The sequence below is a fragment of the Nicotiana attenuata genome, unplaced genomic scaffold, assembly GCF_001879085.1.
Source record: "Nicotiana attenuata strain UT unplaced genomic scaffold, NIATTr2, whole genome shotgun sequence".
Classification (NCBI taxonomy): Eukaryota; Viridiplantae; Streptophyta; class Magnoliopsida; order Solanales; family Solanaceae; genus Nicotiana; species Nicotiana attenuata.
In genome coordinates this window covers 27,102-99,190 of record NW_017671809.1, presented here as the reverse complement: position 1 = coordinate 99,190, position 72,089 = coordinate 27,102, and the positions used below count along the sequence as shown (strand labels likewise).

Genomic DNA, 72,089 nt, shown 5'->3' with positions numbered 1-72,089 from the left:
CGCTTCTGGAGAGCAATTCAGCAGGAGTTGGGCACCCAGGTTTAGTTGAGCACAGTGTTCCATCCTCAGACGGACGGCCAGTCCGAGAGGACTATTCAGATATTGGAGGATATGCTCCGAGCCTTTGTCATTGATTTCGGAGGCTCGTGGGACCAGTTTTTGCCTTTAGCAGAGTTCGCCTACAACAACATCTACCAGTCCAGTATTCAGATGGCTCCATATGAGGCGTTGTATGGTAGGCGATGTCGGTCTCCAGTCGGATGGTTTGAGCCGGGGGAGGCTCGGTTATTGGGTACAGATTTAGTTCAGGAGGCCTTGGATAAGGTCAAGATCATTCAGGACAGGCTTCGTTCGGCTCAGTCGCGGCAAATTAGTTATGCGGATCGTAAGGTTCGAGATGTAGCTTTCATGATTGGTGAGCGGGTCTTGCTTCGAGTGTCGCCTATGAAGGGCGTGATGAGATTTGGGAAGAAGGGCAAGCTTAGCCCTAGGTTCATTGGCCCATTTGAGATTCTCGATTGTGTGGGAGAGGTGGCTTACAGACTTGCCTTGCCGCCCAGCTTGTCAGCCGTGCATCCAGTGTTTCATCTGTCCATGCTTCGGAGGTATCACGGCGATCCAGCCTACGTGTTAGATTTCAGCTTGCCTCGATTTGCGTGCGCAGTCCGGGCGCGTAGCCGGAAAGCTTATATGTTAAATTCTGTGAAAAATATCAAAATGTGGCTTTAAAATGATTAAAGTTGACTTTGGTCAACATTTTTGGTAAACGGACCCGGACCCGTGATTTCACGGCCCGGAGGGTCCGTAGAAAAATATGAGACTCGGGCATATGCCCGGAGTCGAATTTCGAGGTCGAGAGCCCGAGAAATAAATTTTTCTGTGAAATTGTTTTTATGAAATTATTAAGGAAAATGGAAATGAAAATTGATTAAAAGACTATGGTATCGGGCTCGTATTTTGGTTCCGACGCCCGGTACAAGTCTTAAATATGTGTTAAGCGCTTCCTGTAAAGTTTGGTCGAAATCGGATGTCATTTGACGTGTTTCGGACCTAAATATCTAATATTTGAAGTTATGAAGTTTGAAATGAAAATGATGATCTTGGGGCTTGATTCAATGATTTTGATGTTATTTTGGCGATTTGATCGCTCGAGTAGGTTTGTAGGATGTTATTGAGTTAGTGTGTGTGATTGGTTAGGAGCCCCAAGGGCTCGGGAGTGAATTGGAGGTGGTTCGGGGTGTTTTTACACTTAGAAAAATAGCAGATTTTGCTTCAGCTGTTGCAGAGCCCATTTCCTCTTCGCGATCGCGTTCTTCATCCCGCGTTCGCGATGCCTTACTCCCTCTTTCTTCGCAATCGCGTCCCAGCCCCGCGTTCGCGTAGGGTTATTTGACCCTGAGGGCTGAGTCTCATTTTCCCCTTCGCGTTCGCGTTTGTACCCTCGCGATCGCGTAGCTCTACAGAACTCCTTCATCGCATTGGCGTGAAGTCCCACGCGTTCGCATAGAACAGTTCCTGGACCCCAGCAATTTCCTTCTACGCGTTTGCGTCTCTCTCCACGCGATCGCGATAGCCTACCCAGTTTACCCTTCGCGAACGCGGCCCCTCTCCCGCGAACGCGAAGGGCAATTTTGCCCAGCGAATTTTTAAGTTAAAAACAGAACAGTAGCTCGGGATTTTCATAAAAATACACGAACTCCTTTCTTCTCCAAGCACTTAGGCGTCCATTGAAGCTCCCTTTCATCAAAACTTCTTGGGTAAGCATTATTCAACTTGTTTTCTTCAATTTTCTCTATTAATTACTAAATTCCTAGCCCTAAATCTTGAAATCAAAGTAGAAATTAGGGGTTTCGGGTAGAGTTAGGATTTTGAGAATTTTGGGTGATTCAACCTCAATTTGGGGTCGAATCTTAAAACAAATTATATATTTGAACTCGTGGGGTTATGGGTGATTGGGTTTTGGTCCGAGTCTCGTGTTTGGACCATGTGGGACCAGTGTCGAATTTTGGTGTTTTTGGAAGAATGATAGGAATTTTATTTCTAGGCTATGGGATTATGTTTTTGAGCCCTTATTGATATTATTGAACTAACTATGCCTAGATATCATTGTTTCGGAGTTGGATTTTAGAGGAAAGGCGGTATTAGAGAGTTGATTGCTATTCTTGGACCGAGGTAAGTGTTTGTTCTAACTTTGGCTTGAGGGAATAGGATTAGGATGTTATTTGCTACTTGCTAAATGTGGAGTACGGTATAGGCATGGTGACGGTTGTCTATGCACCGGAGTCTAGCATGACCGTGAGTCTTAATTGCTTTTAATTCGAATGATGTGACACAATTTCCTTGTTTAATTGATAAATTTCATATAATGTGAACGGTTGAGGAAGAATTGTGATTGGTATATTTTGGAGCGTTGGCTCGAACAAGAATGTGATAGTTGAGAAAGAAATGATTTAAAAGAGGATGTGTTGTGATTATTCCCTTGCCGGGACGTGTAGACTATTATTATGTACTCTCCCTTGCCGGGATATTTGGGCTGTTAGCTGTACCCTTGCCGAGTTAAAGTGTTATGTTGTCGAATTCCCCTAATGGGGCCTTCTTTACAAAGCTAGATATTTTGAACTATANGGATTCTTATATATATTATGAAATGGGATCGTGTGGCACGCCGTCCACTTATATATATTATGAAATGGGATCGTGTGGCACGCCGACCACTTATATATTATGAAATGGGATCGTGTGGCACGCCGACCACTTATATATCATGAACTGGGATCGTGTGGCACGCCGACCACTTATATATCATGAACTGGGATCGTGTGGCACACCGACCACGTATTCTGTGTTAGAAGAGATTTGGTTGTAGTTTTCCTTATTTGTTCCTACCGTTCTATTTTATTTGTTATCCCCAAAAGTATGCTCCCCTCCCAGTCTTAATTATTACTTTCCGCTGTTATTTTTTTCTTTGTAGTACTTGTATATAAATATCTGCTCAGGTTGACTTGGTAGTCCTGTCTAGCCTCGTCACTACTTCGCCGGAGTTAGGCCAGGCACTTACCAGCACATGGGGTCGGTTGTGCTGATGCTACACTTCTGTGCTTTTTGCATAGATTACGGTACCGGAGCAGCTCTTGGGCTACAGCAGTAGTTGATCGGGAGCCCTTTTCAGTCCAGGGACTTACGAGGTAGCCTAGCTGGCATTCGCAGGACGAAGTCCCTTTCCATATTTTCTGTTTGCTTCATTGTACCGAGACAGACATTATGTATTTTTTTTTTCTATTCATACTTGTTTGTAGCACTCTTTAGTAGTTCGTGAGATAGCGACTCCAATCTTGGGTAGTGAAATATTAGACTTCTGCATTTTGGGTTACCAGTTGTTTATGTTTTAAAAGACTTCCGCATTTATTTAAAGGCTCGATATTCTATTATTGTTATGTTGTTATCCGAAAATGTTTAAACGTTTGGCTTGCCTAGCTCCAACAGTAGGCGCCATCACGACTCCCGATGGTGGGAAATCCGGGTCGTGACAAGTTGGTATCAGAGCTCTAGGTTACATAGGTCTCGCTACTCACGGACAACCTCGGTAGAGTCTGAGGGATCGGTACGGAGACGTCTGTATTTATCCCCCAGAGGCTACGGAGTTAGGAAAAGTTTCACTTTTGTTCTTTCCTGTCGTGCGATTCTGTTTCTCAAATACTGATTGTCTTTCTACTCTGTTCTTTTGTAGATGGCGAGAACACGTGCCTCCTCTTCTACCGCGCAGCAGCCCGAGCCCCCAGCAGCAGCTCCTGCGAGGGGCAGAGGCCGAGGCCGTGCCAGAGGCCGAGGACGGGGCAGAGCTCAGCCCCGAGCAGCAGTCCCAAAGGTGGAACCTCATGTTGATTATAATGAGGAGGCTCCAGCCCCAGCAGCTCCGGTGGGCCCAGCTCAGGTCCCAGAGGGGTTCATAGCCACCCCAGTTCTTCAAGACGCCCTGGTCAGATTGGTAGGCTTTGTGGAGAGCGTCACTAGAGCGGGTTTGCTTCCAGTAGCACCAGCCACTTCTCAGGCTGGAGGAGGGGTTCAGACTCCTGCTACACGTACTCCGGAGCAGGTAGCTCCCCAGGCTCAGGTTCCAGTGGTTCAGCCAGCGGTGGCAGTTCAGCCGGGTATTGTGACTGAGACCGGCGATGGAGCGGCTATGTCCTCAGATGCTTTGTGGAGGCTTGATAGGTTCTCCAAGCTCTTCACCACCACATTCAGCGGTGCTTCATCAGAGGATCCCCGGGATTTCTTATTCAGCTGCCATGAGATCCTTAGGACTATGGGTATTGTGGAGACCAATGGGGTCGACTTCATCACCTTCCGGCTTACAGGATCCACCAAGACATGGTGGAGGGACTATTGCCTATCTAGACCAGCAGGGTCTCCAGCATTGACATGGGATCAGTTCGCGGAGTTGTTTTTGGAGAAGTTTCTCCCAGTTACTCAGTGGGAGGCACTACGCAGGCAGTTCGAGCGCCTCCAGCAGGGCTCTATGACAGTCACACAGTATGAGACTCGGTTCATTGATCTGGCACGCTATGCTGTTATTATACTCCCCACCGAGAGAGAGAGGGTGCGGAGGTTTATTGATGGATTGATTCAGTTGATCCGTCTCCAGATGGCTATGGGAGCTAGTAGTGAGATTTCTTTTCAGGAGGCGGCCAATGCGGCCCGTAGAGTTGAGATGGCTCTTGCACGGGGAGGTGGTCATGGGTCAGACAAGAGACCCCGTCATGCAGGTAGATTCAGTGGTACCTCGTTTGGGGGTGGGGATTCTTATGGTAGAGGCCATCCTCCGAGACCCTTTCAGTCAGCCCTACAGGTCTCACATGGTACTTCAGGTGGTCGTGGCTCTCAGCCGCAGTCTTCTGACCAGCAGCTTTTCAGTTCACCATCAGCACCTATCAGCGCCACACCACTCCGTTATTCTCAGCAGCCGAGGGCTTGTTACACGTGTGGCGACACGAGACATATTGCTAGGTATTGCCCTCGAGCTTCTGACAGCTCTCAGCAGCAGGGTCCTCGTCCTATGATTCAGGCATCAGGTGATCCACAGGCCACCCAACCAGCTAGAGGCGGGGGTAGAGGCCATAGAGGTGGAGGTAGAGATCATAGAGGTAGAGCTCGGACCGCCAGAGGTAGAGGCCAGCCAGCAGCCGATCGTCCCAGAGATATTGTTCAGGGAGGTGGGGCCCAGCCCCGGTGTTATGCTCTTCCAGCCAGGCTAGAGGCTGAGCTTCAGATGCAGTTATTACAGGTACTATTCTGGTCTGTGATAGGGATGCTTCAGTGCTATTTGACCCTGGGTCTACGTATTCGTATGTGTCGTCCTATTTTGCACCCTACCTGACTATGCCTAGTGATGCCTTGGGTATTCCTATTTATGTATCTACACCGGTGGGTGAGTCTATAGTGGTCGACCGAGTTCATCGTTACTGTGTGGTAGTATTTGAGGGTCTTGAGACCCGTGTTGATTTATTGCTCTTGGACATGGTGGATTTCGACGTCATATTAGGGATGGATTGGTTGTCCCCGTATCATGCTATCTTGGATTGTCACGCCAAGACCGTGACCTTGGCTTTGCCAGATTTACCTCGATTGGAGTGGAGAGGGACCCCAGGTCATGCCACCCGCAGTGTTATCTCATATGTGAAGGCTCGATGCATGGTCGAGAAGGGGTGTCTAGCTTATCTGGCGTATGTTCGCGATTCCAGCACAGAGGTTCCTTCTATTGATTCTGTCCCTATTGTTCGGGAGTTCCCTGAGGTTTTCCCTTCAGACCTACCGGGTATGCCGCCCGACAGGGATATTGATTTCTCTATTGATCTGGCCCCAGGCACGCAGCCCATTTCTATTCCGCCGTATCGCATGGCCCCGCCAGAGTTAAAGGAGTTAAAGGACCAGTTGCAAGACTTGCTAGAGATGGGTTTTATCAGGCCTAGTGTTTCTCCTTGGGGTGCGCTGGTGTTATTTGTGAAGAAAAAGGATGGATCGATGAGGATGTGCATTGATTACCGGCAGTTGAACAAAGTGACGATAAAGAACAAGTATCCACTGTCGAGGATTGATGATTTGTTTGACCAGCTTCAGGGTGCANGGTATATTTTGGAGCGTTGGCTCGAACAAGCATGTGATAGTTGAGAAAGAAGTGATTTAAAAGAGGATGTGTTGTAATTATTCCCTTGCCGGGACGTGTAGACTATTATTATGTACTCTCCCTTGCCGGGATATTTGGGCTGTTAGCTGTACCCTTGCCGGGTTAAAGTGTTATGTTGTCGAATTCCCCTAATGGGGCCTTCTTTACAAAGTCAGATATTTTGAAATATAATATGGGACCGTGTGGCACGCCGTCCACTTATATACTATAATATGGGATCGTGTGGCACGCCGTCCACTTATATACTATAATATGGGATCGTGTGGCACGCCGTCCACTTATATGCTATAATATGGGATCGTGTGGCACGCCGACCACTTATATATTATGAAATGGGATCGTGTGGCACGCCGTCCACTTATGAATTAAGAAATGGGATCGTGTGGCGCGCCGACCACTTATATATGAGCTATGGTATTGAGATAGTTTCGTCGTTATATCCGTTGATCTGTATTCGCTGTATTTTTCCCGAGCATGCCCCCTTCCCCTTTTTAGTTGATGTTCTCTGTTGTTATTTCTATTGCCTTTGTATATATATCTGCACAGGTTGTTTTTGGTAGGTCCTGTCTAGCCTCGTCACTACTTCGCCGGGGTTAGGCCAGGCACTTACCAGCATATGGGGTCGGTTGTGTTGATGCTACACTTCTGTGCTTTTTGCACAGATCATAGTACCGGAGCAGGAGCCTTTGGTCAGCAATAGGAGCGTTGGGAGCTTACTTCAGTCCGGAGATTTCCGAGGTAGCTTGCTGGCGTCCGCATGGCCCGGAGTCTCTTTTATCTCTGTCTTTCGTTTGATTTCCCTTGTATCGGATCAGACAGTACTGTATTCTTATTCAGACTTTGTATTTAGCATTCAGTAGAAGTTCGTGAGTTAGTGACACCAGATCTGGTTTGAGGAGTATTTGAATTTCCGCACTTGGTTTCAGTTATTTATGTTTCGGGACTTCCGTTTTTATATTAATTGCCTCGTTCTTCTTTATATTGTTAATGATGTTGAGAGAAATGTTAAATTAATTGGCTTGCCTAGTTCCTATTAGTAGGCGCCATCACGACTCCCGAGGGTGGGAAATCCGGGTCGTGACAAACCCGGTCCAGTCCGGTCAGTTTTCTTTCCCGGATTATTTTAAATCCGATTATTTTTCCCGCAATATTTCCAACAGCTATGGCTGTTCTGAAACTGTGTCAAACCTGTTCCAACAGCTATGGCTGTTGTGAAAGGTTGCAAACCTTTTCAGAAACAATGTCAAATTGGCTATAAATATTCCTTCAAATCCCAGAATATTTACTTACGAAATTTTCTAATTATCTTCTTCTTCTTCTGCACAAAAATTCCAGTGTGTTTTACAGCCTTCGAGTGATTCGCTGTTCATCTGCGTTTTTGGTACTGATACACTGGTGAGTTAAATCGTTCTATCCTGGGAGGATATATTCCAGAACCTCGGGTACTTCAGGGGAATAATTTTCTTAAGGACACACTGTGTATTCAGTGGGCTCGATTTATTCCTACACTATTTTCAAAATTTATTTTAAAGTTACTATACTGTTTTCAGAATTTATTTTGACGTTCTAATTTACTAACTTTCTGTTTCTATTTTTCAGAAAGTTTATTGTTTTATTAATTTAAAGCAATACAGTTTTGATAACAGCTACTAGTTGTTAACTATTTATAGTTTGGAGATATCCCAGTGTATACCAATTGTGTTTCCGAAATTAGAATGGCCAAAGGGTCAACTGTGGCCATAAAAGGTTGATTTTATATTTGCATTTGTTATTATTTTCACTGTTTACGTACTTTTTCCGGTCAACATCTCATAAATAAATAGGTCCGATTTCATTTAATTACCTTTCCCAAAATAATTTACAGTTCAGCATGTACTAAAAGTTCCTCTTTTGTGTTATTTTTATTCCAAAGGACCAAATGGAGCAGCAAAGCAAAATTGAGAAGAAGTTCGGAAATAGCCAGATTTACAAGTGATAATTGGAAAATAGCTACAATTTTAACAATAATTGTAATTTAGCCACTTTTCATGTAAAGATAAATCTGAATGAAAATACTGTTCAAATCCGAAAAATATTCTAGCATAATATACTGGAATGCCAGTATATTATACTTGTCACGCCCCAAACCCCGATCGTGATGGCGCCCAACACATTGCTAGGCAAGCCCGACCATTTACACAACCTTAGCCAATTAATCTCAATAGATAAATAAATATTCACTACTAAAATTCCAATGAAATGCGGAAATTCTGATATAGTCTCTAACATTCGAAAACCCCAGAATTAAATACTAAAATACTAATCAACCCACAGAATCTAGTGTCACGAACATGAGCCTCTAAAAACAGATTATTCATCTATTACAAGTCTGTCTAGGAAAAAGGCGATAAAAAGGATAAAATAGATGAGAGATCGGGGCTGCGAACGCCATGCAGCTACCTCGATACTCCCGGATGAATGCTGCTCAGCTAAACAAGTCCTCACTCACCCTGTGGTGTACCTGGATCTGCACACAAGGTGCAGGAAGTATTGTGAGTACTTCCAACCCAGAAAGTAATAAACATAAATAAGGGTTGAGAGTAAGAAATCCTGGACAGGCACAGAGTAAGCTATAATTACAGCAGCTCAATCTAAATAATATCCACTCAATAAAATAATGAAAATAATTATAGAAATATCACAACAGATAAATAAGTAAGTGGCAATCAAGTATGCAATGTGTTTAAACCGGTACCTCCAGTACCCCGCTGCGGCCGTGCAACCCGCTCCATTTATTTAACGTCGACGACGCTCACTGGGGGTGTGCAGACTCCGGGAGGGGCCCCTTACGGCCCAAGCGCAATAATAAGCCATCTCGTGGCATCAAACAGGCCCTTGGCCTCATATCATTATCATTATCATACCACTGCGGCGTGCAGCCCGATCCAATAATTAGTCCAAAATCACATAAGCCTTTCGGCACAATAGTATTGAAATATTCTGCCCAAACTTCATTTAAAAATATTAATTTAGTTTCTGCTTTAAGAAAAATGGCTGAGTTTACAAAACAGTGTCAAACACCAGGACTGAGTTCAATATCTATAAATATGGTAAGAAACCAGTAAAAACAATCCCTGAAGGATTCAAGTAGTTGGCACGAAGCCCAATTATAACAATTAATTCATTTTTATAAGGATATTACAAATCTACAATCAATTAGGTAGTAATTTTATTAAACGGGACGGACCAAGTCACAATCCCCGACGGTGCTCTACCCCACGCCCGTTATCCGGCGTGCAAGTCACCTCACATAGCACTACGTTGTGCAAATTCGGGGTTTCAAACCCTCAACACAGCATTTACATTTATTACTAACCTCAAGCTGGCCAAAGTCCTAGCTTGCTATGCCCTTGCCTCTCGAATTTACCTCTCGTGCGTCGAATCTGACCAAAACCACAACGAATACGTCACAATATGCCAATGGGACAATACCCAATTGAAAACAATCGAAAAACATTGAAATTCCCGAAATTAGCAAAACCCGAGCCCCGGGCCCACTTCTCGAAAAATTACAAAATTCACATCAATGGATTCCTCATCTCGCCACGAGTTCATACATACCAAGAACTCCCAAATCCGACCTCAAAATGGCCCTTCAAATTCCTATTTAAAAATCCCAAAACTCAAGCCCTAGTTTCTTCAATTTTTGGCTTAATTTTCCATGAATTTCTAGACAAATTTCACAATATAATTGTGTTTTTAGTTCAAAAATCTTACCTCCAATCGATTCTCCTTGAATCCCTCTTCAATCTCCACCAAGAAGCTCTCAAAATGATCAACCATGGAGGAAAAATGACCCAAAATCGCGGAAATGAGCTTTTAAAACATTCTACCCAGCTCTATATTTTTCTTCTATGCGATCGCGGCCTCATGCACGCGATCGCGATGAGCAAATTCCCAAACCCCCAAAAATGTGCTATGCGAACGCGTCAGAGTTCATGCGATCGCAGTGACCATTTTCCCAGACTTATGCGATCGTAGCCATGCTAATGCGATCGCGAAGAGCAAAATCACAGGGCCCCAAAATCCTTCTATGCGATCGCGGCTTGACCCACGCGATCGCATTGACTTAAATCCTGCAACACCTGGAAATGAAAAACCTGCAACTTTTCAACCTCAAAACTAGCCCGTTAAACCATCCGAAACTCACTCGAGGCCCCCGGGACCTCAACCAAAAGTACCTACATGTCTTAAAACATTATCCAAACTTGTTCCAATCATCAAAACACCTCAACTAACACCAAAATCATCAAATTACATCGAATTCAAGCCTAAGTTCTTTAAAAACTTCCGAAACACGCATTCGATCAAAAACCCAACCGAAACACCTCCGAATGACCTGAAATTTTGCACACACATCCCAAATCACCTAACGAAGCTACTGCAACTCTCGGAATTCCATTCCGACCCTCGGATCAAAATCTCACCTATCAACCGGAATTCGCCAAAATACTAACTTCGCCAATTCAAGCCTAATTCTACACCGGACCTCCAAAATTACTTCCGATCACACCCTAAGTCACAAATCATCCCCCGAAGCTAACCGAATCGTCGGAATCTACATCCGAGCCTTCTAACTCATAGGTCAACATCCGGTTGACTTTTCCAAAACAAGCCTTCCTTAAAGAGACTAAGTGTCTCATTTCCTTCCAAAAATCAACCCAATTCAACTCGTTCACACAAGACACTAATAATGAAGCATAACGAAGCAGGAAATAGGGGAAACGGAGCGGTTTTCATGAGACGACGGGTCGGGTCGTCACAATACTGGAGTTCCAATATAATATACTGGACTTCTAGCATAATATACTGGAGCTCCAGTATAATATACCGGTCTAGCATAATATGCTGGAAGTTCATACACATGTGCACCAATCTCCAGTATATTATGCTGGAACTTTCCGTGTTGCAGCAAAATAGTGGCTATTTTTCAATGACTTGACAGACGCTGGCTATTTTTCAGTTATCAGTTCAAAAATTGGCTAGACCGTACTATTCAAGAATGTAAGACGTGGATTAATTTACTTCCGTAACAATTACTGATTCTTGATTACATATTTCAATTCTATTTCTCAACGGGAAATTTTCAATATTTGTGTTTATTAATAACAGCTAATGTATCTTTAAATAAACCTATCAATTATGTCAGCTAAAACGGTATTTAAACTGAAATTTGAGTGTTTTGTATTTTGCATCCTTCTATAGTTTTTGACTTAGCACCCTATCATTTGATAATTAATATCAACTGTGTACATTTGGCTATCAAATTTAAGCATATCATAGTATAACTCGCCAATTTGCCAGACTTAGGCAGGTTGGGTTGGACACATGTTCATCGGTAAGTCATTTTGGGTTAAAATTTAAACAACATATCATAATTTACAAAATTAATATTTTGAATTTAGTTTGTTTGAAATAATCATGATAAATAAAGAATTTTTTTATTAGTTTGATTTGGTAACTAAATAAATTATAAAAGAAGAAACAAATAAATGAAAAAAGTTAAAGTTAGACGGGCTTGATCCATTGTTTAGTACAAATTGGCCCGCTCGTTTTGACTCAAGCAAATATTGGATAAGTTATAACTCGATTCATTTATTGATTTAACTCATATTAACTCTCCTACATATAGCTACATATATCCGCTCATTTGACCCCTCTATATGTGTATGTGAATCCTTTATATCCAATTCTTTCAATTAAAGCACATTTCATTCTAGTACTATGCAAATTATGGAACTTAAAGCGCTAAATGGAACTTATTTCTCTTGTTTTTGTATTTGACTAGTTTTTTTTAAACTTCCGTTATCACTATTTAAATTTCAATGAGTAGTTTCTTTTCATAGACGTGAATCGATTAAGCCTGCAGATATGAGACACAAAATGGCTGCTTATCCTACTGCTTTATATATAGATTACATTATATTAACTTCATGCGTTTGTACACTAGTAATATTTGTAACTAACAAAATGAAATTGCTTTTTAACTGTAGTTAATGACTATTTTACGTATAAATAAGGCTCATGTTGTGCAAGTGTAATACCATGCGACTTATATTTAGAACTTTTATTAAGCTAGTTTTGGATATAAATTTCGTTGAAACCATAAAAAAGAGTTTTTGAAGTTGTGTTAAAATATTAATTTTGTGTGTGGACATGTATTTTATTTGAAAAAGAAAATTGAAGTTTTGTAAGTGGAAGAAAAAATTTTAATTTATTTTTCAAAAAAAATGATCAGAAATCTTCTGTTATGGCCAAACGGAAGTTAACACAGGCAAGTAATTCGAAATAAAATTTTAAGCCAGAAAAAGGAAAAAAATGTGCAAAGATTAACATATCTCTAATTCAGTATGGAGCTGGAGCCTAAGAATAAAAAGAAAAATTACTCCGTAGAATCAGGTGAAAGGACATCCATCAACAAAAATACCTTTGGCAGTAGGACAAGTAGCCAAATGACAATACTCTCCTCCAGTTCCCCACCAAGAAAAGTTAACATTCTCAAGACTAAGGCAGAAAAACAGAACCACTCCCATTAAAGCCACTCCTGCATCTAATGCTGCCGATAGCACATAATTATACCTCTGCCACCACTTCTTTCTATATCTGAAAATCACAAAATTGAACATTATTCCAAAGAAAATCCAGCTGTTGAAGTTCAATGTTGTTGCTGGTGGCATAGCTGCTGTTGCCCCTAAAAGTACTGGAATATTAATCAGTTTAATCCAACTTTGACTTGGGAATGTTTTGTGTAACACCCACACTAAAATTGGTGCCACTGCCCCTCCAACAAAGAACCAATTTAGGGCAATATAATCTCCCCAAAATATTCTCTTTGGTCCTACTAATCCCCAGATAACCGATGCATCAAAAAATACTCTATCGCTATTACATGTCCATGGACTATTTGGAGGAAGCAAGTCAGGTTGGCATATGTGTTTAATGCTATTAAGTAGCCACCACGCCACGCCCATATTGATCGTACCACCAAGTATGGTTCCAATTAGCTGGTTTGGGAAATAATAAAAGTTTTAGTCAGTCTCTTTATATAGTACTCCTTATTTGTCAAATGGATAGAGAATAAGAAAGTTGATACCTGAACAATGAACATTGATCTTGGAGGAACCTTCATATAATGACCAAGCTTAAAATCTTGGAGAAAGGAAACAGCTTGGCTCATACTCATATAGCCAAACGTCTTGAAGCACACATTGGCTATTGGATACCCTGGGATTATCATACCAATAATATATTCCGTGATCACATTTAGTCCTGGAGACTGTCATCCGAAGCAAAATTTTGTTTAGTAAACAAGAATGCATCAACAAAAGGAAATAAACATAACTTCAACTTTGTAATATAAGACTGACCATGTTTGTCGTGGCTGTTATGATGCTAATTGGTAGGGTAAATATTAAGGCAAGAAAGGCAGCAAGGAGAAGCCCCCACCACGAAAGCTGAACTTGATCTTTCATGAAAATACACAGAACAAGCGATAACGCCAATGAAAGTGCAAGGGTTATGTAAAACCACCAGTTCGGAATGTCCTTATATTTCATCATAAGCCTTGTGTGAATATCAGGCTTTCCTTTGAATGTGGCTCGGAATCTCTGATATATTTCCCTGTTTATCAGTACATTTCTCTTAATTAGCAGCACTAGTTTAATTCATGAGCTAAACCAATAGGAACCGTGCCTAAGCTGAATAATATTTGGACTTGTAGGGGGTTCCCTGTCTCCCTCTATATGTGTGTGTATAAGAGTTCCTTTTTCAAGTAATGCATAGGTTCTATTCTAGTTGGTTAAACAATTAGGAAAGCATTAACTATGCATATCTGAAAATAGCTAAGTCTTCCTACAACATCAATAAGAGTCCTGTTCATTCTATATATATGTGCCAATTTCAACATCTAGATACATTACGGCGAATTAAAAATGTAGAGTAAATAGGAGGAGGAGGGAAAAAGAAAAGTAAGGAGCACTTACTTTCCGTTGAATAGAGCAACTTGAGTGAGAGTAGCTACAACAGCTGCAAAATTCAGGCCATAAGTGACAGCAAAGAACATACTGAGATGTATATGTCCATGTTTCGCGTATGATACCTTGTCTAACTCAAACTTATCATTAACAATAGCTGTGATATTGTATACCTGCCCCTGGGCATTAAATAAATCTGCGGAGAATAGAGGGAAGTTCTTGGCATTGTAAAGGTTCAACCCCCAATAGGAAAATGGAATTAGTATATAGACAATTGCAACATAGCCAACTATGACATTGACAATGGAAAAGAAAGGATAAACTAAAGGGCTACTAAGGTATGATGCTATAGTAGCCCAATCAAAAGTGAAGGAAAAAATTCCAAGGCCATGCATTCCTGAACCAATTTGTTGGGCTAATACTGATTTAGGAAATGCCAAGCAAAGTAATGATAAGCTTGACAATGTTGGGAAGAGAAAACCAGGAACAATGTACCATATAAAACTGCAAGCTAATACAACTAAGAAAAATTTTCCTCTTGAGGATTTCCCTTCTTCTTTCTCATGTAGAGCCCTGCCAAAATTCAAGAGAAATTATACTTGTTACATTATAATAATATTGCAAGCAAATTCAAGAAGCACCAGGTGCTATTCAGGGGTGCTGATTTTTTTGAGAAAATTACCTGAAAAGAGAAACTTGAACCAGACTACTTGGCCACCACATTTCTGCAGGGTCTACCACATATTTCCTCATAATTCCTGCCCAGCCATATCCCAGAACCTGATACACAAACACTATATATGTAAACTTGAGGCGAGAATGTTTGGATGGACTAGTATTATGAAAGAGGACTTCATTGTCTATCCATTAATAGAGCAATTGCACTCATACTTTTCAATGTCCAATTCATCTCTTGTTCTTATAGGAGTATGAAAGAGTTGAAAAGCAATTGACCATGAAGTTCAAGGATTTTCCCACAAATGTAGGAGTAACTAATTCAGGCTTAGCAATTAATTTCATCGATTTAGTTTGCATCGCGTGAAGAGCCATGTTATCTTGTTATTTTTGACTAACTACAATCATGTTTTCCTCATCAAATATATAATTTTGTGACATTCTATTTCTCGTGCAGTCATCTTTGGTTTCTCCCGAGTCCCGGCCGAAGCAAAACAATACTATTACTAGCTAGGTGATTTATTCTTAAACATTGATGGACAAAATACATGCGGACATAATTTTTAGAAATTTGGTACATGCGGAGAATTACTGAGATACTGAGTTGCTGCTTGCAATTTCTTTGAGGAATTTTTGGCTACTTAAAAGTTAATTTAACAAGATCGAAGAGATTATACTAATAAATAAAAAAACCACAATTACCTACCTGGGTGGCGATCACAAGAATCCAGCCAGCCAAAAAGGAGATGTTCCTAAAATAAAAGGCTTTAGTAATATCCACAATTCCAACAGCATAAGCAGGTCCATTCCCAAAAGCCGAGCCAGCATTCGCAAATATAGAAATCAGCACATGTTCTTTCATATTAAACGGCCCTGGATTCAACGTGAATTCCCACGATCTAATCTTAAATTTCCTCGTCGGTAACACCCTAGCCATAATCCGACCAAGCGGCAACGTCGCCACCTGAACAGTAATCATAGTTATGACCAATGGTTCTGCTCTATAACTGAAGAAAGTGTTAAGAAACGAGAGGAGAGCACAAGACAAAAGTCCTAAGAACCACATGCGAAATGTCCAAACAGGAACTGAAGGATCATCGTCGTTTGAGACAGTCAAACGAACTTGTTCGATTGGTGATTCTTCTTCAGCTACAACGTTTTCCGGATCCTTTTCTTGCATGGTCACAGCCATGGAAGAAAAAGAAAAGGGGTTGAATTTCTAGGGTTTAAGTTTTGATTAGCTGCCTTTGATTTTGCTCGTACCAGCTAATCATATATAGGCGGAGACTATATATATATATATATATATATATATTATATATTATATATATATAATAGTTAATGTAGGAGATAAAGAGTTGTACATGCATCAGAAATCTACATTGAATCCAATTGGGATTTACTGAATTGTTCTCTTTTAATAAATGTCAATTTTTATTCCTATATAAATTCGGTGCAAAGATTTTCGAGTAAATTGCGTACTCTAGTGGCAAGATAATATAGGAGAAGGAAAAGAAAGTGAATTACCAAATTCTAGAAAGAATGGGATTGGTTAGAAACAAGAAACAAACCAAAAAGAAAAAAAGATCTAAAGAAACAAGATAAAAAAGAAAAAGGAAATTTTATCTTAATCAGACAGTCTAAATTGAAAAGAATGTCTAATAACAATAACTAGCCAAATTTTATTGCCTTTGGTAGATAATAATTGTAAGAAATAGATTATGGATCCCGACCCTCCCCACTTAGAGTAACAAAGAATAACATTAAGTAACTTATCGCCTTTCTTGGATTTCTAACTTTCTAAAAATACTACATACCTTATACTCCCCCCTTCCACTTTTACTTGTCCAATATTCTAAAAATAAATTTTCACTTTTACTTGTCACTTTTAACATATCAAGAGAAGACAATTTCTTTTTCCTGTTATACCTACAATATTAATTACTCATTTGAAATTATTTTCTCAAATCCATTAAAAATATGCATCAATAAATATGGATATCATACACTTCATTATTATTTTTAAGGGATATGCAAAATTCTTTTTCGACAAGTAAAAGTGAACGGAAGGAGTATAATAAACAACTTACACAAAGAAGAGTTCGTCTAACTATGCTAATTTAAGATACAAAACAATAAATGAGTAAACTAAATAAAATGAGAAAATCCTATATAATAAAATATTACTATTACTTATAATTTTTTTAATTTTTTTTTAAAGTAACTTACATGTTTTAAGTGCAAGATTAATGTCATTACTAAATACATATACATTTTATTAAGAAATTTGTAACCATTTCTCATTTAAGAGTCCTCAAAATACATAAATGCTAATTCTCTTTTTTTACAGACGTGTGAATAAAATTTTGGGAAACTTTTAGAAATGACTATCTTTTAAGGAGCTTTTAATAATTCATAGATATAATTTATGTATTTACGTTTCGCAGCTAATTTTTTGGACAATTTGCTGTATTTGAGTGTATTTGAATACACTGTCAAGCTGTATTCATGTTTCCGCGTGTATTTGAATACAATGTTCGATTGTATCCAACCTTATTTGATGTGGCAAGGTTGAACATTGAATGTATTTACACTAAAAAAAATTATGAAATGAAGAATATAGTCAAATCTTGGACGAAAATACAAAACACTATATTTAAAAAGGAAGAGTACAATCATATCCAGTCGGATCTCCGGCAAAATACAAAAATATCACTGTATTTACACTAAAAAAATGTAGGATACGTTCAAATCATTTCAAAAATTAACTGTATTTAACTTAAAAAAAAAATACAGTCAAATCTACGATGAGAATACAAAATACACTGTATTTACAATTGGAGAACACAATCAAATCCCGTCGAATCTCCGGCGAAAATCCAAAATACACTTTAGATCTCTGAGGAAAATACAAAATACACTGTAGTTATACAACGATTTTCCGACGTGAAAGGCAGTAGAGAAGAAAGAGGCGGCTTCTTTTTCTGACGTGAAAAGTAGTAGCGGAGGAATATGTCTCGACCCGAACCGATGAGCCGCGACGGGCACCCGGTACCTTACTCAACCGAGTACTAACATAACGTATCCTTTCATATCATATTATCATAGATAACTGAGCCGAAAGGCTGCCGTGAGATAAGTAGAATACAACATGCGATACCAACTTATACATAAGACATACGGGCCTATAAGGCCAAAATAACTACACGTATACTGAACATAGGCCGACAAGGCCATACAATCTTTTACGTACATAACATCTGTCTACAAGCCTCTAAGCATACATAATTTTCATAAAGGTCGGGACAGAGTCCCACAATAACAAATAATACACGTCTAAATCATACTAACCAAACAAGCAACTCCGAAACAAATGGAGCGCACCAACATCTTCTGCTGAGCTGATAGCCTACTTGGAAGGCTCTCGACCTGTTTATCTGGACCTGCGGGCATGAAACGCAGCATCCCCAAGAAAAAGGGACATCAGTACGAATAATGTACCGGGTATGTAAGGCACATAAATAAGTACATCACGGACGTNATATATATATATATATATATAACGCCATCTGGTCATGGATCAATGTGTATAAATGCATGAAATGCATATGAAATACGTTAATAAATTCTCTCGGAGTGTCATAAGACCATTATGCCTTTGAATAATATCATGAAGTAAACTTTTTCAACTTACGTATTTCTCTGAGACCCATGAACAGATGATAGAATAATATGACGCATGGAGAATCAAGAACATAAGCATCTCTAGCATTTCTATGAATAGAGTCATTTATGGAAGTTGTGCATTTGCAGGTTTCGTTTGCATCGTATGGATCATGCCAAAAGAAAGAAGGGATAGCCTTAACATACCTGGAGTAGTAGAGAAAAATTCGTGTGATATTCTTGGAAAAGGTTGCACCGCACTCCCTTAGAATTGCAAAATCTCAAGTTGCTAATTGTGCTAAGAAACCTCGTCAGATTTTGGTTAAGAAATCACGTTATCAAAGTAGTAATTCGACTGAAGTATTTTGAGAATGAATTTGATTGAAAGCTTTTTAAAAAATGGCTAACGTTCTCTCTCCCACTTCTGATGGTAGTCCTTGATATGGAAAACATTTGGAATGTAAAACTTTACATTAGTTTTAGATTAGTCTTTGATATGTAAGACTTCACATTAGTTTGTCACCTCATAAGAAATGACTAAGAGTCATTTCTTTAGGGTGTGGCTTGCTGCCACGTGGGGATGGGGTGGGAAGGTTTAATCTTTATCTACTTATTAGGTAATTAGGTAGTGTCCCGTTACCCGGTAATTAGGCTTTATATATATATATATATAGATATATATATATATATATATCATACCATCATGGTCATATGGTACCTTGTATGGTACTAGTCCACAAATATCGGGTATTAATGTTCGGCCCGTATTTTATCCTAACATGCCAAATTTGGACGAAAATTCATTTTCTTTGACTTGCTTCCCCTCTTACCTTCACGAATTTACTCATCACTTTTGGCGCTCGCAGAGTTTGCCTACAACAACAGTTATCAATCGAGCATTCAGATAGCTCCTTATGAGGCGTTGTATGGGAGGCGATGTAGATCTCCGGCTGGATGGTTCGAGCCCGGCGAGGCTAGGTTATTGGGGACAGAGATGGTCCAGGATGCCGTAGAGAAGGTGAAGCTAATTCAGGAGAGGCTTCGTACAGCACAGTCGCGTCAGAAGAGTTATGCGGATCGTAAGGTTCGGGATGTGTCATATATGGTTGGTGAGAAGGTCTTGCTGAAGGTTTCGCCCATGAAGGGTGTTATGCGGTTCGGGAAGAAAGGGAAGCTGAGTCCACGGTTTATTGGACCTTTTGAGGTACTTAGGAGGATTGGGGAGGTGGCTTATGAGCTTGCCTTGCCACCCAGCTTGTCGGGAGTGCATCCGATATTTCATGTATCTATGCTCCGGAAGTATATTAGGGACCCGTCTCATGTATTGGACTTCAGCACTGTTCAGTTGGATGATGATTTGACCTATGATGTGGAGCCAGTGGCTATTTTGGGTCGTCAGGTTCGAAAGTTGAGATCAAAGGATATAGCTTCGGTGAAGGTGCAGCGGAGAGGTCGGCCCGTGGAGGAGGCTACTTGGGAGACCGAGCGAGAGATGCGGAGCAGATATCCTCAACTGTTTGGGACTTCAGGTATGTTTCTTGACCCGCTTGAGGACGAGCGTTTGTTTTAGTTGGGGAGGATGTGATGACCCGGCCCGTCGTCACGTGAGTTACCACCCCGTTTCCCCATTTTCCTGCTTCCTTATGTCTTATTAGAAGGGTCTCGGGTGAATGAGTCGATTTGGATTGGTTTTGGATGGAAATGAGACACTTAGTCTCTTTAAGGAAGGCTTATTTTGGAAAAGTCAACCGGATGTTGACCTATGAGTTAGAGGGCTCGGATGTGATTTCCGGTGATTTGGTTAGCTTCGGGGGTTGATTTGTAACTTAGGAGTGTGATCGAAATTCATTTTAGGAGGCTCGGTGTAGAAATAGGCTTGAATTGGCGAAGTTAGTATTTTGGCGACTTCCGATTGATAGGTGAGATTTTGATCCGAGGGTCGGAATGGAATTCCGAGAGTTGCTGTAGGTTCGTTAGGTGATTTTGGATGTGTGTGCAAAATTTCAGGTCATTCGGAGGTGTTTTGGTCAGGTTTTTAATCAAATGCGTATTTCGGAAGTTTTTGATAAACTTAGGCTTGAATTCGGTGAGAATTTATGATTCTAGCGTTATTAGATGTGTTTTGATGATTGGAGCAAGTTTGGATGATGTTTTAGAATGGGTTGTCACTTTTGGTTGAGGTCCCGGGGGCCTCGGGGTGATTTCGAATGGCCAACGGGGTGAATTTTGGACTTGTGTGATTGCTGATATGCCTGGTATCTGGTATTTCCGCATCTGCGGAAAGGGGGCCGCAGATGCGGTTCCGCAGATGCGGGTAAATGGTCGCAGGTGCGGTTTTGGAGGAGAGAGGCCGCTTCCGCAGGTGCGGGCTTAGAGTCGCATCTGCGGTGATGCAGATGCGGATTGGGCATCGTAGAAGCGAATAGAGGAGTTTGGGGGGTTTCCGCAGGAGCGGTCGGTGGCCCGCAGATGCGGTCACTGCATAAGCGGTATTGGACCGCAGAAGCGGTCCTGGGTGAGTTAGTAAATTCTGCAGAAGCGGAAAAATGACCGCAGAAGCGAAAAGGCCAGGTCAGAGATATTTAATTCCATCTTCGCGAATTTTTGAAAGAACTTAACATTTTCACTTCGGACTTGGAGGTTATTGTGCGGTTTTGGAGAGGGAATCAAGGGACTTCATTGAGGTAAGGAATTCTGAGCCTAAAACATAAATCTAATGTGTTATTACATGAATTAAGGGTGAAAAATCAAGGAATTAGAGGTCAAAAATGGAGGTTAGGGCTTGAACTTAAAAGAAAGAAAATTTGGGGTTTGAGGGAGCATTTGAGCTCGGATTTTGGTAAATTTGATATGTATAGACTCGTGGCGGGATAAGGAATCCGGTGATGTGAATTTTCTGATTTTTTGAGAAATGAGCCCGGGGCTCGGGTTTTGCCAATTTCGTGAGTTTCGATATTTTTCGAGTCTTTTCGATTGGGTTATGTTCCCTTAGCCTATTGTAACGTATTCCTTGTGGCTTTGATCAGATTCTACGCACGAGGAGGTTGATTCGCGAGGCAAGGGAATAGCGAGCTAGGATTTTGGCGGCTTGAGGTGAGTAATGATAGTAAATGATATCCTGAGGGTTTGAAACCCCGAATTTGCACAACGTAGTGCTATATTGAGGTGAAACACGCGCTTAATGGCGAGCGCGAGGTTGTTACTACTGGGGATTGCGACTTGGTCCGTCCCGCTTGATATTTTACCGCGTATTTGACTGAGTTATTTTGTTTATCAGTATGATTTGGGCTTATTGCCATGTTTTGGGCTTAACGCCGATTATTTGAATCCTTCGGGGATTGTTTTCACTATTTCCTCACTACTTGATACGTTATTTGAACTCAGTCTTAATGATTATACTGTTTTGCAAACTCACCCACTTTAATTGAAACTTCTGAGGTTTTAAAGGATATTTTACTGTTGTTTAGGCTGAGACCTATTATGTTATTGATGCCTGAGGGGTTATGATGTTCTGGACTGAGTGAGGCTTTCAGGCCTTGAGCGTGATGTGAGGAGGCTTTCAGGCCTCGAGTGTTGTGAGGAGGCTTTCAGGCCTCTAAGTGTATTGTGAGGAGGCTTTCAGGCCTCGAGTGATGGTGAGGAGGCTTTCAGGCCTCGAGTGTGATGTGAGAAGGCTTCAGGCCTTATGATGATATAGCGCTTGGGCCGTAAGGGGCCCCTCCGGAGTTTGCACACCCACAGTGAGCGCGGGTACCCATGTGATATGAGAGTGAGCCCGAGGGGCTGTTATTATGCTGAGTGACTGATACTAAGCCCGAGGGGCTGATACTATTCTGAGCGATTGATGCTGAGCCGAGGGGCAGATTTTTACTCACTATTTACTTGTTGTTTTACCTGATTTACCTGATTTTAAAAGGAGATTTCATTCGACGCTTTACTGTTCCACTGTTTTACTGTTTTTACTGCCAGATATAGAATTGCTTTGTGCAGTTATGTGTTTTCATGCCTTCGGTTATTATTTATTATTATTACTCACTGGGTCGGAGTACTCACATTACTCCCTGCACCATGTGTGCAGATTCAGGCATAGCAGAGTCCGCACCTGAGCGCTGATTTCCTTCCAGACCAGGCAGCGATTTGGAGATACGAGGTGGCGGTTGACGTCCGCAGCCCCTTGTCTCCCCTATCTTATATCACTTATGTTTTCTTCAGACTATTGTACCGGATATTACTCTTTGTAGACTTATAGCAAACTCTGTAGTAGCTCATGACTTGTGACACCCCGGTTTGGGCTGTGTCGGGATGGTTTTCCTTGTTTTTATCGCTAATTCCACATTATTGACTATATTAAGCATGTGTTAGAATTGTTAATATTAATTAATTGCTTTGAAAGAGGTGTTGCGTTGTTCTGGCTGGCCTTGTCTTCACGAGAGGCGCCATCACGATCGGGTTGGGAATTGGGTCGTGACAGCGTAGCAGCTTGGATCGCTCATTGGAGACTCGAGATAGATATGCTGACGTCCGCAGAAGTTGAAGTCCCCTCCAACTACCCATATTTTACTATTTCTTTCTGTTCAGAACAATTGTATTTATTTCAGACCTTGTTTGTAGAAATTCTAGAAGCTCGTGAATTGTGACTCCAGATCTGGATTGTAGTAGATACCATGGGCATTATGTTATTCTACACTGTTTTGGGCAAAATCGAGTAAACATGTAGAATTAATTATGTGCTGACATGTCAAGACACGTGGATCAATGAAAGAGTGATAGCTACCAAAGAGTATTCAAAGAGCTGCGAGCTTTAATAGGTATGGGCAAAGGTACAAGAAAACGAGAAGGAACGGTCACTCGGATCTCTTGATAATTTGAAGAGACATCAGAGGAATGAACCTAGCTAGCAAAATGTACAGATACGTATTATATGTAACTAATGAGCATCAAAGATGGGGAATGTTATAGAATCTTCATGAAACAGTTACGATTGTCAATTATAGTGTTACATTAATGTCATTAATTGCTCATAATGGCTCTATTATGAGAGGAAAGAAACGTAGTATTGAGAAATAGCTATAAAAAGAGAGAAATAACATTTGTATGGGACACAGATTATTATTGGAATATACTGATTTACTTTGCTTTATTTCGCTTACTCAACTACTTTTCAATTCAACTCTTCTTTTTCATTACATAATTATCTCCTTATTTGGTTATCAGTAACCCAGGTTCTTCTAAAATTAAGTTTTGACCGAAATTTCTATTTTCTGGTTAAACAAATTGGTTCAGTTACCGGGAATCTGATAATCTTTCACTTTCTAAACCGACTCTTTTGGCAAAACAGTCATGTTGAATGTCAACGACAACAACCAAGAAAATTTACAACACCAAGAAAATCAGCAACATCAGGAGAATCAACAAGATGATAGAACTCCAATTCCCTCAGAACGAAATTCTCCTCGACAATCCCGAGAGGGGACACCTGATGGGTCTGAATCAATATGAATGAGTAGTTCGAAAATGATCAAGATATTGATGAAGCTTTGAAAAGATTAATCGCCCAACAGGTCAGTAATGCTCTTCATGCTTTTGCTAACCAGCTGCCAGGTGTTGTGCCACCAACACCAACTCCAAACAACAACACCGTGGAAAATCCTCGCTCAGGAATCGTTAACTCAGGCAGTGGAGGAACTCCTAGCGAATCTCGTGATGGAGGGTCAGGTAACCCAGTTAATGCTGATTTACAAAGTTTAGTACTAACTTTGCAGAAACAGCTCAAGGAGCAGAACGATCGCATAGAGCAAATAGCTGGAGTGCCGCATGTAATCAAGGGCATAGATATGTACAAATACTCTCAACAACCTTGGAAGCCAAGTGCCGCTCCTTTACCGATTCCAAAGAAATTCAAGATGCCCGATATTCCGAAATACGATGGAACAACTGATCCACGAGATCACGTAACTGCATTTACAAACGGTTGAGAAGGGAAACCATTTGACCAAGCAAGAAATTGAATCAGTAATGGTCAAAAATTCGGAGAAACACTTACGAAAGGACCATTAACATGTACTCTCTTTTACCTGAAAATTCTATTGATTCTTTTGCTAAGCTTGTAGATTCATTTATTTAAGCACACTCGGGAGCTCAAAAAGTTGAAAAATCAATGGAGGACATTTTCAAAATAAAATAAGGAGATGCGGAGCTGCTCAGGGAATTCGTAGACAGATTCCAGCGTGAAAGGATGATGTTGCCACGTGTACCTGATAACTGGGCCGCTATGGCCTTTGCCAGTAATCTAAATGAAAAAAGCTCGGAAGCCATGAGGAGACTCAAAGAAAGTTTGCGAGAATTTCCAGCAACAACTTGGAATGATGTTTATAATAGATACAGCACAAAGCTGCGGATAGAAGAAGATAATATCATTCAGTCTCAAAAAGATGAAAGGGTGAGTTCAAGACGAGCTGAAACTGAAAAAAAGGTCCGGTAAAAATAGGTACGAGCCTTACATGGGACCAGCATGAAGGGATTCGCGTTCAAAACAGGAAAACCCAAGGTATGATCCTAGTTCAAGAGATAGAGATTAAGGTTCATCATCAAGGTTCAGAAAAGAACGAAACATGCGAGATACGCGTGATGATGACAGAAGCTCGAAAGCAAAGATCGGAGGCTACAGTTTTAATATTATCACTTCTGAGTTGGTGGCTGTTTTGAGAAGCATGGGAGACAAGGTACAGTGGCCAAAGGAAATGAGATTAAACCCAAACAAGCGAAATCCCGATTTTTGGTGCGAGTTTTACAACGATCACGGTCACAAAACGGCAGATTGCAGATTATTACAAGGTGAAGTGGAACATTCATTAAAACAATGGTATTTAACTAAATTGTTTAGTGAAAAGGGAAAGCAAGCATATATGAAGAATAGGCAGGAACCGCCAAACCCTCCTTCACCTAAAAGGAAGGTTAATGTCTTAAGTGGAGGGGAAGAGATCAATGGCGTAACATACACGGCAACAAAGAAAGTGTCAAAAATTATAGTTACCCACGGGAAGCGAGTTCGACAGGTGTTGGAAGAAGATAGTATTACATTTGATGATGCAGATGCAGATGGCGTGCTAACCCGGCATAATGATGCGCTGGTAATATCTTTACTTGTACATGACACTAATGTAAAACGAGTTTTGATTGACCTAGGTAGTTCCCTGAATATCATTCTGTTAAGAGTGATAAACGAGATGCAAGCCAATGATAAGTTGATACCCAAGGCACATACCTTGTCTACTTTTGACAACTCGAGCGTCGTAGCAAAATGGGAGATAATACTCACCACATTCGCAGAAGGAGTAGTCAAAGACACCAAATTTCAGGTAGTAGAAATGGATATGGCTTACAATATAATTCTCGGCAGACCATGGATTCACGAAATGGACGTTGTTCCATCTACTTTACATCAAGTTATCAAGTTTCCATCACAATGGGGAATACGGCAAATCCGTATTGACCAACAAGCTTCTCGAAGCATTAACTCTGTGGCAGATTCAAGAGCAAAATATGATGAAAAATAGCAATCACCGAATTCAGTTGAGGATGCAGCAACATGAGCCTCAACTGAAGACGGGCAAACAGATGTAGATTCGAGGCCCGATAGTATTCAAGAACCAGAAGAAAATGAAAACATCAAAGCAGCGATGGAGGAACTGGAAGCTGTGGTACTATTTGTACATTGGCTAGACAGAAAAGTCTACGTTGGAACCTCCTTATCCCAGAGATAAAATGTAAGTTGATTGAATTTGTAAAGGCTAACGCAGATTGTTTTGCTTGGTCCCATTCAGATATGACAGGTATACCACCGGAGATAATGACCCACAAATTAAATGAAGATCCATCATACCCACTTGTCAAACAAAAGAAAAGGAAGCAAGGCTCCTTCAAGAATTAGGTGATTCAAGATGAGGTGCAAAAACTTTTAAAAATCGGGTCCATCCACGAGGTAAAGTATCCAGATTGGTTGGCTAATAATGTAGTGATGCCCAAAAAGAATGGTAAGTGGCGAGTGTGTGTAGATTATACTGATCTAAATAAAGTTTTCCCTAAAGATTCTTTTCCATTACCGCACATACATCAGCTAATTGATGCTACTGCAGGGCATGAATTATTAAGTTTTTTAGATGCCTATTCAGGATATAATCAAATTAAAATGGATCCTCTAGATGAAGAGAAAACTTCCTTTATCACAGACAGGGACTTACAGTTACAAAGTTATGCCGTTCGGCTTAAAGAATGTTGGGGCAACATACCAAAGGCTAGTGACTAAAATGTTTCAAGAACACCTAAGAAAAATCATGGAGGTGTATATAGATGATATGCTGGTCAAATCACAACAAACAGGGGATCATATTCAACATTTGACTGACACATTTCAGATTCTTCGCAAATTTAATATGAAGTTAAATCCTGAGAAATGTGCATTTGGCGTGTCATCAGGTAAGTTCTTGGGTTTTCTTGTTTCTAACCGTGGCATTGAAGTAAATCCCTGCAGATTAAAGCTATTGAGGAGATTCTGGATATACTCACGAGCAAAAAAGAAGTACAAAGGTAGACAGGAAGAATGGCAGCCTTGGGAAGATTTATTTCCAAGTCGTCGGAAAGGTGCTTCAAATTCTTTTCAATCTAAAAAAAGCAAAATCAATTTGAATGGTCTGAAGAGTGTCAACAAGCGCTTAAAAATTTAAAAGTATACCTGTCAAATCCACCTTCCCTGACCAAACTGAAAGATGGGGAGAAATTACTTATCTACCTTGCTGTTTTAGAAGTTGCGGTAAGTGTCGTATTAGTACGAGAGGACCAAGGTAAACAATCTCCGATTTATTATGTTAGCAAGTCTTTATTAGATGCTGAGACTCGATATCCTCATTTAGAAAAACTTGCGCTAGCATTAATTATGGTATCTAGGAAGTTAAGGCCTTATTTCCAAGTTCATCCTATCTCTGTGGTAACCGCATATCTCTTATGTAATATATTCCATAAACAAGAGTTATCGGGTAGATTAGCCAAATGGACTATAGAATTTAGCGAATATGACATTACATATCAACCTAGAACTACAATAAAATCACAAGTTTTAGTAGATTTTGTGGCAGATTTTAGCCAAGGGATACAATTGGAAGCAGAAAAAGAACTGCAGGTATTAAACGAGTCTAATCTTGGTACTTGGACCTTATTTATTGACGGTTCATCAAATGTAAAAGGAGCAGGTGTAGGCATTGTCCTGATACCACCTGCGGGTGAAACCATACGACAAGCCATAAAATGTCATCCTATCACTAATAATGAGGCAGAATATGAAGCTGTGATTATAGGTTTAGAATTGGCACGAGAACTCGGAATAGAGCACGTCATAATCAAAAGCGATTCACAGCTCATAGTTAACCAAATGCAGGAGACTTATACAGCTAGAGAGGCAAGGATGCAACAATACCTGGAAAAGGCACGGGATTTAGTTAGACAATTCCAAACTTGGAAAATCATGTTGATACCAAGGGAAGAGAATGCCGAGGCAGACGCTCTAGCTAATCCTTCGTCCACTGCAGAAGTAACAAATGAAGAAAACGCTTCCGCGATTCATTTGTTTCATTCAGTGCTTGATCAAGATAAAAACGAGGTAAATTACAATAATCTAACTTGGGATGGGAGAAACAAGATTGTCAATTTTTGCAGTATGGAATACTACCTAAAGATAAGAAAAAGGCTCAAGCACTTTGCCAAAAAGCTGCTCGTCACTGTTTAAATCAAGGCAATTTATATCGAAAAATGTTCGGTGGCCCTCTAGCAAGATGTCTCGGGCCTTCACAAACAGAATATGTGATTAAGGAAATACACAAAGGACATTGTGGAAATCACGCCGGAGGGAGATCATTGGTAAAAACCATAATTAGAGCTGGCTATTACTGGCAAAAAATGGAAGAAGAGGCGGAAAATTTTGTGGCTAAATGTGATAAGTGCCAAAGATATGGAAACAACATGCATCGACCAGCTGAATTATTACATCTAGTTGTGGCACCATGGCCTTCTACGAAGTGGGGGATGGATATCGTAGGACCACTACTACAAGCCAAAGGCAAGGTAAGATTTCTGTTAGTGCTCACCGACTATTTTACTAAGTGGGTAGAAGTGGGAGCCTTCAAACAGGTACGAGAAAAAGAGGTCAGAGACTTCATCTGGCGAAACATTATATGCCGATTCGGGGTGCCAATGTGTGATAAAGGCCCGCAATTCATAGGTGCACAAATCACATAATTCTTCAAAAGTTGGCAAATTAAAAGGATTACCTCGACACCTTATCATCCGGTGGGCAATGGACAAGCTGAATCAACAAATAAAGTTTTAATCAGCAACTTGAAGAAAAGACTAGAATCAAAGGGCAATTGGCCAGAGGTACTACCTGGAGTCTTGTGGGCTTACCGATCAACAGAAAAAACAAGTACGGGAGAAACACCATTTTCACTTGTATACGGAGCTGGAGCCTTAATTCCAGTCAAAATAGGGGAGCCAAGTACGAGATATACTCAAGCTACTGAAGAGTCAAATGAAGAAGAGATGCGGGTAAATCTGGATTTACTTGAAGAAATGAGGGAAACTGCTTTAATAAGGATGGCAGCACACAAACAAGTTATTGAGTGGTATTATAATCGGAAAGCTCATCTCAGGTACTTCAAGATTGGGGACTTCGTACTCAAAAAAGTTTTTCAATCCAGGAGGGCAGCCAATGCAGGAAAGTTAAGTCCAAATTGGGAAGGGCCTTACAAGATTCATGGTATCGCAGAAAAAGGTGCATATGAGCTTGAAACCCTGGACGGCAAGATCTTACCTTTGAATTGGAATGTTGTTCATCTGAAGAAGAAATATTTCTAAGGGAAGGAAATACCAACGGTCAGGTATCCCCACTTACGATTTTATTTTTGGATTGTTAAAGTTGTACTAATAATTTTAGATGATTGGCAAGAAGCTAGCCCACACTAAATGATGAACTTAGACCTGAAAGACACGCGGAAGAAACATAATTTCTGGTCTAGGGTTGCAACTATTCTGATAGAAATAGAATGGGTTAAGTAGTTTTCATCTTAAATTATACCTACGAGTCCCGTATGTTTTTCCTTTTCAGGAAAAAGACTGCATGGAAGGAATAATCAAGTGCTCAAGATTTCATACTTCAAAGATCAAACACTTGGGGGACTATACAATATACATATAATATATGTATAAGGAAGGCAAAGAAGGCTGAAACAATTAAATTTCAAGTCAAGCCTAAAGTCTACTCGACAAATATCAAGTTCAGAGCAAAGTCAAGAGTCAAAAACGCAAGGCTGATTCAAAAACCCGTGAAGAATACACTCGTGGATATAAATTTAAAATCTTACGAATAAAGGCAGTATTTAGCCATGGGTTATAAAGAAACCCTAGGATTTTCTTTTTACAAATCTGTTGTAAAGAAAACAGTTACAGAAAAGTTATAGAAGATATTTAAATACATGTAAAATGTTATTTAAGCTTGACAAAGTTCGAATGAAAACTTTATCAAAGTTATTCCAAGAAACATGTGTGTACCTATTTCTTCTTTCGTATGTTTACACCATTATGAAGTTGAGACATCTTCTTCATTAAGTGTCGTATATAAAAGGGCCCTCTTTTATAATTCATGTTTGATTAAAAAATCCATGAAATTAACTAAGCATTTCTAAAATGCACAAAGTTAAAAGAGTATAACAAAAACTCAAAGACAAAAGCATTAAGTTGAAGTAGAAACTTTATAATATTAAGTTAGAACTAAGTATGAACTTAGTCTTACACTAATTGTCATTATAAATCCCCGAAAAGACTTGGGGATATGTTGATACAAAAATATTACCCCTAAATGGGATCAGGGGTAAAACCACCAAATGTTCCACCAACAAAAATAAAAAAAGAGTTAAACTTCATAAATAAACTTTCACTGTGGAGCAGGTTCTGAAGAAGAATTCAAGATGGCATCATCAACAACAGAAGGCTCGATTTGGTCAGAAGGAGCCGAGACATCCACCGCACCAGGATTAGCTTCAACATTTTCGGGAGTATCAGCTGTGGGTGAAGAGAAACTTTGACTTTGCTGAGTTTTTTCTATTGTCTCCTTGATCTTTGCTAACTCAACATCCAAGTTAAAACCTTCCTGGCTTACCTCCATAAGTTTATCATGACGCGTGTTCAAAATGGCCCAACTTACTTCAACAGCAGCCTTGTCCTCAAGAGCCTCGTAGTCTCTTTCCCAATGGTCAATTTCACTCTTGAGCTCCTCCCTCTCAGCTAAAGCAGCATCATAAGAAGACTGTAAAGGGGCAAGTGAACTCTCCAAGAACTTGACCTTATCAAAGGACACTCAGAGATCTTCTTGGGTCTGGTGAGTGTTTGAACAAGCTCACCAGCATAAACCTCTTTCTCATTCAACAGGGCCTTCAGACTTCTGATCTCTTCAGTAGCTTTGGAGAGTTGTTCAGCAAAAGACGACTCGAGGAGATTTTTATCCTTGCCCCCCTGGTTGGAAGAAGCTTTCTTAACTGCTAGTTCCGATGCCATGACTCTTAGCTGCTGTTCTAAGGTACATTTGTTTTCTTCTAAAACTTCCATCTCAAGTTGAAGGCTTTCATACTGCTCTTTCCAATTATCTGCCTCAATCTGGTAAGCATGCGTCAATTGCTTTGTATGGGGAACCCTTTTCATCATCTCCATACCGATGAGATTGATCTACATAAAAAAAGGATAAGAATCTTAGCAGAAGGAAAATGGTATAGAATATGAAAAGAAGTCTATACCTTCAGTGATGATTGCACGATGTCTTTCATCCAAGTCAAAGATCTTATGACTTTCTAGCTTGGACTTTTCAACCGGACCAATCAAGGGTTTTAACCATACGTCAGCCTGGCCTGACTTCTTCAGAAGATTACCATCGGCAGAAACTTCAATGGTAATTTGCTTCATTACCCTGCTTCCACTTGAAGAACCAATTTTAGTTCGAGAAATATTAGTAGCAGGGACAGTAGATGAAGTCATAATGGCTTGAGGCGGAGTAGAAACAACAGCAGGAAGAACAGGAAACAGGCGTTCCATTAGGACAGATATGGGGAAGGAGGCAAGAGGTACTTCCTCAGACACTAAATCAAAGCCTTCATTATCAAACCCACGCGAGAGGAGGTGCTCAGTAGAGTCACGAGCTGCCATGGGAGTATCTTCGTCAGAACTTACTAAAGTACCTTCAACAGACTCGATTACGGGAACAGAACGAGGAGGGGGAGTAACTTCGTCATCCGAAATGACGCGTCTTCCAGCCCGCGACTTTCTAATCAAAGAACTTCCATCCCGCTCCTCTTCGTCTTCAGAATCTTGGGATTTGTCAGCTTTCCTTTTCAATGAAGAACTCAAGATTATCTCCTGAGCTCTTGCCAAAGAAAGTCTAGAAGCTGCAATCGACTCAACGCTTACACCACGAATAGGAAACCCTGATAAAAAGAAGGGTTGAATACATTCTAATGAAAAAATGAACAAAAATAGAAGGAAAAGAATAAAATTCTTACCGTAGGTCTTAACCTTCCAACCAAACCTACTTGAGAGGTACTTCCAAGATCTAACTTCCATCGGAGCAATGGTCAACAATTTCTATACCCAACCACGGAAATTGGAAATCTCTTCAACAGTTCCCATGGTTGCTAAAAGAAGAAAAGCAAAACAGTCACCGGAAGTACAAACTCTTTTATAAAAAAAAAGAGAAGGGAGAAAGTTGTAAAGAAAACTTACGTGCAAAATTCTACTTTTCAGGGAATGGCATATTTTTTTCACCCACTAACCCTACCGTAGGAGCATCAACAAATCGGGCGCACCATCCACGATCTTTATCATCCTCAAGGCTGACTAAAACCCTCTTACTCCTCGCCACCAAAGTAAAGATCCCATGACGGAACAACTTAGGGGAGTAGAGGTGGATTAGATGAAAAAAGGTGAAAGGCAGTTGAGCCAAATTAGTCAAGTATCTTAAACATGCAACAACCCTCCATACAATAGGGCCAATTTTTCCTAAACACACATTGAAAAAGCGACAGAATTCAATAATAACTGAGTCCAATGTAAAGGGGTACGTATACACAAAAGAAAAGTCAGCCTTGAAGGAAGTGATCCTTTTTGCATTACGGATCAGAATTGGGAAATGAAACCTCCATTGACAATCTCTACGGACAACAGAGATCAAACCTTCAGTAATCTTTGAAGGGTAAACATCGGCACGATCATGAGAGGATATAGAAGAAACCTGGTTTCTAATTGATTCTCTATCAGTATAAAAAGAAAGTTCAGAAGGGATAATTTTTTCTACTGTAGGTTCACGGACTGGTTCATTGGAATCCCTACTTCTGGCAGAAGATCTATGAGGAAGAGAAGCCCTAGTTCTAGAAGATGAAAGAGAAGTGGAACTAGGTAGAGAAGAAGAAGAACCTCGAATGGAAACTGACCCTAAACTACGTAGCCTACCCCCTCTCCTGCTCCTAGTAGGAGCAAGGGGAAGGTCATCTACAATAAAAACTTTTTGAGGATCAGGGTTTGAAGAAGACATAGTTATACAAAGAAGAAAAGAATATTGAATATTCAAAGATGGAAACTTTTCTATGAAAGAAGAGACAAAGGATATATTTATACTCAGAAGCAACTGTTAAAACAAAAAGGTAATGATGGGAACGTCATAATTAAAACTGTCACTTCGTGATTGATGTAGCCGTTAAAAAAGCCATAAAAGACGCTGAAGGGTTGCAGAACCAATCAAAAGCCGCCACGTGTCACATGCATTAAATGGAAGTGACATGCGAAGCGTCAGATCTGGAGAAGGTGTAATGATATGTGGAATGGCGGCAAAAATTTCTGCTTTAATGAGATCCACTTTCCAAATATTCAATTGCTGAATAAATGGCAAATGGGGGGACAATCTGTATTGGGGAAAATCGAGTTAAAATGTGGAATTAATTATGTGCTGACATGTCAAGACACGTGGATCAATAAAAGAGTGACTGCTAGCAAAGAGTATTCAAAGAGCGCGAGCTTTAATAGGTACGGGCAAAGGTAGAAGAAAACAAGAAGGAAAGGTCACTCAGATCTCTTGATAATTTGAAGAGACTCGGAGGAATGAACCTAGCTAGCAAAAAGTACATATACATATTATATGTAATTAATGAGCATCAATGATGGGGAACGTTATAGAATCTTCACGAAACAGTTACGATTGTCAATTATAGCGTTACATTAATGTCATTAATTGCTCATAATGGTTCTATTATGAGAGGAAAGAAACGTAGTACTGAGAAAATAAAAGGAGAGAAATAACATTTGTATGGGACACATATTATTATTGGAATATAGTGATTTACTTTGCTTTATTTCGCTTACTCGGCTACTTTTCAATTCAACTCTTCTTTTTCATTACATAATTATCTCCTTATTTGATTATCAGTAACCCGGGTTCTTCTAAAATTAAGCTTTGATCGAAATTCCTGTTTTCTGGTTAAACACGTACTTAGTTCTAGTTCATTTTGGCTTAATTGACTTTATTAATTGAAATTGAATGGAAATTGGCTTAAAAATTATCTAGCGTTGGCTTGCCTAGCAAGTAAAATGTTAGGAGCCATCACGATCTCGAAGGTGGGAATTCCGGGTCGTGACATAGTCACCCTACTTATTTCTTGATCCTGCCTTGGTGAATCACCCATGTTTCATAATATGACAAACACAATAATATCTTGACTTGGGGGTTTGGGTTGGGGGGGGGGGGGGAATATTAGCTATGTGATTTGCCTAACCACAAGAAGTGAAGTAGTTTGGTGAGAGTGATAGATGCATGTGAAAAGTTACTACTATATATATACAAGCCTCCTAACTTTCATCCATATATTCATCCATAAATAGTGTAGAAGTCTCAACGGAAATCTCATCTCCCTCTCAATCATTCTTCTTCATTCATAATTAATGTCTATGTTTGGGAAAAAATATTTTTTTTCCTTTTAAAATCTTGACCAAATACTTTAACTTTATAAAAAGCACTTTGGCCGAAAGTAACATGACCAAACATGCTATAAATCTTTCTCATTCTTTGTCAGGCAATTTTCTATATGTTTTTTTTTTCATATATGTTCTGAATTTTTCTCTTTTTTCTATTTTCTAAAATTCTTCGGTCAAATTTGTGCATTTAGTTTGTTTTACATCTCAAACTTGCTAGCTAAATCAGTGTTGCCTCTTTATCACAGTAACTTTTGCAGGTCATTTTTTATCTCAAAGTTATTTCATGGTCTTCTATGTGATTTTTCAGTTGGCTTCATCATTAGGCGTATCTATTTTTAAACCTTTTTAATCCTAAGAATTCTGACTCTATTATGACTTTTCATTTTCTGTACGAGATCACACAATTAGGTGATGGGGAGAGTAGTGAGAATAAAAAAGAAAAAGAAATAGGAAAACGCACATATCTCTACTCAATAGGTATATTCATTAGGTCTTAAGAAATAAGAATAAGCGATGAAACTTAATATTTTACACTTGTTTATTTATTTTATAACTAATACTAATGTTTTGAGAATATACTATAAAAACTTCCTTTAGATCTTGTTTTACATCTTACAAATATGTTTAAAATTTTTTTTGTTATTTTAAAGAAATTGTATTAATTGATATGGGATACATACACATGACCATGATCTAATTACAATATGTGAGGACATGTATCCTCCCGCAAGCAAACTGTTTGTCTTCTTTAACAATCTTGAATCATGTATTGCCAATAATTTGAATCAAGCTCATAGCTATCTCAATTCCTATTTAAGCATAGAATAAAAATTCCATAATTCCAGCATGTAACCGTAACGACGGAGTCCTGGTTTGATCATAAATTGCTCTTTTTGTGTTAAGTTTGAGTCATCGTTTTAATTTTGTTGTTTAAGTGCCCATTAGTTGTTAGTAGATGTTATGGGCTACGTGGCAATTTCCTATTTGAGTTGTTTAGTATTAGACAGCTGTGTCCTTAGGCGCTGTAAAAAAAGCTGTTGTTATAAATATATTATATTATGGATGTTTATTTAGTACTCCGTTGTAAATAAGCTTCCTGAAGAAGCTTATCCATTGGAAATAAGTCTCCTGAAGAAGTTTATCTCTTCGGTACTCGGTTATGGATAAACATTACCCCCGGTAGAAGATTATCCATACCGGGTACAATAAACTTATCCTTTCGATACTCTGTTATGGATAAACATTATCCCGGTAGAAGATTATCCATACCGGGTACAATAAGCTTATCATTTCGATACTCCGTTATGGATAAACATTACCCCCGATAGAAGATTATCCATACCGGGTACAATAAACTTATCCTTTCGATACTCCGCTATGGATAAACATTACCTCCAGTTGAAGATTATCTATATCTGGTACAGTAGCAACTTACACAGCAGCTTGCAGTAGCAGCTTACACAGCAGCTTGCTTTCTTCTATAAATAGAGGAGATTTCAGTTTATTATGTACATAAGTTTGAAGTTGAATTACAAATCTCTCTTTCTCTCTACTTGTCTTTAGTTTATTTACTTTACAGTCGTTATTTTATAACACGTTATCAGCACGAGACACTGCCATCTCGAGCAAATACTTTGAAAGTATCAGAGGTACGAACTTTCTTTTTCTAAATAATGTCAAATCTCTCTAAACTTGAATTTGTAGCCCTGGATATATCAGGCAAAAGCTACATGTATTGGGTGCTTGATACTGAAATTCATCTTGATGCGATGGATCTGGCAGACACCATCAAGGACAAAAATCAAGCATCAAACCAAGACCGTGCCAAAGCAATGATATTCCTACGCCATCACCTTGATGAGGGCCTGAAAATGGAATATCTTACTGTTAAAGATCCAGTCATACTGTGGAATAATTTGAAAGATAGATATGACCACCTGAAGATGGTCGTTCTTCCACAGATACGTTATGATTGGACTCATCTAAGGCTACAAGATTTTAAATCTATCAGTGAGTATAATTCTGTTATGTTCAGAATTATTTCTCAATTGGAATTATGTGGTGATAATATTACTGATCATGATATGTTGGAGAAAACTTTTACCACTTTTCATGCCTCGAATATGCTCCTGCAGCAGCAATATCGAGAGATGGGATTCAAAAAGTATTCTGAACTTATCTCACATCTTCTTGTAGCCGAACAACATATTGAGCTATTAATGAAAAACCATGAAAGTCGACCTACTGGTTCTTGTCCATTCCCTGAAGTGAATGAGACGAACTTCCACCAAGCTAAGCGCGGAAGAGGTCGTGGCCCCAGTCGTGGTCATGACCGTGGTCGGGGAAGAAACTTTAATCATGGTAATAATAATGCACCAAAGAACCCTCCACCAGCAGTGGAAAAGGAAGGAACAAAAGCATGAAAAGGTGCAAGCTCCAAATGCAGAAAATGCATGCTATAGATGTGGAGGAAAAGGGCACTGGTCACGTACTTGTCGTACGCCAAAGCACCTGGTTGAGCTTTATCAAGCCTCCTTAAAGAAGACAGAGAAAAATGCTGAAGCAAATTTTATTTCTGGAGATAATTTAGACTTCATGCATTTGGATGTAGCTGATTACTTTGCACTCCCAGAAGGAGAAACAAGTCATGTGATCGGTGGTGAATCTGTAGAAATGTATATATTTTAATTTTTATTGTTTGTAATAGATAGTATGGTTAACAATAAAAGTTATGCTTTGATAATGATGTTTACTATATATATTTTATTTATGTCATTTTGAAAAATATGGATAACATTAGTAGATCAACTTAAACTCCAGCAGAGTTTGCAAGAAATATACAACCACCAGAAGTGGTTATATTTCGTATATCTCATTGTAACTAAGTTAACCACCAGAAGTGGTATATGACTATGATCACCAGAAGTGATAATTTAGGCTTTCTATGGTCACAATTGAAGATAAGCTACATAAATATTCTCTATATTAAATGCACGCCTCGATTTGCTCCTGAAGTAGTAAATATTTTACAAGAGGTTGAAGCATCACAATTTGATGTGATTAATGCGCATTTAGATAATTATGTTCGATTTCCTGAAGGATGAGAACTTTTGATAATATTAATCCATTCCCTGAAGTGAATGTGATAAATATTAATAAATCTCGTAAATATGAACACGCTCTTGATGTAAATATATCACAATTAACCTCCAGAAGAGGTAGTATAATTGAGAGAATATATACTCAATATTTCGTATTTTAAATTTGCTCCTGAAGAAGTAACACAATTGAAATTGCCTCCTGAAGTAGGAAAATATTATGAAGAGGAGTTTTCTTGTGCTTAAACAATTGTTTTATATTATTTATTTGATTGTGATTTTCTCTTATGATATCAGAAGTGTCTGAGCAATATTTGATAGTACAAAATGTATCAACAACTCCTGAAGAGCTAACTGTTTGCCTAGAAGACACATGACACCAGTAGTGTCCGATAAATATTAGATTGTGGATAATAAATGAAGGCTCTCGAAGAGCTTATATACAAATATGTCATTCATATTATATGATTATGGTCAAAACATATGTTGTAGTAAACCCGAAGTTTACTAAAATGAATGGCTATCATATTGAGACTATAAATGATTGGAAGATTGAAAATCTTCATGTTTCCACAATCATAGGGGGTAAAATAATATGTATATGAGAAGTTACCCGCCTTATTCTTCAATTTGTACCACATCATGTATCACGGTAAACCAGAAGTTTACTAATACAAAAGTAGCCACAGTAAATCAGAAGTTTACTAATGCAAAAGTTTATGTCATAGTAAACCAGAAGTTTACTAAGAGATAGCACATGCCATGATAAACTTGAAGTTTTCATTTGCCATTTTTAAATGAGCTATTTGAGAATTCAGATAAGCATATACTGAAGAACTAGAAGATTCTTCAAGAATTCTCCTGTGTTGCTTGTTCTCATAATAAATTGATTATACCAGCTAAAGTTGGGAATAAGACCCCTGATTCTGAAATATATAAAAGGTGAATATGAGCCCATTCACCTATCATGTGAACCACTTATAGATGCATATATAAGATGGTTACATGTATGTTTATTGTCAACCTGCAGTTTGGCATTTGAAATTGCTTTTCTCACTTAAGAGCATAATTTTCAGATTATGAAATCAAGACAGTTCATCTTGATAATGCTGGTTTATATACAAGCTAGTTTAGCAGTGAATACCTCCTATTAATGGCTAAACTATTGTTTATGAGAACAAAGCTTCATGTGTTGGTCTAAGATTTTCTAAATTGCATATAGCAACACTTGTATGCATCAGACCAACAATATATGATAAGTCCTCCCCTCACAATTGGTTTAGGATCAGAAACCAAATATTTTACTATCTTTTGATATGTGGTATATGATTAATTTCTCTACCACAATGCACAAAGATATGTTTCCCAAAGAAGATTAGGGATATATGTTAGTTTTTCTAACATATGGGGGATAGAATAAACAACTGAAAAATATGCTATATGAATCGAATTATCATTAATATGATCCTCACTTTAGAAGATTATTCAAGTCAAATGCCAGAAGCATTTGCTGATCCAAAATCAAATATCATATTTTAGCTGCAAATGCTCCTATTAAAATTTAAAGTCCCTGAAGGATAGAGTTTACTGTACGCATGAAGCGTGGTAGACCAATCGGTTCCAAAGGTAACAATCCTTGAAAAATGATAAGGAGCTAATGATTAAAATGATCATAATGAGGAGGAAATGAGCTCTAGAAGAGCCCACGACATAACATTTCACGAAACTCCAGAAGAAGTTCAGGTGCCTGAAAATAAAGAAAGTGATGAGATCTCAACAAGTTATGTCGCTTAGGAACCGATACAAAATGATCGTCGACGATATATTTGATACAATATAGTGCACAATATTGTAAAAGATTGTGAGGATCGGACCTGTAGTGCAATCGTCCAGACACATGATGTCATGCCATTTAAATGCAAGTCATAACCTATATGACTCATTTGATTAAATCTATATGAAGATCCCTGAAGGATTTAAAATACTTGAAGCACATAATTCAAAGTCTTGATAAATGCAAATAATTCAAAGTCTTGATAAATGTACTCGATCAAATTATAAAGATCTTTGTACGATTTAAATCAATCTGGGCGCATGTGATATAATCGCCTCAGTGAATATTTGCTGAAAGAAAGTTACATAAATGATGTTATTTGTCCATGTATTTTTATAAAGAAATTATCATCAGAATTTGTTACACTTTTTGTTTATGTTGATGACATAAATCTTGTTAGAACTCCAGAAGAGCTCCAAAAGGCAATTGAATATCTTAAGAAAGAATTTGGGATGAAAGATCTTGGAAAAATAAAAAATTTTCTTGGTCTGCAAATTGAATATTTAGCAGACGAGATCTTTATCCATCAATTTGCCTATACAGAAAGGGTCTTTAAACGCTTTTACATGGACAAAGCGCACCCATTAAGTACACCAATGGGTGTTCGATCACTTGAAGTGAATAAAGATCTGTTCCGACCTCCAGAAGAGGATGAGGAACTCATTGGTCCTAAAATACGCTATATCAGTGCAATTGCTATATGTATCTTGCTAATGCTAACAAAGGTGGTGCAGATCGTATTGGTTATGCAGATACAAGATTAGAATGCGGAGACTCAAATATTTGGAACAAGGTTTTTAACAGGGGGAGTAAAATACGCGATGCACTCTTTTTTCCTTACTAAGGTTTTTTCCTATAGGGTTTTCCTTATAAGGTTTTTAATGAGGCACCTAGCAATGCGTATTACTAAATATGTGTACTCTTTTTCCTTCACTAGAATTTTTTCCCAGGGGATTTTTCCTAGTAAGGTTTTAATGAGGCACATTATCTTTTTATGAACATCCAAGGGTGAGTGTTATAAATATATTATATTATGGATGTTCATTTAGTACTCCGTTGTAAATAAGCTTCCTGAAGAAGCTTATCCATATGGGACTCCACCGTAAATATGTTTATCTATTTAGTACTCTATTGGAAATAAGTCTCCTGAAGAAGCTTATCTCTTCGGTACTCGGTTATGGATAAACATTACCCCGGTAGAAGATGATTCATACCGGGTACAATAAACTTATCCTTTCGATACTGTCACGACCCCAACCCCGGTCGTGATGGCGCCCAACACACTGCTAGGCAAGCCCGACCAATTTAACAAGCTTAACCCTTTTTATGCAGTTCATGATTCAATTAACACAAATAATTACTAAGTTTTAATACTGAAACTCTGAAATATAGTTAAAACATGCGGAAAACCCAAGTAGAAATACTACTACTACACAGCCCGAAGAATCCGGTGTCACAAGTCTGAGCCTATAATACACGGGTGTCAACCTACTACATATTGCTCTAAAGAAATGCGGAAATAAAGCAAATAGGTTAGATGGGAAGATCAGGACTGCGGACGCCATGCAACTACCTTGATGTTCCCAGATATAATGCTCGGCAGAGAAATCCTCACTCAGCCTCAGTGGTTGCACCTAGATCTGCACACAAGGTGCAGGGAGTAATGTGAGTACTTCCAACCCGGAGAGTAATAAACATAAATAAGGGTTGAGAGTAAGAAATCCTGGATAGGCACAATGTAAGCTATAATTACAGCAGTTTAATCTAGATAATATCAACTCAATAAACCAATGAAAACAATGATGCTGCAACAGATAAGTAAATGAATGACAATCAATTAAGAAATGCAACAAATAGTACGGTACTCTCTAGTACCCGCTGCGGCGTATAGCCCGCTCCATTTATTTATCGTCGACGACGCTCACTAGGGGTGTGCGGACTCTGGGAGGGGCCCTTACGGCCCAAGCGCAATATCAAGCCATCTCGTGGCATCCATTAGGCCCTAAGCCTCATATCAATATCAATATAATACTGCTGCGGCGCGCAGCCCGATCCCATACTCAGTCCAGAATCATATAAGCCCCTCGGGCACAATAATATAGAAATATTCAGCCCAAACTTCATTAGAAATATTATTTAAGTTCCAAGTTTTGAGAAAAAGTGACTGAGTTTGCAAAACAGTACTAAATACTAGGACTGAGTTCAATTGTCTAAAAATATGGTAAGAAACCAGTAAAAACAATCCCTGAAGGATTCAATCAGTTGGCACGAGGCCAAATTATGACAATTAATCCATTTTTATAAGGATCTCACTAAACTTCAATCAATTAGGCAGTAATTTTATTAAGTTGGACGGACCAAGTCACGATCCCCGATGGTGCTCTACCCCACACCCGTTATCCGGCGTGCAAGTCACCTCAACATAGCACTACAATGTGCAAATTCGGGGTTTCAAACCTTCAACACAGCATTTACATCTATTACTAACCTCAAGCCGGCCAAAATCCTAGCTCGCTATGTCCTTGCCTCTCAAATCGACCTCCTCGCGCGTCGAATCTGACCAAAACCACAACGAATACGTCACATTATTCTATAGGATCAATACCCAATCGAAAATAATCGAAAAACATCAATAATCCCGAAATTGACAAAACCCGAGCCCCGAGCCCACTTCTCGAAACTCAGAAATTTTTACAGAAAAGTGTTCTTTATCTTCTCCCGATTCCTTACATATAAAGAACACAAAAATCGGAGTCCGTTTGACCCCTCAAATCGACCCCTAAAGGTCTCATAATCTCAGGCCCCAAAATCCTATTTTTCTACTATTTTTCATGAATTAAAGGCTGGGATTATGGTCTATAATCACCCATAAACGAGTTTTAATAATCAAATCACTTACCTCTGTGATACCCACTGATTTTACCTCTTGGATGTTCGATTTGTGAGGCTGGATATTTCTGAGCCTAGCCGAGTATTAGCTTGCACAATCGCTCGTTCTTCATTATTTGAGCGTATTCGTGATCGACAGTTTGATGATCCTCATTTGTGTGTCCTTAGAGACACGGTGCAGCGAGGAGGTGCCAAGCAGGTTACCTTAGATGCGGATGGAGTTTTCAGATTGTAGGGGCAAGTTTGTGTGCCTAATGTGGATGGGCTTCGAGAGTTGATTTTAGAGGAGGCCCATAGCTCCAGGTACTCTATTCATCCAGGCGTCGCGAAGATGTATCAGGATTTGTGGCAGCATTATTGGTGGCGTAGAATGAAGAAGGATATTCTGGAATATGTGGCGCGGTGTTTGAATTGTCAGCAGGTTAAGTATGAACATCAGAGGCCTGGTGGTTTATTTTAGAGGATTGAGCTTCCCGAGTGGAAGTGGGAGAGGATCACTATGGACTTCGTTACTGGACTTCCGTTGACCCGGAAGAAGTTCGATGCAGTTTGGGTCATTGTTGATAGGCTGACCAAGTCAGCACATTTCATTCCTGTGGCAGTCTCCTATTCATCCGAGAGGTTAGCTGAGATCTATATCCGGGAGATTGTTCTCCTTCATGGTGTGCCGGTATCTATCATTTCGGACCGGGGTACGCAGTTCACCTCGCGTTTCTGGGGAGCAGTCCAGCGAGAGTTGGGCACACGAGTTGAGTTGAGCACCGCATTTCATCCCCAGATGGACGGCCAGTCCGAGCGGACTATTCAGATTTTGGAGGATATGTTGTGTTATTGACTTTGGAGGTTCTTGGGATCAGTTCTTGCCTTTAGCGGAGTTTGCCTACAACAACAGTTACCAGTCGAGCATCCAGATGGCTCCTTATGAGGCTTTATATGGTAGGCGGTGTCGGTCTCCGGTTGGATGGTTTGAGCCGGGTAAGGCTCGGTGGTTGGGTACAGATTTGGTTCAGGAGGCCTTGGACAAGGTCAAGATCATTCAAGATAGGCTTCGTTCAGCTCAGTCTAGGTAAAAGAGCTATGCAGATCGTAAGGTTCGAGATGTAGCTTTCATGGTTGGTGAGCGGGTATTGCTCCGAGTGTCGCCTATGAAGGGCGTGATGAGATTTGGGAAGAAGGGCAAGCTTAGCCCTAGGTTCATTGGTCCGTTTGAGATTCTTGATCGAGTGGGAGAGGTGGCTTACAGACTCGCATTGTCGCCTAGCTTATCAGCCGTGCATCTAGTTTTTCATGTATCCATGCTTCGGAGATATCACGGCGATCCAGCTCACGTGTTAGACTTTAGCACTGTCTAGTTGGACCAGGACTTGTCTTATGAGGAGGAGCCGATAGCTACTCTAGACCGGCAGGATCGTCAGTTGAGATCCAAGAGTTTTCCCTCTGTTCGTGTTCAGTGGAGAGGTCAGCCCCCTGAGGCATCGACCTGGGAGTCCGAGTCTGACATGCGAAGTCGTTATCCTCATCTTTTCCCCGACTCAGGTACTTCTTCCTTTTGTCCGTTCGAGGACGAACGATTGTTTTAGAGGTGGAGAATGTGACAACCCAAAGGGGTCATCACCTGTTTTCTTACTCATTCCGTGCTTCTGAGGCCTTGAAAACCTCATTTAGGGTTGCCTCGATTTGCGTGCGTAGTCCGAGCGCATAGACGGAAAGCTTAAATATGAATTCTGTGAGAAAAATGCTAAATTTTGATATTAATTTGAATAAATTTGACTTCGGTCAACATTTTGGGTAAACGGACCCGGATCCGTGATTTGACGGTCCCAGAGGGTCCGTAGGAAAATATGGGACTTGGGTGTATGCCCGGGATCGAATTCCGAGGTCCCAAGCCCGAGAAATGAATTTTTGTGTGAAATAGTTTTCTGGAAATGATTAAGGAAAAATGAAAAGGGAATTTAATTAAAAGACTATGGTATCGGGCCCGTATTTTGGTTCCGGCGCCCTGTACAAGTCTTATATATGGTTTAAGCACTTCCTGTAAAGTTTGGTTGAAAACGGACGTCGTTTGACGTGTTTCGGACTTAAAATGGAAAATTGATGTCTTATGAAAATTTGGAAAAAATCATGAGTTTTGAGGCTTGATCCGTTGTTTTTTATGTTATTTTGGCGATTTGATCGCACGAGTAAGTCCGTAGGATGTTAATGAGGTTGTGTGCATATTTGGTTTGGAGCCTCGAGGGCTCGGGTGAGTTTTGGATAGGCGTCGGATTGCATTTTTGCATTTTTGAAAAATCTGGTATCTTCAGTTCTGGTATCTTCGCATTTGTGAAGAAGTTCTCGCAAATGCGAGTGCGAGCTCGCAAATGCGAGCCTTTGATCGCAAATGCGAGAATGGGGAATCCTGCATAGGGTCGCAAATGCGAAAGTGGGCCATGTCGCAAATGCAACTTTTTGCTCGCAAATGCGAAGTCTGTGTTTTTCATGAGGGTTCGGAAATGCGAACCCTGGTTCGCATTTCCCATATTTGGTCGGGGTTCGCAATTGCGAAATCCAGTTCGCAATTCCCATATCTGCAACCTGCATTTTTCTATACTTAGTCAAATTTTGAATTATTTTTCACCCCACTTTCAAAATACAACTCCTTAGGCGATTTTTCAAAAACAAGTTTCATCCCAAATCGTTTGTAAGTCGATTTTTACTTAATTCTTTCACTCATTAACATCATTTAACATGTTTTACACTTAAAATCAAGGATTTCCATGGGTGAAATTGGGGGTTTTGGGTAGAACCTAGGTTTTTCTAAAAATTGGGGATTTGGACCTCAATTTGAGGTCCGATTTCAAAATAAATTACATATTTGAGTTCGTGGGGGAATGGGTAACCGGGTTTTGGTTCGAACTTTGGATTTTGACCACGTGGGCCCGGGGGCGATTTTGGAAATTTTGGGAAAACTTTGGGAAATTCATTTTTAATGCATTTAAATTGATTCATTTAGTGTTTATTAAAGTAAATAAGTAATTTGTGGCTAGATTCGAGCGGATTGGAGGTGGAATCACGGGGTAAAACGAAGTTGAGGTTTGAGTGGAATTCAAGGCATCGAGGTAAGTGTTTGGTTTAACCCTAGCTTGAGGGAATAGGAATTGAGTCTTGTTTGCTACTTGCTAATTGATCGAGTACAATGTATAGGCATGGTGACGAGTATCTATACATTGGTGTCTAGTATGACCGTGAGTCCCTACTTTGCGAATAGTTTGGTTGTTGATATGCTTTCCATGTTTACTTGATGACTTCTATATGTTGTAAAGACCTTGTGAAAGAAATTGTGATCTTGAAACTTCGTGGAGCATTGGCTCGGGTTGAAATACAAATTGTGAAGGTATATGAGATAAGTAACTCTTTGGAGCATTGGCTCAAGTGATAATGTGAACTATGAGATGAAAGTGAAAGAAAGAAAATAGTTAATGATTTATTCCCTTGCCGGGATGTTGTTGGTTATTGATGATGTACCCTTGTCGGGTATTTAAATTGTTGTTGTGTACCCTTGCCAGGACTTCTATTCTTTTTTTTATTGTTTCCCTTACCCTTGTTTGTGATTGTTGATTGGGTGAGGAAGAGTGTTAATGCACGAAGGGTGATGCCGTGCATTGAATGATATTTGTGGATCGGGTTGCGAGCCGCAACAATGTTAAATGATATGGATCGGGTTGCACGCCGCAACAATGATGTTTATGGATCGGGTTGCACGTCGCAACAATGATATTTATGGATCGGGTTGCACGCCGCAACAGTGTTGTTATATATTGGGATCGGGTTGCGCGCCGCAACAATTATTGATACAAGTGTGTTTATTTTTGGGTATTGGTTTCTTGTCCGCTGTAAATTCCAAGCTGCCCTTAGATTGTTATTCTAGATTTACTATTAATACTGTTATCTCCCCACAACATGTTTCCCCTCCCATATTGTTTACTTGACTTGTATTTCGATTCTGCTGTATATATCTATATAATTGTACAGGTTTATGTGGTAGTCCAGTCTAGCCTCGTCACTACTTCGCCGGGGTTAGGCTAGACACTTACCAGCACATGGGGTCGGTTGTGCTGATGCTACACTCTGTGCTATTTGCACAGGTCCAGGTTTCGAGCAGCAGTAGCAGCAACATTAGTACGGGAGCGGGCCTTCAGTCCGGTGAGACCCGAGGTAGTCTTGCAGGCGTCCGCAAGCCCGGCGTCTCCCTTATTCTCTCTTTTCAGCCTGTTGCCTCATTGTATTCGAGACAAACAACTTATGTTTTCTTTCAGACGTTTGTGTTTAGTATTTCTTAGCAGTTCGTGAGTATTGTGACACCTGTCTTGGGTAGAGGATTATATCGACTTTTCCGCATGTTGATTCAGTTTCTATAATTAAGACTTCCGCTACTATTTAATTTTACTGTTTTTATATTGTTGCCATGAATTGTTAAAAGGGATTATGTTGCAAACGGAAAGTAATTAAAAATTTGGCTTGCCTAGCTTCTACGAGTAGGCGCCATCACGACTCCCGAGGGTGGGAAATTCGGGTCGTGACAAAATTATTTTATGAAATAATAAAATATCTGTGGTTTATCATCTATCTTGAAGGATTTATCATGTAATAGCTCTTTAAGTTGAATGTCTTACATTAGAAAATATCCTTGAACTATAACAAAGTTACATGATATATATGGTTGCCAAAGTGATGTAATATTTTTTAATGTTTGAAGGCAAGTCCCAGTACATGCACTCTGGCTTATTATGCCATTAATTGAGGGTAAGACGGTGGATTCAAGTCCCAACGCACCACAAGGGTACGACATCAGGTCCGAGCCCCAGTGCACCGTGATTATAAGAGTTGGGTTTGAGTCTCAACTCATTATGGCCTAATGTCGTTATATGGGTAAGACATTGGGTTTGAGTCCCAATGCATCATGTTGATGATAAAATGATGACTAAAGAAATAATGTATTTTTCATGAAAAAGCATAAAGTTTGTCCCACTTGATTTGCTCCATTCTTGAAGTGAATGTGATAACGGTGCATAATAGGTCTAAATAAAGACAAGTGGTTGACCAATGAACGTGGGCGTGCCAAAGATCAAATAATAACAGTCATCATTATGGTAATTGTAAAAAGAAGAACGATAAGGGTTCTCAAAATGATCCTTCAAAGGTGAAGGAATATGTACCAATGTGGTCTGTTAATACAAGGCACGTTCATATGATTATAGTCCATTAGTTGAAAATGTGACTTGTGATAAGCATTGTAAATGCAGGCTCATTCCTGAAAGTAAATGCTGAAATATATATGTGATAAATATTATGCACAAGAATGTATTTATGCATGGTTGAATAAATACTACAACTCACCTCTACGGGAGGTTTGAGAGAAAGAAAGATCATGAACATTACTATGTGGTTACATGAATATGTCATTGATCGTGTACATGTGGTACACCAAAAAATATTTTGCCATGCCTTATAAAAAGTTATTAAAGGCAAACTTAAAGCAAGAAATGGTTTTGCCTATGATGACTTTGACCATGACAATTTATTATGATATGATTTTCTCCGTGAAGAAGACATTTACCATATGAATGGTGTGATAAAAGATCATGTAGTACAAAATTAACGAAGAGCTCCGGTAGAACTAATTTGTTATTATCCGGATGAATGACATTGTTCATGATATTGATATTGTAGTAAGTCTCAAAAGAAATTTTTGAGTTTGAAATATATTAGCCAAAGTGGTTGGCATTTGAGACTATAAATGAAAGGAAGATTGAATATCTTCATATTACTATAATCATACCGGGTAAATATAAAAGGTTATCCGATTTTTCTTCTATTTGTACTACACATGTATAAGCATGATGTTGGAATCACATGCCACAAGTAAACAAGAGGGTTACTGAAAAAATATTAGTTGGCATGACCGATTGGCCATCCTGGTTTATTGATGCGAAAATTAATTGAGAATTTACATTGGCATATATTGAAGAAAAAGAAGATTCTTCAAAAATTCTCTTATGCTGTTTTATTCTCATGATATACCAGTCAAGGTTGGGATCGAATCCCTTAAAATCTGGAACGAATAAAAGGTGATATATATGGGCCCAGTCACCTACCATGTGGACCGTTTACTATTATATGATTTTAATAGATGCATTTGTTGTATGGTCACATGTGCGTTTGTTATCAACTTGCAGGTTGTATTTTGCAAGATTGATTGCTCAAATTATTAGAGCACAGTCCAGAATATAAATTTATCTTGATAATGCTGGTTTAAATCTAAGTTGGTTTAGCTGAAGTTGTATGCCTCCAATTATAGCTAAACCATTGGTTATGAGAACGAAACTCCCAAATAGAAATTTGGTATGAGGTGTATTATTTAATATGCGATAGCACTTGTATGCATCTAGCCAACAAGTTATGATAAATTCTCCCTATCACAATTGGTTCAGGTTCAGGAACCAAATAATTCTATATAGAAATATGGATGTGCGATATGATATAATTATCCCACCACAGTGCACAAAGATTGGTCCCCAAAGAAGGTTATGGATATGTGTTGGTGATCCCAATATTTGGGGGAGAAAATGCTGAAAAAGTAATACATGGAATGAATTATTATGAGTACACTTAGATCCTCGTACAAGAAAATGTGAACTTGAAGTTCAAGTGGTAATTCAGTTGCAAAATATTTCCAGGGGCATCTGCTGACCCAAATCTAAATGTCATATTTCAGCTGCTAATGCTCCAACTAAAATAAAGTCTAAGATGGACAGAGTCCATGACACGTTGGTTCCAAAGATAAAACTCCTTGAAGAAGGAGTGGAGCAAATGATCAAGATGGTCATTATAAAGAGGCAAGTGCTCTAGAAGAGCACCACGACATAACAATTTGTAAGACCTCATGGAAGAGGCTCAGGTACCTGAAAATAATGGTCGATAAGTTATGTCTTTATTGTGTGATGATGGAACTGATGTAAAATGATTGTCGACGATGTTGTTAATATAATGTAGCATTCAATATTATTAATATTGACGAGGATCTTGAGCTCAAATCTGTCATGGAATTTGAATAGATAAATGATTGGCCAAATGACAAATATGCAATGAAATTGACTTCACCTGAAAAATGTGAAGTTGGACGGATAGTCCCCACACCTGAAAGTGAAATGAAAAATCAAGTCGATAGACATAAAGACGACTTGTGGCACAAAATTTTCGTAAATATCCTGGTATTAGGAGATATGTTCTCCTGTAAGGAATGGAGTCATTTCAGATTTTGGTCTGACAATACATTTGATATGCATATAATGAAAATCCTTGAATGATTTAAATTGTTCTGAAGCATATTAAGATTCCCAAGAAATTTATTAAATAAATCTTCGGCAGATCCTTATGTAGATTAGAGCGATCATGGCGTACATGATTTATTTTTGTGTCTAGTGCAATTGGTACACTAATATATCTGGCTAGAACCATGAGTATAACAATATGCTAGCAAGATATGGTTTTATTCCAATGTGGAGATATTGGAATACAATTAGTATTATATTTCAAAAGGAATACTTGATGTAGATTTGTTTATTCTAACAAATATTGCCAAGATTTTGTTGGTTATGCAAATGCAAGCATTTTCCTGAAGTTAGTTCTTCAAACATTCTATTTGCATGTGAGAGTACTGCCATATTATCATTTTACAAGGCAGTTAATTGTTGATACTTATTCAAGTCATACCAAGACAAGCAACTGATAAAGCAAGGGGCTCAACACACAACAGACGTGTGACTTGACTTTGAAGAGAAGATTCCAATAATACTAACGATAATGTTGTTTGCTTATATCAATTGAAAGAAGGACTATCGAAGGAGACAACATAAATCACACCAAAGTTCTTCAACAAATTTGTTCAAGTGATAATTTCACAAACTTCTTCACAAGACATTGCAGATCTCAATATTAGAGAAGTTGTTATACAAGTTTGGAATTCGTCGTCTCCGAAGAACAAAGTGATGTTTTCATCAGGGGGAGGCAAATACGCGCTGTACTCTTTTTCCCTTAGCTAAGATTTTATCCCACTGGGTTTTTTCTGGCAAGGTTTTTAATAAGGCAGCAAATAATGCGTATTACAAGATATGTATACTCTATTTCCTTCACTAAGATTTTTTCCCACAGGGTTTTTTCTTAGTACGGTTTTAACAAGGCACATTATCTATAGACATCCAAGGGGAGTGTTATGAAATATTATTTTGTAGTGGATGTCTATAACTCCTAAAGAAGTTACTCCCACTACTCTTCTCCATTAAGCAGATAACTCCCACTACTTCTCACCATTATAGTTGTAACTCCCACACCTCCATAACCTCCCTATGATCTTTCCCCATGATCTCAATAGTTAATACCATGTTTATGATATCCCTTTGTATACCTCAATGTCATCCTATAAATAGAGAGTATGGACATCACATTGCACACACTTGAATACATGGAAGAAATAGATTCTCTCCTCTCTTTCTCTCTACATTGTTGTCTATCCTCTTGTTTTATATTATTACTTTGAGCTAAGTTTCGTAACAAATTATACATTATGATAGTGTAACTTATTTTACACTACCAGTGTGATTTTTAATTTGTTATACCATGTTACTTAACTTGCTTTTGGATATAGATTTAGTTGAAACTTGAAAAAAGAATTTTTGAAAATGTATCGAAAAATAATTTTTGAAAGTTGAATTTGTGTTTGGTCATGCATTTTACCTAAAAAAAATGGGAAAATTTCACATTAGAACAACTAGGCTCCCTACTTCCAATGGTATAGCCCATATTTCAATTTACAACCAACTAGCCCAAAAATAATAGGCTAAGATTCAACATTCAACTCCAATAGGTTCTCAAAATTACTATTTAATTTTTAAAAAAGATTCTCAAGCTTTTAAGTTAATTTTTGAATCAGTAATTGTGACTCAAATATTAGTTCAACAAACCAAATCCATTTGGGTAGTGAAAATTAGATTTTTAACAAGCTTAAATATGTGGATTTAAATTCCGAATTTGATTTTGTGAGAAATTTGGAGTGGGTGTTATTTAGACTTGTTAGAAATAGTATAAGGAGGTTGTATATAAAATTTGAAGTTATTTAATGGAGATTTGGACTGGATTTGAACAAGAATTACAACTGAAAATCGTGGAAGAAGTTCGTCTACATACGCTTGTATAAATGTGCATAAAAGTGTATAATAGTGTATAAGATGTGTTTATACACTCATATACACTATTATACATGATTATACATAATTATACAAAAAACTGATTTCGTCATCTTCCTTGCGTCTATTCTGAACTTTAACTCCAATCTTCCTCAAATCTACTCCACATCACTTCAAATTTAAATTTTGAACTCCTTTTGACATTTTCAATCAATTGGAACAACACCCAATCCAAACAAGTAACAAACTAAAAAAAAAACCATTTTCAAAACCAAAGCTTTGAATGGTCTTCAATGGTGGACTTCCACTCTTCAATTTTCTTACATTGCAACCAGGTGACACAAGAGGAGAAACAGAAAATATACGGCCCCTTGAAGCATATGTAGAAGATGTGAGAAGAAGAGAGAGTGATAGCAATGGTTGTGAGAACACAAATTTAATTTCATAGCTTTTAGAAGCAATGGTTGTAATAGCACTGATTTTGAATTTGCTAGTGCTTTTAAAATATGAACAATATGGGTTAGGTCGGGTAAAACTTAAAAACATGGGCCATTTTTTGTTATGGTGTGAAATCATGTATATTTTCTTGTAATTCTTTCAAAAAAAATATTGAAGTTTTGTGAGTGGAAGAAAAAAATTCACCTAAAAACTGCCATATACCGTTTTTGGGAACTTGAAATCTTTTTCAATTTCTTTAAAAAATTGATAATCTTTTACTTTCTAAATCAATTCTTCTGTCAAAACAATCATGTCGAACGCTAACGACAACAACCAACAAAATCCACATCACCAACAAAATCAACAACAACAGTTGAATCAACAAAACCAACAAGGAGATGGAACTCCAATTTCCTCACCACGAAACTCTCCACGACAATCTCGCGAAGGGACACCTGACAGATCTGAATCGCATATGAATGACCAGCGCTGGGACGATCAAGATATCGATGGAGCATTAAAATAATTAATTGCATAACAGGTCAGCAATGCTCTGCAGGCTTTTGTTAGCAGGTTGCCAACCGTACCACCAACTCCACCTCCAAACAACACCGTGACCATAGAGAATCCGCGCTCGGGACTCGTTAACTCAGGTAGTGGAGGAACACTCAGCGAATCTTGTGATGGAGGGTCAGGTAACCTAGTGAATTCTGATTTACAAAGTTTAGTACTAACTCTGCAGAAACAGCTCAAGGAACAAAGCGATCGCATAGAGCAAATACCTGGAGTACTGCCCGTAATCAAGGGGATAGATATGGAAAAATATTCTCAACAACCTTGGAAGCCAAGTGCCTCTCCCTTACCAATTCCGAAAAAATTCAAGATGCCTGATATCCCGAAGTACGATGGAATAACTGACCCACGGGATCACGTGACTGCATTTATAACTGGTGTAAAGGCAACGATTTGACCAAGCAAGAAATTAAATCAGTGTTGGTCTAAAAATTTGGAGAAACACTCACAAAGGGAGCGTTAACATGGTATTCTCTTTTCCCTGAAAATTCTATTGATTATTTTACTGAGCTTGCAAATTCATTTATCAAAGCGCACTCGGGAGCTCAAAAAGTTGAAAAAAGAATGGAGGACATTTTCAAAATAAAACAAGGAGATATGGAGCAGCTCAGGGAATTCGTAGACAGATTCCAGCGTGAAAGGATGATGCCTGATAACTGGGCAACTATGGCCTTTGCTAGTAATCTGAATGGAAAAAGCTCAGAAGCCAAAAGAAGACTCAAAGAAAGCTTACGAGAATTCCCTGCAACAACTTGGAACGATGTTTACAATAGATACAGCACAAAGCTGCGGATAGAAGAAGATATTATTGCTCAGTCTCGGAAAGATGAAAGAGTAAGTTCAAGGCGGGTAGAAACTGAAAAAAGGTCCGATAAAAATAGGTACGAACCGTATATAGGACCAGCAGGAAGAGATTCGCGTTCAAAACAGGAAAACCCAAGGTACAATTCCAGATCAAGGGATAGAGAATCAGGTTTGTCGTCAAGGTTCAGAAAAAAGCGAAACATGAGGGACATGCAAGACGACAACAGAGGTTTAAAATCAAAAATTGGTTGTTGCAGTTTTAACGTAAGCACGTCCGAGATGGTGGCTATTCTAAGAAGCATGGGAGATAAGGTACGGTGGCCAAAAGAAATGAGATCGAATCCAAACATGAGGAATCCCAAATTTTGGTGCGAGTTTCACAACGATCACGGTCACAAAATGACAGATTGCAGATTATTACAAGGTGAAGTTGAACATCCATTAAAGCAGGGGTACTTAACAAAATTGTTTAGTGAAAAGGGAAAGCAGACATATATGAAGAATAGGCAAGAACCGCCGAAACCTTCATCAGCAAAATGAACGGTTAAAGTCATAAGTGGAGGAGAGAAGATCAATGGCGTAACATACACGGCAGCAAAGAAGGTGTCAAAAATCATAGTCACCCATGGGAAGCGAGTCCGTCAAGTCTTGGAAGAAGACAGTATAACATTTGATGATGCAGATGCTAACGGCGTGCTGACTCCACACAATGATGCACTGGTAATATCTTTACTGTACAAGATACTAATGTGAAACGAGTTTTGATTGATCCAGGTAGTTCTATGAATATCATTCTATTAAGAGTGGTGAACGAGATGCAAGCCAATGATAAGTTGATACCCAAGGCACGAACCTTGTCTGGTTTTGATAACTCGAGCGGCGTAACCAAAGGAGAAATAATACTCACCACATTCGCAGAAGGAGTAATCAAGTTATCAAGTTTCCTTCACAATGGGGGATACAGCAAATCTGTGGTACCCAACAGGCTTCTCGAAGCATTAACTCCGTGGTAGACTCAACCGCAAAAAGTGATGAAAAATACCAATTATAGAATTCAGTTGAGGATGCAGCAACACGAGCCTCAACTGTGGACGGGCAAACAGATGTAGACTCAAGGCCTGATACTATTCAAGAACCAGAAGAAAATAAAAATATCAAAACAACAATCGAGGAATTAGAGGCTGTGGTACTATTTGTACATTGGCCGGACAGAAAAGTCTACATTGGAATCAACCTAAGCCCGGATATGAAATGTAAGTTAATTGAATTTTTAAAAGCTAACGCAGATTGTTTAGCTTGGTCGCATTCAGATATGACATGTATACCACCAGAGGTAATGACCCACAAACTGAATGAAGATCCAACATACCCACCTGTCAAACAAAAGAAAAGAAAGCAAGGTTCCTTCAAGAATCAGGTGATTTAGGATGAGGTACAAAAGCTTTTAAAAATCGGGTCTATCCGCAAGGTAAAGTATCCAGATTGGTTGGCTAATACTGTAGTAGTTCCTAAAAAGAATGGTAAGTGGCGAGTTGCGTAGACTATATTGATCTAAATAAAGCTTGCCCAAAAGACTCTTTTCCATTACCGCAAATAGATCAACTAATTGATGCCACTGCAGGACATGAATTATTAAGGTTTTTAGATGCTTATTTAGGATATAATCAAATCAAAATGGATCCTCTAGATGAGGAAAAAACTTTCTTTATTACAGACAGCGGGATTTACTGCTATAAAGTTATGACATTCGGCCTAAAGAATGCTGGGGCCACGTACTAGAGGCTAGTGACCAAAATGTTTCAAGAACATTTAGGAAAAACCATGGAGGTGTATATAGATGATATGCTGGTCAAATCACAACAAGCAGGGGATCATATTCAGCATCTGTCAGATACGTTTCAGATTCTTCGCAAATTTAACATGAAGTTAAATCCTGAGAAATGTGCATTTCACGTGTCATCAGGTAAGTTCTTGGGATTCCTTGTTTCTAACCGTGACATTGAAGTAAATCCCACACAGATTAAGGCTATTGAAGAAATTCCAGATATACTTGCGAGCAAACAAGAAGTACAGAGGTTGACAGGAAGAATAGCAGCTTTGGGGATGTTTCCAAGTCATCGGAAAAATGCTTTAAGTTCTTTTCAGCCCTAAAGAAGCAAAATCAATTTGAATGGTCTGAAGAATGTCAATAAGTGCTTAAAAATTTAAAAGCATGCTTGTCAAATCCACCATTACTAGCCAAACCAAAGGATGGGGAAAAATTACTCATTTACCTTGCTGTTTTGGAGGTAGCGGTAAGTTCTGTATTAGTTCGAGAGGACCAAGGTAAACAATCTCCAATTTATTACGTTAGAAAATCTTTATTGGATGCTGAAACTCGATATCCTCTATTAGAAAAACTTGCATTAGCATTGATTATGGCATCTAGAAAATTAAGACCTTATTTTCAATGTCACCCTATCTCTGTAGTAACTGCCTAACCTTACGTAATATACTGCATAGACAAGAGTTATCAGGCAAGTTAGCCAAATGGGCAACAGAGCTAAGTGAATATGACATCACATATCAACCTAGAACTGCAACAAAGTCACAGGTTTTAGCAGATTTTGTGTCAGATTTTAGCCCAGGGATGGTAACAGAGGCAGAAAAAGAACTGCAAATAATTAACGGGTCTAACCCAGGTACGTGGACCTTATTTACCGATGGCTCTTCAAATGTAAAAGGTGCAGGTCTGGGTTTGTCCTGGTCCCACCTATGGGAGAGATTATACGACAAGCTACAAAATGCCATCCCATTACTAATAATGACGCAGAATATGAAGTTGTGGTTGCATGTCTAGAATTGGCACGAGAGCTCAGAATAGAGCAAGTCATGATCAAAAGCGATTCACAACTCGTAATTAACCAAATGCAGGGGACTTATACAGCCAGAGAGGCAAGAATGCAGCATTACCTAGAAAGGCACGGGACTTAGTCAGACAATTCCAAACTTGGAAAGTTACGCTGATACCAAGAGAAGAGAATGCCGAGGCGGACACTTTGGCTAATCTTGCATCCGTGGCAGAAGTAACAAATGAAGAAAATGCTTCTGTAATACATTTGTTTCATTCAGTGCTTGATCAAGATAAAAACGAGGTAAATTATAATAATCTAACTTGGGATTGGAGAAACGAGATTGTTAATTTTTTGCAGTACGGAATACTACCCGTAGATAAGAGAAAGGCTCGGGCACTTCATCAAAAGGCTGCTCGTTATTGTTTAGATCGAGGAAATTTATATCGAAAAATGTTTGGTGGCCCTCTAGCAAGATGTCTCGGACCTTCTCAAACGGAATATGTAATGAAAGAAATACACGAGGGACATTGTCGAAATCACGCTGGAGGAAGATCTTTGGTAAAAACTATAATTAGAGCAGGCTATTACTGGCCAAAAATGGAAGAAGATGCAGAAAATTTTGTGGCTAAATGTGACAAGTTCCAAAGATATGGTAACAACATGCATCGACCAGCTGAATTATTACATCCGGTTGTTGCACCATGGCCTTTTATGAAGTGGGAGATGGATATCGTAGGTCCACTACCGCAAGCCAAAGGCAAGGTAATATTTCTATTAGTACTCACTGACTATTTTACTAAGTCGGTAGAAGTAGGGGCATTCAAACAGGTACGAGTAAAACAGGTCAGAGACTTCATTTGGCGAAACATCATATGCCGGTTTGGAATTCCAAAAGAGATCGTGTGTGATAATGGCCCGCAATTCATAGGTGCACAAATCACAGAATTCTTCCAAAGATGGCAAATTAAAAGGATTACCTCAACACCTTATCATCCAGGGGCCAACGGACAAGCTGAATCAACAAATAAAGTTATTATCAACAACTTGAAGAAAAGGCCAGAAGAATCAAAAGGCAAGTGGCCAAAGGTGCTACCTGGAGTCGTGTGGGCTTATCGAACAACAGCAAAAACAAGTACGGGAGAAACACCATTCTCACTTGTGTTCGGTGCTGAAGCCTTAATTCCAGTTGAAATAGGGGAGCCAAGTACGAGATATACCCAAGCTACTAAAGAGTCAAATGAAGAAGAGATGCGAGTAAATCTGGATGTGCTTGAAGAAAGGAGAGAAACTGCTTTAATAAGGATGGCAGCGCAAAAATAAGTTATTGAGAGATATTACAGTCGGAAAGCTCGTCTCAGATACTTCAAGATTGGGGGCTACGTACTCAAGAAAGTTTTCCAATCCACGGGAGCAGCCAATGCATGAAAGTTAAGTCCAAATTGGGAAGGGCCTTACAAGATTGGTGGTATCGCAGGAAAAGGAGCATATGAGCTTGAAACCATGGATGGCAAGATTCTACCCTCGAGTTGGAATGCTGTTCATTTGAAAAAGTACTATTTCTAAGGGAAGGAAATACCAACGGTCAGGTAACCCCACTTACGTTTATTGTTTTTGAATTATTAAGGTTATACTAACAATTTTAGATGATAGGCAAAAAGCTAGCCCACACCAAATGATAAAATTAGACCTGAATGACAGGTGGAAAAAACATAATTCCTGGTCTAGGGTTACAACTATTCTGATGGAAGTATAATGGTTAAGCAGTCTTCATCTAAATTATACCTCCGACTCCCGTATGTTTTTCATGGAAGGAATAATCAAGTGCTCGAGATTTCATACTTCAAAGCTCAAACACTTGGGAGACTATATAATATACATATAATATATGTATAAGGAAGGAAAAAAAGACTGGAACAATTAAATTTCAAGTCAAGCCTAATGTCTACTCAACAAAATATCAAGTTCAGAGCAAAGTCACGAGCCAAAAACGCAAGCCTGATTTCAAAAACCTATGAAGAATACACTCGTGGATGTAAATTTCAAAATCTTACGAATGTTTAGGTTAAAGGCAGTATTTAGTCATGGGTCATAAAGAAACCCTTGAATTTTCTTTTTTACAAATCTGTTGTAAAGAAAATAGTTACGGAAGAGTTATAGAAGGTACTTAAATACATGTAAGGTATTATTTAATTTGACAAGTTCGAATGAGATAAAACCTTTCTCAAAGTTATTCCAAGAAACATGTATGTTCCTATTTCTTCTTTCGTATGTTTACACCATTATGAAGTTGAGACGTCCTCTTCATTAAGTGTCATATATAAAAGGGCCCTCTTTTATAATTCATGCTTGATTCAAAAAAAGCCATGAAATTAACTAAGCATTTGTAAATGCAAAAGTTAAAAGGGTAAAACAAAATCCCACATGTTAAAATTAAAGCGGTAAACAAAGCCTTAAACTTAAAGGAAAAAGCAAGGGCAAACCACTAAAAGAGTAAAACAAAAACTCAAATCAAGGGCATCATGAAAGTTGAGCACAAACTTTTTGATATCTTAAATAAACTTAGTTAAAATTAAGTATGAACTTAGTCTTAACTTAATTGTCATTATAAAAAACCCCAGAAAAGGACTGGAGGTATGATGTTACCAAAAAATATTACCCCTAAATTGGATCACGGGTAAAACCACCAAATATTCCACCGACAAAAAAAAATAATTAAACTTCATAAACAAACTTTCACTGTGGAGCATGTTCTGAAGAAGAATTCAAGGTAACACCATCAGTAGCAGAAGGTTCAACTTGATCAGAAGAAGCTTGGACATCCACTCCACCAGGATTAGCTTCAACACTTTCGGGAGTATCAGCCATGGGTGAAGAAAAACTTTGGCTTTGCTGAAATTTTTCAATTGTCTCCTTAATCTTTGCTAACTCAGCGTCCAAGTTAAACTTCCTGGCTTACCTCCATAAGAGTATCATGGCGCGTGTTCAAAATGGCCCAACTTACTTTAACAATGGCCTTGTCTTCAAGAGCTTCTTAGTCTCTTTCTCAATGATCAATTTCACTCTTGAGCTCGTCTCTCTCAGCTAATGCAGCATCGTAAGAAGTCTGTAAGGGACCAAGTGAGCTCTCCAAAAACTTAACCTTATCGGAAGACACTCGGAGATCTTCTTGGGTCTGGGTGAGTGTTTGAACAACCTCACCTGCATAAACTTCTTTCTCATCCAACAAGGCTTTTAGACCTCTGATCTCTTCAGTAGCCTTAGAGAGTTGTTCAGCAAAGATGACTCAAGAAGGTGCTTAACCTTGTCTGCCTAGTTGGAAGAGGCTTTCTCGACTGCTAGCTCCGCTGCCATGACTTTTATCTGCTACTCCAGGGTACACTTGTTCTCCTCTAAAACTTCCATCTCAAGCTGGAGACTTTCATATTGCTCTTTCCAATTATCAACCTCAATCTGATAGTCATGCATCAATTGCTCTGTATGGGAAACCCTTTTCATCATCTCTATACCGATGAGATTGATCTACGTAAAGAGAAAAGGGTGAAAATACTAGTAAAAGGAAAATTACATAAGGTAAAAAGAGAAGCATATACCTTCAATGATTATTGTACAATGTCGTTCATCCAAGTTAAGGAACTATGACTTTCCAGTTTTGACTTTTCCACCGGACCTATTAAGGGTTTCAGCCATACATCAGCCTGGCCTGACTTTTTCATAACATTACCATCAGCAGGAACCTCAATGGTAACTTGCTTCATTGCCCTGCTACCACTTGAAGAACCAATTTCATTACGAGAAGTATTGGCAGCAGGAACGGTCGAAGAGGCTATAATAGCTTCGGCGGAGCGGAAATAGCAACTATAGGAATGGGCACATGGGATTCCATTATAACTGACACAGGAAAAGAGGCAAGAGGCATTTCCTCAGCAACCAAGTCAAAACTTTCATTGTCAAAACCACGTGAAAAGAGGTGTTCAGCAGAGTCTTGAGGTGCCACAGGCATCTCTTCATCAGAACTCAATAAAGTGGGTTCAGCAGGCTCGATCACAAAAACAGAACGAGAAGGGGGAGTAGCTTCATCATCCGAAATGACACGCCTTCTAGCCCGCGGCTTACGCACTAAAGAGCTTCCATCCCGCTCCTCTTCATCTTCAGAATCGTGTGGTCTATCAGCTTTTCTTTTCGATGAAGAACTCAAGATTATCTCTTGAGCTCTTTCCAAAGAAAGTCTAGAAGTTGCGATTGACTCAGCACTCACACCTCGAATAGGAAACCCTGATAAAAAGAAGTGTTAATAAATTCTAAAGAGAGTATGAATGAAGGAAAAAGGAGGAAATAAAATTTTTACCGTGAGTCTTGACCTTCCAACCAAACCTATTAGAAAGGTACTTCCAAGATCTTACTTCCAACAGAGCAATTGTCAATAATTTTTCTACCCAACCACGGAAATTGGGAATCTCTTCAACAGTTCCTGTCACGCCTCCTTTTTACACACCTACCCCGAAGGATAATGTATAAGGGAGTTTTTCCATTTAAAGTGACATTATTCGAAATGGGATTATTTATTTATTTTTAGAGTCGCCACTTGGGATAGGATTGGTTTTCAGTGTCCCAAGTCACCGGTTTAATTTAAATCCCAAATCGAGGAAAATCGTCGACTTCCCAATTGGAGTCTGCGAACCAGAAATTCTGTGTAAGGAATTCTGTTGACCCGAGGGAAGGTGTTAGGCACCCCCGGATCCCGTGGTTCTAGCACGGTCGCTTAAATTATTATAAATGGCTAAAATCTAATTTTTATACATGCTCTATAGTGCAATTTTGAGATTATTTACCGCTTTTAGTTAATTTTTACGAAAGTGAACATCGTTTAAAAAAAACGTGTTTTCGAATCACGTCACATGAAATGCACCCGGATCCTCGACACATTTTTATTCAACGTTCTCGGATTTGGATTTGGGTTGCATGAAATGCACACCCGTATTTAAGAAGGTAAGATTATTAAAAGCGCGCCTAAAGCGACTAACGGGTTGTTATCTTTGGAGGCCGTGAAATTCGCTAAACGGCATGCCCCAAATTCTAAGTAATTTTATATAGACAATTAATGAGGGCCTCGCAGTTTATGGGTTTTGTTTGGCGAGGCTCATCTCATTTTTTTATTAAAGGCCAACCTAAAGCAACTACGATTTTCTATTTATTATTTTTCTCTAAAAGGGCTAATTAATTTACATTTATAAATTCAAGCCTCAAATTCAAGTCCGAATTCAAACAAAAGAGAGGACCCTTTTAATTTGAACCCGCCACCTAATTTGAAATCCAAATTTATATTTGCGAATTAATTCCCCATATTCCTAATATAATTTAAAGAATTTTGACTTACAGCAATTTTTTTGGCCTTATTTGGGTTAAAATCGTCCTTAATCATGTGTTTTCATAAGAAAACACATGATTATGGGCTATTATTACCCAAAATCACAGAAGCCCCAAACAGCGAACAATTAGGGTTCTGGGCTATTTTTAGATCTAAGATTTGAGAGGCTAGGTCGATATTTGAGGGGGAAGGAGGATGTATATAGGACGGGGAAGGTCTGAAGGTTAAGGGATATCGATTTGGGAGAGTTTGGAAAACTTTGCATTTTGGCCGAAAATTTAAACCAAAATTTGAGAAGTTTGGTTGTGATTTGAGTGAAACTAAGGCCGGATTTGAAATGAGGGGGAAGAGTAGATCCCATGGTGTAATTTTTGGATTATTTGGAGCTTCGCCGCCGCCGGCGGCGATTTCCGGCCGGCGGCGGGCGGCGGAGGACGGCGGAGACACGGTGGGGCGACGGTGGCGTTACGCCGGCGTTACAGGGGGAGAAAGTACGAGGAAGAAAGGATTATGTTTTAGGGTTTGTAGGAATTTTCGGACAGTTTTAAGTAAGTAGGAAAATCAATTGTGGCCGTTGGATGAGGGAAAATTGATGGCCAGGATTGCATGACGCCAAACGACGTCGTTTGGTTACGGAAGGGCAGGCCGGGTTAGGGATTAGATTGGGCCTGGGCATGGGGTGATTTTTGGTCCGGTTTTTTGGTTTGTTTGGGCTGGCTTGCTCATTTCAGAGCTGGCCCAACAAAATAAACCCATTTTCTTTTCTTTTCCTCTTTTTATTGTTTATTTATTCTATTTATTTTCTTTGCAAAATTAACAAAATCTAAGTTAAATCCCAAACTAATTAATTTCCAAAAAGGAACTAAATCCTAATTTTAAAAGAAAAATTAAGCAAAAAGTGAAATTAAAAGAACAAAAAATGTAAAAGATTTATTATTATTTTTGGTATTTTTCTCTTATTTTAGTAATATTAATTAACTAGTAAAACTAAAAATATAAAATTGAATTCTAAATGCAAATGCACTATTTTTGTACTTTTTTTAATGAATTATAGCAACTAAAAATGCACACAAAAATGCAAACGAGACACAAAATCATGCAATTAATTCCTAAAAATTCAAAAAAAAAAATCTAATTCTAATGAATTTATAGGAGTAATTTAAGCATGGCAAAAATCATGTGCTCACAGTTCCCATGGTTGCTGAAAAAGAAAAGTGAAACAGTCACGGGAAGTACAAACGTTTAAAAAAAAGAGAAAGTTGTAAAGAAAACTTACGTGCAAAATTTTACTTCTCAAGGAAGGGCATATTTTCTTCACCTACTAACCCTTTCGTAGGAGAAGCAACAAATCCGGCATACTAGCCACGGTCTTTATCGTCTTCAGGGCTGACTAAAACTCTCTTACTCCTCGCCACCAGAGTAAAAATCCCATGACGGAATAACTTAGGGGAGTAGATATGGATTATATGAAGAAAGGTGAAGGGCATTTGAGCCAAATTAGCCAAATACCTTAAACATGCAACAACCGTCCATACAATAGGGCCAATTTGTCCAAACACACATAGAAAAAGCGGCAAAATTCAATAATAACTGGATCAATAGGGGGTCTAAAGTCTATCGTAAAAGGGTACGTATACACAAAAGAAAAGCCAGCTTTGAAAGAAGTGACCCTTTGATTTGCATTAGGAATTAGAATTGGGAAATAAAACTTCCAATGACAATCTTTACGGACAACAGAGATCAAACCTTCAGTAATATGTGAAGGGTAAACATCGGCACGATCATGAGAGGACATAGAGGAGACCTGGTTTCTAATTGACTCTCTGTCAATATATAAAGCGAGCTCAGCAGGAATAATCTCGTCTACAGTAGGCTCACGAATTGGCTCACCAGAATCCCTACCTCTAGCAGAAGACCTATGAGAAAGAGAAAGCCTAGTTCTAGAAGATGATGGAGGAGTAGGACTAGGTTGAGAAGGATAACCTCGAATAGAAACTGATCCTAAACTACTTAGCCTACCTCCTCTCCTGCTTCTAGTAGGAGCGAGGGGAAGTTCATCAACAATAAGAACCTTCTGAGGATCAGGGTTTGAAGAAGACATAGTTGCGCGAAGATGAAGAAAAGATTGAATGGCGAAGTATGGGAAACTTTTTCGTATAAGAAAAGACAAAGGATATATTTATATTTGGAAGCAACCGTCAAACAAAAAGGTAATGATGGAAACGTCATTATGAAATCTGTCACTTCGTGACTGATGTAGCCGTAATAAAGCCCTAAAAGGAGCCGAGGAGTTGCAGAACCAATCGAAGGGCACCACGTGTCACACGCATTAAATGGAAGTGATGCGAAGCGTCAGTTCAGGGAAAGGTATAATGGTATGTGGGAATCGGCGGCAAAAATTCCCGCTTTAATGAGATCCACTTCCCAAATATTCAATTGCTGAATAAATGGCAAGTGGGGGGGGGGGGGGGACTATCGGTATTGAGGAAAAATCGATATTACACTTGGAATTAATTATGTGGCTGACATGTCAAGATACATGGATTATTATAGGAGTGACAGCTGTCAAAGAGTACTTAAAGAGACACGTCTTAACAGGTACGAGCAAGTGTCATGAAGGCAAGAAAGAACGGTCACTCGGGCCTCTTGGTAATTTGAAGAGGAACTGGTGGAATGAATCAAGACAGCAGAAAGTACAGATTCGTAATATCTTCAATTAATGAGCGTAAATGATAGGGAACGTTATGAAATTTTCACGAAACAGTTACGATTGCCAATCATAACATCTTATTAATGTCATTAAATGCTCATAATGGCTCTATTATGAGAGGAAAGAAACGTTGTACTTGGAAATAGCTATAAAAGGGAGAGAAATAACATTTGTATGGACACACTGATTATTATTGGAATATAATTATTTACATTGCTTTATATTGCTTACTCGGCTACTTCTTAGTCCAATTTTCCTTTCTTGTTATACAATTATCTCTTTATTTGATTATCAGTAACTCGAGTTCTTGTAAATTTACGCTTTGACCGAAATTCCTATTTTTTTTTAAACATAGCTAGCATGGCAACTTCTTCATCTTCCATTTCAACTACTACTTCCATTTCCATGGCAGCTTCTTCTTCATCTTCCATTTCAATGCCAGTTTCTTCTTCTACTACCACGCCGGCAGCTTTTTCTTCATTTTCCATGCCAGCTTCTTCTTCATCTTCCATGGCAGCTTCTTCTTCTTCAGCTCCAGCTCCAGAGATTCAACCTACTTCTTCTCCCTCCCCAACCCGATGATAACCAACTAACATTTCAAGTTTTTAGAAAAGAACCACATTATGAGAATTTTGCTTATGTGAACAGCAAGACGTTAAAGCTTTTCCCTCTTCAGCTGTTGAAGAAGAGATTCTTAAAGGATTACAAGGTTGCCTACGTTGCAAAAATTAATGACAAGCTGGTCCTGCATATAAGATATCCTTTTATTTTATTCATTCCTTTAATTATTACTACTCCACTACCTATTCATGTAGCTTCTGTCGATTTTTCTATTAGCCTTAGCCATGATTATTAAGTACTCCCTTCGTTCCAATTTATGTGAACCTCTTTGATTAGGCACGGAATTTAAGAAATACAACCAAAAAAACTCATTTTGTGGGGGTTATTTTGTTGATCAGTGACGGTTTTCGACCCCACAAAATAAATTGTGGCAGTTTCACAAAACGCCACAATTACGTTCGCCACAAGCTTTTTTGCGGCAGTTCTGTACAACCTCCATGGCGACAATTTGTGGCGGTTTAAAAAGTAATTAGCGGCAATTTGTAACCTCCATAATATGATTTCAATGTTTAAAAAAAATAATTTGTGGGAATTTATAACCCTCACAATTTAATCTGAATCTAATAAATAAAAAAAATTAATAGTGGCAATTTGTAACTACCAGAATATCTATCTGAAAGTTTATATATTGGAGGATTCAATAAATAACTTTACTAAATAACTCTCACAACACAAATCAAATTCCATTAAAAATATCAATAGCAACAAACATCACGACTTCAAATTCATATCAAACCAAAATTGTACAAATAAATGCATGATAACTTAAACATTATACAATAAAGAGTAGATCCTCATCCTCAATAAATAAATATACAAAGTGCAATGTACTTGCTTGGTGATTTGCATTGTTATCACTTGATGCTACTCTTATACATCCATGAGGGAAAGCAGACTCGCTCTCCACATCACTAGATGAAATAATGAAACAAAAATATTTGATGAAAAACTTATAATTGACTAGCATTTTGACAAACCAAAAGCACAAATCCAGTTACATAACTAGATGGAAGCTCTAACTTTTTAACAAATTAATCTGTCACTTGGTCTAATCAAGGCATTAAACAGAAGTTGCTGGATATTATCACATGAATAAGAGCTAAAGTACAAAGTTAATTCCTCGTATATCATCACAAATCTTACCTCAACGAACTACTCTACTTGGCAACATAAATTCTGGCCATATTCATGAAATAAAAAAACCACCTATGTAGCTATTAAAATGTAAGTCAACCTCTATAGATTTTCTAACATTACAATTCAACAAATAAAGTATAAGTTATAATCCAACCCAATGATTAACGGAAAATGAAAAGTAGAACGCTAACAGCACCGAAAAACTCAAGTAGAAGAAATGAGCGGATAAAATAGGATCCATAAACTAATAATTAGTTAGATAAACCAAGCCAGCATCAAAATCTTTTGGAGCTAGCTTCAAGCAAAAGAAGCAACAAAAAAGTGCCAAAACTTGAACAGAAATAGAATTTATATACTACCAACTTACTTCAACGTCTAATTTGTTAAGGGGCTTAATCAAATTTCCCGGACATAAATTTCATTAGTGTCACGCCCCGAACCTGGGTGTGGACGTAACACGGAACTCGGTGCCTAACTACATGTGACCGAGCGAACCAACTAGCTGGCTGAATCAACATGTGATATCATAACATACTGAATGCGGAAGATAAACTAACACATGCTAATATACTGAAAGTCTGGATGATATAAATCAAAGTACGGAAATGCTAATACAATGTCTGAAATGTATTTGTAGCAAATATAGCTTAACATGAAAAAACTTGAGACTCTGTCTAACTGTTACTCTAGTCTATGAAGTCTCTAATGAAGTACTGAAAACACTGACTGCCTGTAAATACTGAAAGACTGTAAAGTAATGATAATGCCCCGAAAGAACTGGGGATCACCAAACAGCTGGTACGAGAATCCTAGCGCTCTGAATCATCAACCTATAAATCATTACCTGCATTGTGAGATGCAGGCCCCCGACAAAAGGGACGTCAGTACATTTGAATTGTACTGGTATGTAAAGCAACTGAAAGAAAGAATTATAAATACTGAAACTGAAACTAAGCTGATAACTAAAATGATAACTATTGAAACTGAAACTGAAGTGAGAACTGGTAACTGAACTGATAACTGAAAAGATAACTGATAACTGAACTAATAACTGAAAAGATAACTGATAACTGATAACTGAACTAATAACTGAAAAGATAACTGATAACCGATAACTGAACTGAATAAAGGAAGTAAGGATATGAATACTCCCTCTTCTGAATGGTGAACAACCTGTTTATCTGAATATTAAACTGCGGCCTCAGGCCCAATATATATATGTGCACAACTGCGGCATCGGGCCCAAGTATGCGTATACATAACTGCGACCTCAGGTCCAAAATGCATAAAGCATAAACTGCGGCCTCAGGCCCAAAGATGCATAAAGCATAAACTGCGGCCTCAGGCCCAAAGATGCATAAAGCATAAACTGCGGCCTCAGGCCCAAAGGCAGGTGTTCAACATTCAGGAACTGAGAATCATACTGAAATACATGATGTTGAAATACTGAATCATATTGAGTTACATGATACTTGAATGCTGAATCACACTAAGTTACATAATACTGAATAGGACTGGACTGAGACATATATTCTTGAACTGATTATGAACACTGAAACTTAGACTGTTTATGACATGCTGAGTAAGCTATACTGAGACTCAGGGACATCAAACCCAAGTCTATATTGGATACGAACTGAACTCATAACGTTCATAAAGAAAGTCATGAACGAGTTGTGAAGCTAGAGAATAGAAGTTCTGCAACTATTCAAGGAATTAGGCTTAACTATATTTCTGAGGCAATTGGTAACGTCGTAAAAGAAACGTAGTATAGGGAGAATCATTAAAATTCCCAAACATAGAGAGTTAGCCTCACATACCTTAACTTCCTGCTCTTGAGCGTAATACAATATTCGCCAACCCTTTCAACTTTAATCTATATCAATACAAGTCAATAGGATTCCATATTAGCAATAATACTCATATTTTAGTCACTTAAGCATTTTCTGAAACACTTGGTGACATAAAGCTTCATAGTCCTTATTAATGGTGTTTCTACACCCAACAAGCCATTCTCTTGATCCTAGATAAATTCTAAAATCTCAAATCTCTTATAATCAATGTCATTCTTCTTCACCCATAAGATAAACAACACCCTTAACCAATAATAAACAATCAACAAGCCAAACCTATAATTGTTCGTGCTTTTCTATCAAACCCATCAACTCATATCTCATGAACTAGGGTATATAATCATTAAACCAATGCTAGAATCAATTAGAGGGTGAAGATATTACCTTCTTGACGTTCAATCTTCTTGAATTCGAGTTCTAGGGTTCCTTCTCTCAACAATGATGACCCAATCGAATATCTAATGATATGGAGGGTTTACCCATGTTAATAAGATGTTGAAAAATTAAAATTAACTTAGAATCACCATTAGAACTTACCTTGGGTGGTGGAAGGACGCTTAAGGAGTTAGGTTTTTGAGAGTTCTCCTTTCTAAACCAAGTTTTTGTATTTTGGGGATGTGGGGGACGAAATATAGCTTTAAAACGACCCCCACGAGCGCGCTCGCGCACCTGGAGACCTGCCAGCGCTACTGACCGCGCTAAACGGCAGTAACACTGCTTCAAAATTAGCGCGGTCACGCTATGGGCGCACATATCACATACTGTTCTGTAAAATGCACATAACTTTTTGCACAGAGATCCGTTTGGGCTCCATAATATATCGTTGGAAAGCTATTTCAAAGGCCTATAACTTTCATACTTTGAGTTTTCCCGAATTCCTTACACATTTTTACTAAACACTGATGGAACACAAACCTTCTGCAAACTTAGTCGATTTTGTCAAATCTTATGCATCTTGATTTTGAAACAACTATTTTCACCCATAATCATCTCGATGAGACTTCACGTGCTCAAAATATAACCTTACTAGTCCTGTAACTCATTCATACCTATGTCGAATTTACGGGGTGTTACAATTAGTATTTGTATCACTAACACTGCACGAGAACACGAAACAAATTACTCTTAATAACATACAGTAACCAAGGGAGAAGAAGTGAAAGGATTGAAAATGTAGGAGAGAACTTAGTGACATCTTAACAATCGAATTATGGAAGTTTTGTTTGATTAGTTTCTTTCAGTAGTTTTCTTTTCATCAGTTAACTATCTTAGTATCCTTCAAAATTATAAGAAAGCAATATCGTTAAGCTAACTAAATAATTAGAACATGCCCTTCATATAATTGGAGTTGACAAAATAGATAGCAGAACCAACTATCACCATAAGAGTGTCAGGGAACTTTTTTCTGAAAATTGTTGTATATTTCAGTAACCAGTAGTCTTGGGGATAAGAAAAATCCAAATGCAATCAATTTAATAGAAAACCATCACTTATTTATGTGTGTTGTGCGTTTAGACTGGTATATCAAGTTTACATCCACATGTAGTCTCGTATGTAGAAAGATGTCAATGAGCCAAGTGGGTTACTTGTTCTCGAGGCTACCATTTTTTTTTAACTTAAAAGTAGTGTTCATTGCTGCAAATGTTCTTCCAATTATTCTAGCTTCCTATAAGTCGTGAAGTTTGTTATACAAAAAATAAACTTCTCTGAAACGAACACCTGACCGAGAAATGAGTTAAGAAGCATAACTTACCCCTCAGTGCTATCATACCAACACAACAATCCTGAAACCTTTGCCCAGATATTCACCAGTGAAAGAAATTTTCTTTACCATGCTTGTTTGTTGTCACGACCCTAAATCCGGACCCGGTCGTGATGACGCCTCTCGTGAAGACAAGGCCAGCCGACACATTCTCATTCCAATCTTAAGCAGTAACATAATAAGTTTTAAGCCGTAAACATGATAAAATCTCAAAAATAAGCAGTTAACAGTACAATTTGCGGAAAAACAAACCCAACACAGCCCGACATCGGGGTATCACTAGTTATGAGCATCTACTAAGTTCCGAATACAACAAGAGTCTAAAATGTACTAGATACAGTCTAATGAAATCTAGAGGGAGAAAAGCAGTGCTGCGAACGTCGGGCAGCTACCTTGCTAAACTCCGATGAATCTGCCTTTGAGCAACCAATACCCGCTACCGAGTTCAGAAATACCTGAATCTGCACACAAGGTGCAGGGAGTAAAGTGAGTAATTCCAACTCAGTGAGTAATAAAAATAAATGAAGACTGAGTAATATAAAACCACGTAAGGCACAACATTAAGCTAAAAGAGGCACAACAAAAATCAGTAAATATAATTAAGCAGAGAAATCTCATAAACATCCGTTAAACAATTAAACAATATAACTGCCCCTCGGGCGCAGTAACAACAAAATCAGCCCCTCGGGCAATATCACAGAACAATACCAGCCCCTCGGGCTATATCTCATATCACAATGGGTACCCGCGCTCACTGGGGGTGTACAGACTCTGGGAGCCCCTCGGCCAATAACTGATATGTCTTGCGGGTTTGAATCACACATCCCTCAGCAATACAACTCGGAGCCAACCAAGTCGACTCAAGTTAGAACACACATCCGCATTGGCCTGCCAACAGACCCCTTTATCAAGGAAACCCCGAAGCTGCTCCCTCAACTCCTTTAACTCTTTCGGTGCCATACGATACGGTGCCCGACATCAAATAAATACCGAAATCAACAACCTTGCCCGACGACATGCCCGGCCACAAGAACACATACGAAAAATCCCTCACCACCGGAACTGAATTAATGGTAGGAGTCTCTACACTAACATCTATCACGAAAGCCCAAATACGAAAAACAATCCTTCCCAGCCATCCGCTGGGTCTTCAAAATATAAAACCACCCTACTAAGAACATAATCCGTCGAGCCTCGCCACTCGATCCGTGGTATTCTCGGCATAACCAACATCGCCGCCTTAGCGCAATAGCTCAGAATGACACAACACTGAGACAACTAGTCCATACCCAATATCACATCCAAAATCTAACGTACCAAGCAGCAAAAGATCCTCTCGGGTCTCCAAACCCCGATAGTCACTAAACCGTGCCGATACACACGACCCACAACCATAACATAGCCTGAATATGAGAACTCCCAGTCTCCAACTCCATATAGCACATGAATCACCATATCCCATTCCAATTCCACCGTCCGAGTATACAACACACCTCTAATACCTACTCATTCCACGAGAGATACTCTAACATTCTTCTGTGCCACCAAGCAGATCCGAATGTCAGCAGTCGATCCAACAAGAAAGTGCCACACTACCACCGAAGTACCCTCAACTTAATCACATTGCCTTTTCCTGAAACATATACCCTCGTCAAATTACCCCAATTGGCAGTACCATTTCCTTAATCATCTGAAGCTCATTTCTCCATTTATCTGAAGCTGCCCGCTGCCTAAGAGTTTTATGACCTTCCTTTCAGAACTGAACCGTAACCTTGCATATGCGAATCTCAATCCTCCACATATACCGCATATACCATACCATCCTAGGATAACATGAGGACTTCACATCCCTTCCGAGCCACAAGCACTATGTACTCAACCAACCAAGAACTTTCCATTGATCCCATTCAAAAGAAAATCGCTACACATTCCATGCTTCTTACAGTCGCAGAGAATACGCACCTCTAACCGCAGTAGGAATCATCAAGAACTCTCCGCCTCCCTTTTTGACAAAACCAAGCCTGACATGACTGAATCCCTTTAACTCAACCAAGCTATGCAGGCCACCAAAACCTAAGAGCATTGCCGTGAAACACCTGTAGAAGCTCATTACCTCGTAAACATCCAAAGGACTAATCATATCCTTGCTATACTGGTTCGGCATACTACCAAACTATCTCATCTATCCGAGTTCCTCTGATTTTACCTTCAACTTGATACTCCTTCTTGCTATAGCATCACAATTCCTCAACCCAGACTCACCACACGAGACCCAAGCATAATACCACACAGTCTAAGGCTCGCAACCCGCTGAATACTCTTTTAAATGTTCCCAAAAGCACCACATTCAAAATACCTACCCTTAA

General features: G+C 39.0%; 2 protein-coding genes and 1 long non-coding RNA gene across 3 annotated transcripts in view; 1 reads left to right on the top strand and 2 right to left on the bottom strand.

Moving 5' to 3' along the window:
• Positions 1–12,499: 12,499 nt before the first annotated feature.
• On the bottom strand, positions 12,500–16,130 carry LOC109210361 (oligopeptide transporter 2-like). The gene is made up of 6 exons (XM_019373762.1): positions 15,575–16,130; positions 14,876–14,973; positions 14,203–14,766; positions 13,588–13,840; positions 13,314–13,496; positions 12,500–13,224 (listed from the first exon to the last, which is right to left on the bottom strand). Exons 1-6 carry the CDS (start codon positions 16,058–16,060, stop codon positions 12,616–12,618), a joined length of 2,193 nt encoding a protein of 730 aa, XP_019229307.1. The 5' UTR covers positions 16,061–16,130; the 3' UTR covers positions 12,500–12,615.
• A 19,992-nt stretch (positions 16,131–36,122) lies between these two features.
• On the top strand, positions 36,123–37,319 carry LOC109210358. The gene is made up of 2 exons (XM_019373760.1): positions 36,123–36,594; positions 36,781–37,319. The coding sequence occupies exons 1-2, from the start codon at positions 36,258–36,260 to the stop codon at positions 37,005–37,007; spliced, it is 564 nt and encodes a 187-aa protein (XP_019229305.1). The 5' UTR covers positions 36,123–36,257; the 3' UTR covers positions 37,008–37,319.
• A 32,825-nt stretch (positions 37,320–70,144) lies between these two features.
• LOC109210360 overlaps positions 70,145–72,089 on the bottom strand; it is a 5,918-nt gene continuing 3,973 nt past the window's right edge. Inside the window, exon 4 of the long non-coding RNA XR_002065534.1 lies at positions 70,145–70,184. This is a non-coding gene — a long non-coding RNA (uncharacterized LOC109210360). The remainder of the gene's footprint in view (positions 70,185–72,089) is intronic.

What these genes read in the sequence shown, in the direction of transcription:
- LOC109210358 (XM_019373760.1), top strand. Translation starts at nt 36,258, where the DNA reads ATGTCAAATCTCTCTAAACTTGAATTTGTAGCCCTGGATATATCAGGC. An exon ending in ACAAGATTTTAAATCTATCA is followed by an intron (nt 36,595 to 36,780) that starts GTGAGTATAATT and finishes ATCTTCTTGTAG; the next exon opens with CCGAACAACATATTGAGCTA.
- LOC109210361 (XM_019373762.1), bottom strand. Translation starts at nt 16,060, where the DNA reads ATGGCTGTGACCATGCAAGAAAAGGATCCGGAAAACGTTGTAGCTGAA. An exon ending in GTTCAAGTTTCTCTTTTCAG is followed by an intron (nt 14,767 to 14,875) that starts GTAATTTTCTCA and finishes GAATTTTGGCAG; the next exon opens with GGCTCTACATGAGAAAGAAG. An exon ending in GTTGCTCTATTCAACGGAAA is followed by an intron (nt 13,841 to 14,202) that starts GTAAGTGCTCCT and finishes ACTGATAAACAG; the next exon opens with GGAAATATATCAGAGATTCC.